This window comes from Myiozetetes cayanensis, unplaced genomic scaffold, assembly GCF_022539395.1.
Source record: "Myiozetetes cayanensis isolate MyiCay16 unplaced genomic scaffold, myiCay2020 scf5-8, whole genome shotgun sequence".
Taxonomy (NCBI): domain Eukaryota; kingdom Metazoa; phylum Chordata; class Aves; order Passeriformes; family Tyrannidae; genus Myiozetetes; species Myiozetetes cayanensis.
Window position 1 is genome coordinate 14,664,457 of NW_026087742.1, and position 72,089 is coordinate 14,736,545.

General features: G+C 41.7%; 1 protein-coding gene across 1 annotated transcript; it reads right to left on the reverse strand.

Moving 5' to 3' along the window:
• Nucleotides 1-9,750: 9,750 nt before the first annotated feature.
• On the reverse strand, nt 9,751-56,646 carry ADAMTS5 (ADAM metallopeptidase with thrombospondin type 1 motif 5). The gene is made up of 8 exons (XM_050332716.1): nt 55,783-56,646; nt 43,777-43,909; nt 29,014-29,181; nt 23,018-23,301; nt 21,382-21,565; nt 20,775-20,950; nt 19,948-20,123; nt 9,751-16,666 (listed from the first exon to the last, which is right to left on the reverse strand). The coding sequence occupies exons 1-8, from the start codon at nt 56,644-56,646 to the stop codon at nt 16,111-16,113; spliced, it is 2,541 nt and encodes an 846-aa protein (XP_050188673.1). The 3' UTR covers nt 9,751-16,110.
• Nucleotides 56,647-72,089: the final 15,443 nt, after the last annotated feature.

The window sequence follows — 72,089 nt, forward strand, 5'->3', positions numbered from 1 at the left end:
AATAAGAGGAATGGTTTAATACAGTCTTGGCAGACAACTGGAATAGTTTATGACAGCAGTGCTTTTCTTTGTAGACCTGTTCACATAGAAGTCAACCATTGTTCCATAATGCAGTCTGTGGAGCAATCTGAGGCCAGGGATGCAACAAACAGGGAAGCATCCTCCACATATAATAATAGAGACCAGTGGGGAGAACCAAGAGCCTGTGTGGCAAAAGCCACAAGCCTTGTACCTTTTAGGTGCTTACTTTTCAGTCTTGTTTGATATCTTCAGTCCTGTTTAATATCTTTATTGATGATCTAAATGAGAGCATTGAGTGTACTCAGTAAATTTGCAGAAGACACAAAGTTGGGCAGGAAAGTTGATTTACTGGAGGGCAGGAAGGCACTGCTGAGGGACTGATGGGCCGAAGTTAATAGGTTCAACAAGGCCAAGCGCTGGGTCACAACAACCCCAGGCAGTGCTACGGGTTTGGAGCAGATTGACTGGAGAGCTGCCCAGGGGAAAAGGACCTGTGGGTGCTGATCAATAGCAGCTGAACATGAGCCAGCATGTGCCCAGGTGGGCAAGATGGCCACTGCCATCCTGGCCTTTATCAGCAATAGTGTGGCCAGCAGGACCAGGGCAGTGATTGCCCCCTGTGCTGGGCACTGGTGAGGCCACACCTCGAATCTTGTGTCCAGTTCTGGGCCCCTCGATGCAAGAAAGACATTGAGGTGCTGGAGCCTGTCCAGAGAAGGGCAACGGAGATAGGGAAGGGTCTGGAGCACAAGGCTGATGAGGAACAGCTGGGGCAGCTGGGGAGGCTCAGCCCAGGGAAAAGGAGTCTCAGGGGTGACCTTCCTGCTCTCCACAACTACTTGACGAGGAAGTTGTAGACAGGTGGAGGTCAGCCTCCTTCTCCAGGGCAAATAGTGACAGGCCAAGAGGACGCATCATCAAGCTGGGCCAGGGGAGGTTCACGTTGGACATCAGGAAGAATTCCTTCATGAAAAGGGTTGTCAGGCATTGGAACAAACTACCCAGGAAGGTGGTGGAGTCACCATCCCTGGAGGTGTTCAAGAATCCACTGGATGTGCCTGTCGTTTAGTTTGACTGACCACGCAAGGTTGTGTGGTCAGTCAAAGGTTAGACTCAACAATCTTGGAGGTATTTTCCAACCTAAATGATTCTGTGATTCTCTGTCAATTAGCAAGGGTGCCTGGGTTGACTGATTAAAGGTACTTCAAGAGTTTCTGTAGGCAGGGCCAGCGTTCCTGTCTGCAGTGTGGAACTGCTTCTGTGGATGCAGCTGCAAGAGGTGGCTGGAATGAAAAAAATAACTGAGAACGTAAAGCTGATGCTGAAAGCAGCTGTAAAAAATCCTGGCAACAGAGGAACAGTTGTTTTATATCACTATTTTGGAGCCTAGAAGCCCATGGTACATTCCTGGCTGTGGTTCTGCTCACTGTGTGACTTAAAACAGGATAATTATGACTTTTATGTCTTCCAGTTGCTTCAGCTGGGAAACAGGGGTAAGGATATCTTCTGGTGCCTATTTGTCACCACTTCATTTGACCTGTGTAAGCATAGGCAAATTCTGACATCTTGCAGCTCAGCTTCACAGTTAAGAGGAACTTGGGGATATTTGATTAGGATTAGGTTTTGAATGGCAATGCTATCTTTTAGTTAGGCCAGTCTCGCATCAACCCAGCCTAATTTATTTGGGAGAAAATCCAAGCAACGAATTAATCAGTAAACCCTTGGAGATACAAAATTCAATTTATTTCATGCCATTGTATGTATATGCTTTGCCTTTTCTTCTCATTTCTTTTTACTCCTCTGTTGCTGCAATGGACGCTAGCTCAAGGTTGGGAGCTGGAGACAAAAGCAGGGAGCAGACATTCCTGGAGGTGTACAGCCTTCCTCCTTTTCTGCCACTGCTCTGGGGAGGGTTTGTGTAACTCCACCATTACCCACACAACTCAGTCACACACTAAGGACATGTGTGAGGGGGCCACTTGGTGACTTCTGCCATTAAACTGCCCAGTAGGAAGGGACTTTCAAAGTCCTATTGCTATGTGCTTACTGGATTAAAAAAGCTAAAATGCCTAACATAGCTATACAATACATCACTTGCATGGAGGCAGTGAGAACCATTTTGGAGGTAAAAATCTCAGTAAGGTGGGCACTGCATGGGGAGAAAAATGGTTCCAGTGAGTGAGCACTGCATTAACACAGAGTACTGGGCAATGCGTTCCCATTGCTGAACCTGGGAGCAAAACTGTAGTAATATTGACCCAAAGTTTGGACTGCATCCATGTCTCTGCTGTTACTTTCCCTTCCCTTCTATTTTTCATGACTTCAAGCTTGTGTACTGTGTGTGTGTTTGGGTGCTTACACTGTCTACGCCCTGTTTCTTCTATTTGTTTGCAAAATATCTTGTAGGCTGAAGCTACTGTGGTGGAAATTATTAATGACCACAATGCGTGCAATGCCTAATTAGACCTGGAACTCGTGCCTTATCCTCTCACATGCAGCCAAAAATCCCAAAGTGACTTGAATCATGATGGTTGTGCTGCATTTTAATAAAATTTCCAAATTCAGTCTATGTTAGAGAATTCCTGCTTTATAAGTAGCTTTTCATTCTTGATTCATTCAATTTTCAACATTATTGTAAACTTATATTTACTTGGTACACAGGGCCTTGAAGGAACAGCACATTGAACTGTTTGCTCAAAGCATTGCTCTGTTACAACGTTTTCTCATAATAAGAGAGCATGAAATCATCCAACTATCTGCTGGAAAACATACTAATTATTTTCTGAGTGGGTGAAAGGTCACAACTAACAAAGCAAGGGAAAGACAAGCAAGCTCCACATAACTCTGCGTTGGAATTACACCTCAACAGGAAAATAATATTTATTAATACAGCCTATAAAAGTAATAGCAAAGCTTTTCTAAAAGCTTTAGCATGTTATCCAACATGAAATGTAAGAATTATTTTGTGTCAAGACCAGAAAAACCTGCCCATAGAAACAGAATTATGATACTAGCAAAGAATAAGAACGTTATATTTTCAGGTTTGTAAAGCAACTTTGATCATCAGGCAGGAAATACACCAGACTTAAGAAATCCTGCCATTGACCTCTGTGGTAGAATAAAACTGAGAAAAAAGGGGAAATAACTCACCAATTTCTTAATTACTATTATGCCAAGACTTTTAAGAGTTTGAATTCCAAACGTGTTCTAAGAAAGGAAAACATTTTCTTTCATTGAACAGCCCTTGGGGTTGACTGGCTTTTCTTCCCCCTCGACTCTCCCTGAGAGGTTTTTTTATTTCTTTTCTATTGCATGTACGTGTAAAAATACAAAGTCATTTATAAGAGGTTCACTTAATTCCTCACTCTTAGCTCACATTTGTTACAGATTTTGTTTGGCTTTCAGTTTGCCAGAAGGGAAGGGAAGAGTGTGCTCCAGCCAGGGAATGCTGCTGTCCACTGAAAAATGTGTTTGGATGGAGGAGCTCTTTTTCATGGATGGATTGTGGCTTTTGGCAGCAGAGGTGGCAGGAAGCAGTTGCCATAACTACTATACCATTAAAAAAAAATGTTTTAAGTAAAGAGACATTTTTGAAATTATGTTTTTATTAACAATCCTGGTAGAAACAATCAGTTCAATATGATGGGTGGCAGGATACTGAATGTGGTCTCCTGAGTGTATGCTGAGGATATGCTTTTAGGCTATATTCAGGCTTTGGCTTGTAAGGTACAGAGAAGAGGAAAATATGTAGACAGCCAGAGAACTGAACATAATCTGCCTTGCGTGGGATTTCAGGTTTTGGCTAGAATCACACTATGGTGTTAAATAGCAGAGTAAAAAAATAATATGTTTTTCAAAAGCTTTAAGGATGGGATTTACAAATTCACTGAAATGATTTAGAAATAAAAGTTACATTTTAAGTCAACATTAAGGACTCTGCCCTAAGTGTAGACATAATTTAATATTTATCTCTATTCAAGTGACAGCTACTACTGAGATAAAAAGCCCAGATATAGGTGGTTAACACTGCATGTTATTGGAGTAGAGCCAGGGATGGTTTATACTGGGTGAAACCCAACTAAAGGTTTTTCATCCTCAACATTACACTACACATTACTGTCACTGGCAAATTACTTTGGCACTTTTTGTGTGCTGGTGGTATCAGAAAACATTTCACACTGCTATAATAACCTCTGTCTATTGCCATATAGACACCAAAGTGTAATTTTTGTGGTCTTCACAAAATTTCCTGTAGTGCTTTGAGACATGTCCCTGATGACCAAGCTATTTATTTACTAGTGAATTGGCCTCATACCCCTGCTTAAAGACTGTCTCCCAGGCAGGCTTTATCCCTTCATTCTCACAAATTTCTGGAGTCAGCACCTATGAGACTGCCTCGCAATGAGCAACCCACGGTCATGGTGCACCTTCAGCTGGGACCCTCAGTCCTGGTCCCACGTACAGGAGCAGTGTGGCCACATTCCCACCTCATTCAGCCAGTGCCTTTCTCTCGTGTAATGACACCACGAGCCCTGGGATACTTGTTAATTAAACTTATGCCTAAATTCCATGTTCTGAGGTGTGTTTCCTATGGTAATCTTGCTGGTCTGAGCAGGTGTAAAGAAGAAACTCTAGTTTACCTGCTAACCCGTTTGCTTCAAAAGCCAGTGTTACATTAAGAAGTACATTTGGAATGACTGATTCACTTCCACCCCTTTGTGGGTTGTAATGCATATTGCAGCTACAATTGCTTCCATGCAAGTGTAGGAACCTCCTGGAATGTCTAATTAAAAAAATAACAAAGCTTTGAAAAGGCTTGAAATTACAAACCCATCTGCAATCTTCAGGATTTTAGTAACAATATCCACATTCTCATGAATAATTGGTCTATTAAGTCTTCAGCTACTGCTTCTAATGGAAATCCATATTTATCGTTTTGGAATCAAAAATTTTTGTTCCTTATATTTATCTGATAAGTTTAATCTTGTATTAAATTATCCTAAACCGTCTGGGCTCCCTTCTTAGTTGCTACTTCTTCCCTGCTGTATCTAATTGAAAAGTAAAGCATTTTTTCCTCTATTGCTGCTCCATTCTCTTATTTTAGCTGTTCTGTTTTATATTTTAAAGCTTACCCAAAGATATTGAGTTCTATGAGATCTAAATCAACTCCCCAAGTTTTCCATAGTTTTTGGATGCTGCCTGGTTATTGCTTAGATCCAGATTCAAAACAAAAAAGATACTGTTCACAGATACTGTTCACAGATACTGCTCTTTCTTGGAGCTTTTCCCCGGCTTTTTTTCTTTTGTAATTGTAAATGAGAAGGAACTACATCTCTTAATTTTTTTTTTTTTTGCCAATGTGGGGTTTTTTTCCTAGTCTACTAGGTATTTAACATCCTCTTTTACATATTTCTGGAAATCTGACTAGCTCTGAAAACAAACCAGGTGATGATTTGAATGCACATTATGAATGTGGCCAAAGGAAATAGCTCCTGGGGTAGAAGGTGCGGGCTCTCTGGGGAAGAGGAGCCTGAGACTGGATCCATACTGGAAAGGCCTTCCCAGGCTGAGGCAAGCAGAGACCTTTTGAAGGCAAAGCTGTTCCACAGTAACATCACAACTTGTTCTGGCTCTGTCTCTGCCTGGCCTTAAGAAACTATTTTGGGAGAAAAAATAGCCGAAAACACACAACAAATTTATCCCAAAATAATAAACATTCTGATGGAGGGGGAAACAAAACATTCTTTGGTTCCTTCTCCTCTCCTCTGAAGGAAAAGTTCTTCATATATAATTCTTCACCGTTTCATTTTATCCCGACGAATGGGCAGAGTTGTGATGGTGATTTCCTGCATTCATGGAGAGGCTGAGGTTTCCACAGAGGAGTCCTGCCACTTCCCTTCTCCCTTTGAAGTGAAGCTGAAGAGCATTACAGTGTGCCTGTACAGCCAAGAGTCTGACTGTGTATTTTGGCATTTGAATGCCAGACTGGTTGGTAATTTCCCCTTAAATCCTTTCATAGCTCAAATTCCTGTCGAAACAACCTATATCTCCGTAGCCCTGGTTTACCATACAGGGTCTGCCATTCGCTTTATCCCTCAGAAGCAATGCCATTTCATGTGCTTTTATTTGGCTGCGTGCAGCATGTATTTAAAATGAAATATTGGCCCAAACCCCTCTGGGTGGCTGTCAGATCTTCGCATGCCACATAAATATCAGTGAGAAAACATTCCTCCCAGCCCACACAGAACGCATCTAACACTGTTTTTTCTGGACAAGCCAGCCCTAGCACAGCAAGGCCTTCGGCAAAGGACCACTTCCAGTGGGCAGGGCCCTGTTTTAAATCGACCACTTTAAAGTGCTCTGAACGTTTCCAGTATAATTTTCGTTACCCTTTAGTTACAGACCACCTTTACTAGGTAACTGAGCTTGTTTGCCAACCCGTTGGGTAGCTGCCATCTAAGCAATTGCCTGGGCGGCCTGCTGCCAGCTCTCAACTATTTCAAGATGTGAGTTACCTGATGCTCTCAGGCACGACAGGACCGTAGTGGTGCTCATTGTGCCGGTGCCTGCTTGCTTACCAGGCAGATGTTTCTCTGTGGTGCCTTCATAGTTTTTTGGCTGCACAGGGTTGGTTTCCAATGGGCCTCTCTGCTGCAGTGCCAGTCAAGTGCAATTTGCACATTTTCTTTTCAAGTTTATGCGTGCTAAGACACGTGGATGGCCCTTATGTGATTACTGGCATGGCTAGAGCAGAATTTACACCTGCAAACCTCACCAGGGTGCATGGGCTTCTGTCAAGCAAAATTGTCCACGGGCATGAGAACACCAGGCTGCCACCATCAGAGGGCCTGGGCACAGCACCTGCCACCAACAGCAGCCTGAAGCTTGAGAGGAGCAAGGGCCTCAGTGCCTCCAGAGCAAACTGTGTGAAATCCATTTTGGCTGCACTCTCTCAAAATAACACAGCGAATATGGAAGGGTGGAAAAAGGACGGAAGCAGAGCCGGCACTGTAAAAAAGATTGATTTCTGATGCACACCTCTGCGAAGCGCCCAGATGAGCCAGAGACAGGCATGTCCTCGCCCTCGTGCAGGATCTCAAAGTTCAGCTGGTTTCACCCTGTGAGACAGTGATAGTCAAAGCCAACAGGGCTCTCATGCACACTGTGGGGTTCACCCCCCTGCTCTCCACTTCTGGCAGCTGCAAGGGCAGGGGATCTGTTCCTTTGGAGCCCAGCTGGGGCAGGGGATCTGTTCCTTTGGAGCCCAGCTGGCAGCCGTCATGACTTACTGGGAAGCGCTGCTGCTACGGGAGACTGCTTAGCAGAACGCACTCTTTTGTAGTCAGGGATGTGCAGGAGGGCTTGGCTTAATTCTACAGGTTTAGGTCCTTCGGGTTTGCTGAGACAGTGGAATAGGTGGAAGAAATGAAACAAAGACACATCACTGAACCAAATTACAGGTAGGCATAAATACATGCTTACGAGCTTCCTGTGCCAAAACGCATTAAAGCTAATAAAGGTTACAGAGTGAAACGCTTCTAACCTCTTACACCTTCCGAAACACCCCTCTCTCTCCCATACCTGTGTGCACACGCGTTCTCCAGAATTTCATCCAAATTTCTGATCTTAACGTATTTGTTAAGCAACACTTGAAGCAGTCAGACTACGGTGGCAATGGCCAAAGTGGCTGTTTTAATGAGCTCATCCTTAGATTGCACACGATTGCTAGAACAAAGCTTTCCTGAGCAGCTGCTTACGAAAAAATGTCTGTGTGCTTTTACTTAGTTGCATGTTTTTCCCCAGAACGATCAAGGGAAAGCAAAGAGATTGCTGCCCTGGCCTTCTAAGAATGGAAAATAATAATTTTTCTTTGGCTTTCTTTAGATTATTTTTCCCACACATTTACTCTTCAACCCTGTCCTTGGGTCAGCTTAGAATGCTGAGTGATCTAAGTATGATGAATTTATTACTTTAAACTTCGCAGAGCACAACATAAGGAGAGCGAGGGGAACAGTGTAAGCAATGTGGAAAGATTTGTACATTTTCTAGTTTGATTACTGGATGTATTTTGAGGTTTCCAAAACTAATTTTTTCTTAAAAAAACTGGATCAGCTTGGCTAGAAGACTGAAATTGGATCAAATCCATTTTGCATCCCCACCTAAAAATGAGATTTGGGTCTGCAGGTTCAGAGGCTTGAGAATAGAAGTCTCCCTCCTCACATGTAATTATGGATAGTTTCTGAAGAGGTGAAATGTCACATTATGAAGAGATGGAAAATACATTAAGAGAGAATGAGTTCATCTTCCTGATACAGAACAGTCCCTGCAGAGTAATGGGATTATGGCAGCGTTGGACATTTGAGAAAGTCTACACTGCTGTGTCTGCTCTATTTGATTTGTATATGAATGGATTTCCGTTCCCAGTAATCGCTTTCTCTGAGCTACTGCAAACTCTAAAATGGGAAATAAAAACGGAATTTTGGGGAGATAGGACCTGCTATAATCACTTGGGGACATTGCAGCTTGCCCTGCAGACCGAGACATGGAGGAGGTGCTGGTTTATCTCAGAGGTGGTAACACCTGCAGAGTTCTTTAGGAGACAAAATGAAAGTAGAGGACAAAGTTGTGGCTTGGTTTGCACGTCTGGTATTTCTACCTGCAGGTGGGCAGGAGACAAGGAGTTGGAGGTTTTGCACTGCTCCAGGACCCTGGCTGAGGAAAGACACAGGCAGGGGTGAAAACCTTTTAGTCAACTTTTACTGAAGAATGTAGCAGATGATCCATCTCCCTAAAACATTTAGGCAGGGTAAATGCCCAAACTGCCTTCTAGCACAGGTTTTTCACTGTACCCTTCACTGGTGTTGACTGCTGTGGGCTTTCTGATGGGCCTTATAACCATCTATTGTAAGTGTATAAGCAAGATTTTCTAAAATATCTTTATATATGTGTATTTATCTCTATATATACAGTAGTAATAATAAAAGTATGACATATTGTGCATATACTGTACCAAGCACTAGTAGGACAGCTCTCTTCAAGCAGATTTATTAGCCAATTTTTTTCTGAAGATCTTGGGCCCCTCTATAGGGACTGACAGCTCTGTAAAGCTTCACTGCCTTTGAGCAGTCTAGGATGAAAAGCTATTCCTAGGCATGTATAAAACTGTTTCTGTAAGTAAGAACCAGTTTCACTCACAGTTTGTAAAACAAAATAAATCAAAACCTCCAAATTAATAAAAGGCAAAATCCAAAATTCATAAAACCCACCAGCAACCAATAGATTAGACGCACACATGGAGTAAGATTTAGACAGGATGAGTTTGCTTTTACTTTGGGGAAGAACACCTCTTTGGAAAGCATCATTTTTGGAAACAAGAAAAATTTCAACTTAATGTTGTGGAATGTGAAAGGATAAGCAAGAAGTCAGCGTGAAAAATGAATTATAAGGTATAATAATATGGTCCTATTAGAAGAGTAAATCTTTGTAATAGGGATCTTTGAGGCTCTGGAAGGGCACTGAATACCACCTTCTGCACTCTCCTGTTATGTGTCCTGACACCCCAAACACTTTGCTGCAACTCCACCCAACCACAACTGAAGTGCAGTGTTTACATACAGAAAGGATATTAATGCCTTAATGTAGAAATCAGCTCAAGCTCTGTATGCTCTTCTGCCTGTAGTGGGACACAAACAGCAAACAGTTGCCCAGAATATACCATATAAACGAGTATTTTGGACCTATGATACAGTTTGTATTTATTACTTTTACTGAAATCACAGAATCAAATGTTTCAAGATTACAACTGGTAAATTACACATATGTAATAGTTCACAAAACAAAATATTGGCCTTCAATGTGTCATAGTACAGTGTAGACCTTGTACAATTCAGTTCAAATGAATCTTTATTTTGCATAACATTTTTAGGATGTAAACTGGCTGACATAGTAGTGCTCTAAAAATGTTATCTTCGGTTGGACATATACTAGGATGAAAAAAAAAGTTTTGTGACACATCTTGTTTTTACAAGGGGTACTGGTATTTCAGCCAAGTTATCTGTAATGCACAAAGTGACACCTCCCAGAATGTGCTGACACCAACAGTGTATAAAGAGGCACGTGAAGTAAACTAAGCAAAACCAAACACTGTGCTTTCCCCTTAGTCTTTCCTACAATACCTCGTTCACTTTATCTTATCTGGTGCTGGGCAGATGACCTGGCTATAGAAGTTAGAAGGGTTTATTGCTGTACAGGCGTATACACTGTCTCCAACTTGAATTCAGTGTATTATTTCCTGTATCTGATGGGATTTTAACAATGCATTTATGCTTGACTGTCTCTATGTTTCATATGATAAACTATTTGAAGATTTCACAGTTCATATGATAAAGTGTGTAAACCAGTTACTCTAAGTTAAAATTATGCTGTCACTTACAGTGGTATAAGTCTGAAGCACCTCCTGCAAAGCCAAATGATGTAATGAAGTTATCCTAAATTTACACAGATATAACTAAACCCAGTGTAACTTTTTTTCCCCTGTGAGTGGGAGTAATGGAGACACAAAAACTTGCCTCTGTATGTATGTACATGTACATGTTTATATATACACAAGCATACACATGCACAGACAAACAATATGCACTTGCATTTAGCCACAGGGAAGCTCTACATGTGTGTGTTTCAACAGGGACTAAGCCAGGCTGATGGGTGTGGAGATGATTTTACTGTCCTGACAGTGATCAAGAACCCCCCACAGACAACATCCAGAGCGAACAACGCTGTGGGTTCTGTTTTCAACGTGTAAGCTTGCAGTGTGCAGAGCAGAGGGGTGGGTACTGGGGTGCTTGGTATGGTGCCTCTGGAGAGAAGCTCCTACACCACTCACCTGTGTTTGGGCATTCCAAATTTTGCACTCTATCACTGAAAACTTACACTTGTGATACAACCTTCTAAGGCCCAAAGCCACCTTCCGGGGTCCCAGTTGAGGACCTCGTTTCTCTTATACTAAGAGTCATTACTGGTACACCTGATAAACCAGAAATGCCTGCATTTGCAGTGTTATTTAAAGCAAGAATGTTGAATTAGCTTTACCACACAAGTTAGTATCAGCGTACCCACAGAAAAAAGCACCTCTCGAAAACGTTGCAAATTACAAGTATGAATGCAACGATGCACTCTGGCAGCTCTATAAAATTTAATCACTTAATTAAAAAAAGGAACAAACCCCTCCAAACCAAGCAACTTTTTTCCCCTGAAAATTGCAGCCCGTGCTCAGAGAATCTAATTTTGCCTCTTGTCATAGGCTCCATCTCCCTCAGTGGCAAAGAACACCATGGCATTCATTAGCATGAGGAGAAACACTCACCTAAACATATTGCTGGCAGCCCACAATTGTTAATGAGCCATCCCTACAAATCCTATTTAAAGCCTGCCCTGAAGATCATCAAGGACCCGGCTTGTAGCCACTCCCTGGCATTTTTGGATTGTGTCTTGAGTGAGGCAGCATCACCCACTGGCCACCACTAATTCATCTAAAGCCTCGTGGCTGGCTCTGGGTCCTCGGTAGTCCCTGGGCAGCAGCAGGGGCTGTGCAGAGAGGATGAGCTGGAATTTGACCTGGGTGAATGTGGGCACGGGTAGGCAAGGGGACTTTCAACAGCTTGAAGTTGTTTATAAGCAGTCTGTAGTACTGCCTTTACAGTGAAGTGGCTACAGGAGTCATTTGTATTGTTAAATAAACCGCAGAGAAGGTGTACGTTTGTTTGTATCACATTTTCCCCCCTTACACTGGACCTAATACCAGTTCCCTTGAGTTCTGCAGTAGTTGAACTGGATGAAAAGTGGAAGTAAAACAGATATTGTTATTTTCATGGAAACATGCTTTACTGGCTTTTTTTGTATCTAACTTTTCCTGATGTGGTGCAAAGAGCTAGATTACAATGAAGTAAAACATTGAAAAGCGTTCCAAACTGGGCTTTTGACTTTTTATAGCCATATATACATATTTATATATGTATATAAACAGTGAAAACACTGAAAAAGTACCTTTTTTTAATGGTTCAGGCTTCATAAACCAAATCATACATTGTTTAAGCTACTTCTTAAAGAGGCACCCAAGACTATTCTCTTTAGTGTTTTCACTTTAACATAAGAAGCTGCATGAGAGAAGACTCACTTGCCACCCTGGCAACTCAAGAACTTCATTCACATATAGAGGACTCCCAGGTACTAAAAGTCTGTGCCTGCTTCAATGGAAGCACCAGCCTGAGTGGTCAGTCTGAGGTGCAGCACGAATTGCACATGTCTAAGTGAAGCATATCTATTGTCTGACTTCTTCAGGAGCCATTATGGTTTTTTTCCAGTCCACAGACTTTTATGACTCCCTAGTTGAGAGATTTTTGAAGTGTAAGTGTAACAGGGAGCTTTGAGCACAAGGTGTCACAAAATTACAAATCTAGAACCTACTCTAAGAAAAAGATGGTAGCAGAAAAAGAATATACATCTATACAGTGTGCACACATGTATACACATATACTCCTGTTTCATGAAGAAAGTTTTCTAAATAAAATCATACAAAAAAAAATAACCAGTGCCATATATTATGTAAACTCACAAGGCATACTTTCAACACAAATCTGAAGCATAAATTAAAGGAGAGCGAGAAAGAGAGACAGGGATGATAGCAAAACATTTTAAATATAGAATTTGCACAAATGGTATTTTGTTAAATAAGAATAAATAAATTCATTACATCCATTCACATACCAGTTGTAAAAACAATAAATTACTTTATTTTTTCAGTGCTGTGTTGCCTTTTTTTTTTTTAAACAGTTGTTATTAGTCCACAAGACTATTCCCTCTCCCCCTTGTGATAAAACTGTTTCCACAGGAGGGCAGCTAAATTTAATTTCTTGTATACAGTCAAACCAAAGTTGACAGGCTTTTTCCTAATGAGAATCTCTTATTTGAAAAGCAGATGATGTAAACCCCACCAATGCTTAGAGGTCCAAATTCACCTAAGGGCACTGGAAGTGTGTCCCAAAGTCAGTGTGAATTTAACTGAAGATTGTTCTTTAATATGCCAAGAGCAAAACTCTGGGTTTCTATCCCCTAGGTGCATTTTATGACTCCAGCTTGGCAACACTGGGTAGTGATGTAAACAGTGATGTAACGGAGTGAGCGACACAGAATTAAGTGGAGAACAGATGTGGACATGACAAAGTCAGATACCTTGCACCAATTCTTCACGCACCAGTTACATGAGATAGCCATGACTGACAGAAGGAAGGTTTGGAATTGGAATCCGACTACCAAGAACACCTAAAAAAGCAAGAGTTAACTACAGCAGGCTGACCTAGCTGCTCTTACACTTTTGGGGTCCTGCCTTGGTCTGTCCCCTGTTGCCCTCTCACCATAGAAGGGCAACTGCTCTTTGCTCATGATAATGTGCTTCACTGCTACACTGGTGAAAAGGGTAAAGTCACTATAGTGGTTTGTTCTCATACTTCTTTATATTTATATAAATAAACTCTTTCAGTGGAAAAGATACTCTTGATCTAAGGAAGTTTTAAATTTATACCCGTGTATGGTATTACTCTTCTGGAGCCTAAACAGCATCCAAAAGCTTTACTCATCCTTTCGAATATATAATAAATTATTACCATCATGAAAAGACAAATACTTGTACATTCTGTCTCTATTATGAAAAAAACACAGGAAAAACAAATACCACTTAATGCAGCAGCTGTATGCTGAGACAAATATTAAGTCTGTGATGAGACACATTACATCTCTTGATTTTTCCTCTCATGATGGTTTCTGTTTGTTACAGACTTTTTCGAGAGGTTCTAGAACATGGGTAACATATAGATAACTATAGAAATTTGATTATCTGAAAGGAAAATAAGGCATTCCAAAGTGATCTTATTTTAACAGGCAGAGAAGGCTCTCTGCAAATATTCAGAGCCTCTCAGTTCTTGGGGTGGGATCAGGATTAAATGGGGGGTTTTCCTCAAGATCCACAATTTTGCATAGGGACTACTCCTGAACAGAAGGCCACACCGGTTTTGAAAGCTGAAGATGATTAGTAACATTTGTTGGTGATCTGTTTAACAGAGGAGGAGGCCCTGCCCCTGTTACTGTTTATTTAGAACAAGGTTCAAAAATAGATACTTCTCCAGGTTTCACAGTTGTGGATGTAGCAACTCTATGCTGTTTTGAAATCATCACATGATTTCTAAGAGTTCATACAAACATGCCACAGTTGCAAAAACATGTTTGTGTCAGCCTGGAGTCAGACTTGCCCTTCTTACTACACACTCCGACAAGTCTTCCCTCCTGATTTCATGCCTGGGATTTTCAGAAGAGCCTGAGGTGCTCAAGTACCACTGACTTACAGCTGTGAGGCTTGTCTGAAAAATCCTGCTGTCCTGTACTCTCCTGTGTGGATGAACAAAGGCATAAAAGACAGATGGGATTCTACTTCTATCTGTTTTTTAACCATTTTTTTCACTACCTGTTATCTCAAGGCTTAATTCAAAGCCTGCTGATATAAGAGGAAGCAATTTTAACAGGATTGCTATCAGGCCTCCACCTGCATAAGGTGAAATGTCCATCCTCAGTGACAGAACTTCTACCAAACAATAATGGGATTCAGGAATTGCTGCCAATAAAAACTATTACCAGCTACTGCCTGTACTGTGGAAACAGTCTTATTGATATTGGACAAGTCCTCCACATCCTGATGTGGTTTGACTTCCTAATGACCCCTCTTCCTCCCAAATGTGGTAGATATACAAAACATGAATGCCTTCTATAGATTTAAAAAACCCCAAAACACACACAAAACAATCAAAAAAGACAAATAGTTATAAACGTTTGCTGGTAAGATGAATACCAGAGTTAGACATGATGGACAAAACAGTGATAAAATATTAACTGCTTGCTGTGTTTTTCTGACCTTTATAGCCTCTTGAAAAGATGTAGGTACATTACACATTGTTAAATTCAAGGTGGAAGCCATAGAGAAAATAACAGAGAAAGCAGCTGAACACAGCCTCAGAATATCTGAGTTAGAAGACACTTGATTATCTTACCTGTAATTTTTGGTTCTCTAACTAGCTTCTACAAAATACAGTATGCCTTTGTTTCATGGAAAGCAGCAGCTAGCAGCTATTGTTAACCGACAACAAGGACCCCAAGCTGTGGCACAGCCGGAACTAGGGAAAAGTTTACAAGCACAGTGTACACAAATTCCTCCTAGCAGCCAAATCCTCCTTCTGTGCATGCCTGACACACACACGGTGAGGAGCTGCTGATGGTCCTGGTATTTGAGCAATGTACACGTGGGGTTTCCTGGTCTGCAAAGCTGCCGCAACGCTCCTTCTGAGAACTTCTTGGTGGAAACACAGTATTTGTCTTAGAATAATGATATACTGTCAGGAAATTCCTAGCATGAAAATGTATTTCCTTTTGTCAAAACCAAAAGGTACTACGTTTTAAAATCAGCAGCAAGCTCTTCATTTTCCAGTAAAACATCTGTGGCCCTTTTTGAAGAATGGACCAAGTCCACATGGCCTACAGATATACTTTGGTCAATCACTTTGCTTATGTAGTTTGTCTTTTGTTTTTTTAATAGAACCATGTCATATAAAGTGACATACTGAATGAAAGATATTTACAAAACAGTATAAAATAAGCTACTGTGGGAGCATGAGTACATGTGACATTTTCTAAGGACATACTGTATTAGAGGTAGGTGAAAAAGGGGAGATGATTCTGTAACCTTTAAATATCCCAGGCTCCTCCATTCACTAGTTCTTCTTCTTTTGCATTATTTTATTTTACATTTTTGCAGACACAGAGGGCTTGTAACAACTTTAATGCTGACTTTTTTGACATATTAAGATAACCCTACTATTACTTAAAGCAGTGCACATCTTCATTTGGTCCAAATAGGCAGATTCTGCCCATAATTTGAGACTGTATGTAAGTACATTGAAGCCTTTGCTTCTCTCTGTCTGGGCAGACCTAATACCAGTATGTCCACAATGGCTTAATCAAACCTCTTTTAAAGAAGATCACAACCACAGGTTAACACTTTTTCAACAAGCACTGTTTAAATGCTGACGGTCTCTGAGAGAGAAGACACCCCTTAGCCAGTTTTCCATGCCCGTCTTTGCACTGGACAGTCCTGGTGTGCCATCCCGTGTCGCACGTTCGAGAACAGGAGAGCCACGGCCCCGTAACCCAGCGGGGTTGCGTGAGCTGCGGAGTCACTTTGCTGGTGACAGAGTTAGTCATTTGCCCGGGCTTCTTTGGCACGAAGAAACTGTAGCGGACATCCACGGGCTGCGTTGGGTCGGTCGCAAGTATCTGCACAATAAGAATCTCCTTTGTGGCGGAGTGTCCCATCGCGTGCAAAAAATCGTCTTTGTGGCTCCACCCGCTGTAGTTCATGACAGTCCCGTTGATGTCGATGATTGTTTCTGAAGTAGAGATCATGTATTTCCCATTGACAAGGTACTCACCGTTTTTCTTCTTCAGGGCCAGGTAGGCAGTGAACCTGCTCTGGTCCTTACTCTTGAACTGCCGAACTTTGATGTGGGTTGCCCCTTCGGGGATCCTCACTACATCTGTGTAGCCCTTGCTGAACGAAGGGAGAGAAAGAAGAGCGTTCAGTAGCTAGCATGAAATAAGCCTCAAGTCTTACTGCAATGCCTCACAAAGTCTCTGGTATGACATGTCTTGCTTCATTTCAGTTCAGGCCCTGAATCCAGCTGGGTTGAGGCTCATTTTAGATTAATTTGACCAGCTTCCACTGTTGGTCTACTGTGTTGTTCTTTATGTTATTGAAGAAGTTTCTATTGCACTTCTTTCAAATTGCTTAATCTTTAGCTTTACTAACAATTTTATGTAAGTCAGATACAAGAGGAATGAAAAATAACAGATAGCTTATATATTTCACCAAAGGGTGGGAGATACGAAATACGATGCATGCGTTGCCTGCCAAGGAAAAGATAATGAGATATGCATTGGTTACAGCTGTTTCTTGCTGTCTTTGCTAAAATGATGATTAAGGAAAGCATGAGCAGAGAAACAGCTGGGTAGAGGTACCTTGGGAACATTTAAAAATAATCTTGATCACTGAGAAAAAATTTGTTTACTCTGAAATTCATAAACCGAAAGATTAATTGTCAAGTGTCTAATAAGAGGGGCACCCAAATGTTTCATTTGTATCATCACAGAGTTCTCACTGTTGCTACTTATGGAATATCTTAACTCAGATTTAGAAAAAGGTAATAAATTCTTTTACTGAAAGTGACAAGCATTCAAAATGCGCAAGTGTGCTGGAATTTGTCACTATCTCAAGTATGTTATTTTAACTTTACTGATACATAGAAAAAAATGTAAAGACTATACATAGCTATAAGCTACCACCTGGACTTTGGAGACACCTATTTTCATTTCTAAATCCGTGACAAAACCATCCTGCAAGTATCCTATATCTGAAAGGTTTAATGAGAAAATACATTAAAAATATATAAAAGTGAAGGGGTGTCCTTTGGGACTGTTCAAAGAACAGAGTGCTAATTTTGAGAATTTTTGGCTGCACAAGTAGAGACTGCACATACTACACATGAAATGCTTGGGCCATTTCCCTGCTATTTCCAGCAGTTATGGGACAATGACTAAAACTCTACTGATTTAGCACCTCCACAGAGCTGAAGGAATATGGTGCAAAACCCAGGCTGGGGACTCTGCTCTACAGCACTGCACAAATATTTTTACGTAACAGTTGCCAGAACAGGTCTGTTAAAACATGTCATTAAGGTTACAAAATCATTTGTTCAAAAACTAAAAGCAATACTGGAGAACCCAAGTCATCTGCATAAAGAACTGTAACACGCCACATGCACAAAGAACTATGTGCAGGGTTAACTCTCCTCTTTCCAAAATTCTGATAATTTGGTTTTAGAGCTTTTTAAAAAAAAGTTCTTAGGAAGCAAGTTTCCCAGAAGATTACGTTATGCCTGCTTTCAAAGAAAAAAAAAGTACAAACAAATGTTGTTATAGCATTTAAGTTGTGCATTTAAGTTTCCCTGTATACTTAATGTTCAGATTGCTATAGTTTGATTTATAATGAACAGCAACACCTGAGTTGCCACTTTTCAGTGAAGGAAAGACAATTCTACTACAGCCACTGCCTTTTCAGACTGTAAAAACTGTTTACGGACAATTAAGATTTCACTATTTTAATGAGTGGTTTATTTTAAAGTCAATTACTCGCATAAAAGAATCATCTCAAACAACATTTCCAGTAAAAATAAATCATCAGTCCAAAATTCAATCAAAATCCAGTTAGAACATACTTGTGACTGGTTACTATGACTTTCCAAATGGGGCATATAGCCTCACTGAAATTCATGGAGTCCCTTTAACACTTTTGCTGGAGGTTGGATCCTAGCATAAGGATTATTACTGAATCATATGAAGAATATCTCCCACTGTCTTCATTTAGACATCCCAGGCATTTCAATATTTACAAACTGGAAAAGATTTGGTTTATATAGTTGCTAATTTGGATGGAAAACCATTCCTTTTGGCAGAGGTGTTTTGGCACTGTTAGGTGAGCAATCATTGGTTTAGCAGGAAGATTAGTTATGTTTATTTTTAGAATATATTCACTCTCAAAGCCATTTTTGACTGCTATTAATCTGTATATTGAAACGCATAGAAATAAAAAGTCATTTCAGGAGTCATATTTCAACTTATGGTAGCTTTCAATATGCTATGTAAGAATTTGGAAGATATAAAACAAAATCAAGTTTCTATATAAAGATGTTATACTAATGCAGTCACTGATTCTGAGTGGAAACTGTCAACTAAAAGTTCCTGCATTTAGATCTCTACAGCAATCCTCTTAGAGCCTGGAAACTATATGAATGATAATTAAAAATCCTCATTTTTCTATGAATCTTAAGAATTGGAGGAAAATGAGTTCAGACAGACAGGAGACTTACTTGACACTGTTATCTCAGCACAAAGCCTACTGCCCCTTCAGTGTAGTGAGGGAAAACCACGAGGGTGGTTCCTTCTATTTTACTTAAAGCATTTAGTTTTACTACAGTTAAAAGGTGAACTCTGCTAGAAAAAAAAAGGATAACTGCTATAAATATTTTGACTTAAAACAATCCATCTGGAGATTGATATTATGCCAGTGGACATGAAGGGATATAGTCACACTTAAGCCAATGTTTACTTCTGGAATCTCATCTAGTTATCTAAACTCCATACATACTCAGCAGTTGAAAAGGTGATTTCAGGGTATAATCCCTCTCAGCTATTAAGGAAGATATTTATAGCTGTCTGCTTCTCTCCATTACTTATACATGGAATGTGTGTCACAAAATCACGTGGAATGCCCTCACTGTCATTCAACATAGAAGAGAAGAAAAAACATTCTCCGGGTATAACTTGCTAATGCAACAACATCTGGGAAATGCAAAATTTCAGAGATACAGAGATAATTCTGATCCCAAAAACTTTCTGATTCATTCTTCTCTTCTGTTTTCTCTCTCCTCTAGGAACCACAGGCCATCTGACACAGCAAGATTAGCAAGTAGGACGAGCTGCCATGCCTTATTCTAGGCAGGTTTCCCATTAATGGGGTGCTCACCTGCATCACTGGCACTTTGTATCAGAAATGAACTCAGTACAGTGTTTTGCCAGCTGACGATTAGCCAGCTTCAGGGTAATGCTAAGAGCCAGCTGTACACATCTGGAAAGTGCAATATAAGTACAGGCAATGTACTTTTTTCCCCTCATCTTCATATGAAAGCAAATTGCATTGAGAGACATACAGAAAGCAGCACATTAGCAGAGTTATTATTTGCACAAGATAACTTTACCAGTACTTGAGATCAGTACCTCTTTTTTGTAAAGGAGCCCATGACTTTTGTGCAGCTGGAGTTGTCTCCTCCACACACCCCACATTTGTCATACTGGAGCTTTGATCCGATGATGCCGTCGCAACCAGTCCGGATGCACTTCCCTCGGACACAAACCGAGTTACTGTACGGTCGACATTCAGTGCCATCAGTTACCTGGGCAATCAAACGAGCCTCAGTTAAAACTGCCACAGAAAAGACTGACTTTTCTGGATCTGGCAGAACACAGTCACTTATGTAGGTCACCTACTCCGAACAAAGAGCCTGACAGACCAGACTGAGTTTCTCTAACGTCCCCAGCACAAAAGCAGTTCAGTAAAGTGCTGAAAGCAGCGACAGGTAACTTCCAGTTTGAGTTCCATCTGACAGAACAAACTGACCACAACTCACATCTACACTACCTGGCTGTTGGCTCTGTAAGATTTACTCTGGACTCCCTAAGCCTAATTCAGGGTTAAGATTACCCTTATCCTCATAGTACTCTTTCTTCTCCAGAAAATTCCAGAATAATTGAAAACTCCAGGCAGAAACCCGTTTAGCCACTTCTGAGAACAAACCAGTGCAGAGAGCACTTAGAGGCTCATATTTTTCATGAATTCACATACTGAGATGTGGAAAAACTCACCTCATTTTAGAGGCCAGTTCTGGTCTTAATGTATAACCAGTGGATCAAACCATTAAATCTAATCACACAGTGAAATCTCTGAATCATAGGATTAACTTCTTTTTCCTGGTTGAAGGGAAAGATTTCTAGATAGAGGACACTTCTACACTGGAGCATGAAATGATGACTGGGGTTGCCATTACCTTCTGAGAAAACACCACATAATAGCCGGTTCCTTTGGCTCTGCAGGTGAGCTTGCAGACATCTCCGGGAAGTACTCCAGCATACTTGGGGACCCATTCAACAAATGTCTTGACACCCTTTGCATCAGACTGGTAGCCATTCCTTGCTTCACACTGCTCTTGTCGAAAAGACTTAGCTGCAGAATTATTCACATTATTAGCGACTATTTCAGACCACTCTGCAAATATCATTATGTCCATCTATTACTTCAACTTCTTTTTTACATAATTTTTAAGTTACATCATGTCACTTCTTTACTTAGAACTGGCCCTCCAATCCTTCAACTGTTTTAGCTTGGAAATCCCATGGCATAATAAGCATTAAAGGTCTAATATGTGCATTGCATTTTCCAGGACTGAAAATCTTTTTTCATTCACGTGACCTTCCTCTGTGGAGTCTGGGGGGGGGATGTGGGTGAATAATTACTATACTGTATTAATGATTAATGTCTCGCTTTGGTAAATACATTTTAGGGAAACTACAGCGGACCTTTGTTGTGTCCTTCTACAGCAGATATTCAGTATTTACTGCCTACAAACAGACAGGCTGGAGCACAAGGGCACTCACCGTTGGCTGGGCAGGGAGCGACGTTGCAGGAGCGGTAGATGGCCCTCTTGCCCGTGCAGTACCGCCCGTTGTTTCTGGGAGCTGGGTTATTGCAGTGGCGATAAGCAAACTGAACTCCTCCACCACACGTACGGGAGCACTGTCCCCAAGGCCCCCAGGAGCCCCAGTTGCCATGGCTGGAAGCCTGGAACACAGGGAACAGTAGGAGGTAAGTTCATCATCCAAGTGCGAATAAAGCTGTGACAACTCAAAGTCACTGCTAATATTTTCCTCATTCAAGGCAATTCTTTGGTCATTTTAATCGGGGGTAACAGGTCTCAGGAGCCTTCTTTCTCCCAGCAGGGTTAATTTCTGTCTTTTATCTGCACATTGTCAACATCTCATTTGGCAAAGGCAGTACTAGGCCTTGCTCCACACAGCTGCCTTCTCACTGTTCAATGGAAGACACCAATGCAACAGAAAGATTGCCCAAAGTCTCACGTGCTGCTCTCTTATCTTTTGCTTTTCTTACCAAAAGAACCCTTTAAACTGGCTTCAGGGCTTCTGGCTCCCAGAATATGTTCATAAAGCTAATCTACGATTAATTAAATCCAATTATTGTGATGTGTAGGTAATGGCCAGTCTTCGTGAGCGAAGATCCGGGGAAGGTCTTTACACCTTCCAGCCTGCGCATTGGATTTTTTAGGTGAGACACAGTGTGCGCGGAACTGAGCCCACCCTTTAATCCTAAGGTTCATCTGCCAGGGCCAAGCAAACTTGGACGGTGGCAGCGAGGTCCTCAGGACGTAGATGGATTGCCTATTTAAGGGTTAACGAGCTCCATCTGCCCGGGAGTGGCCCTGACCGGGAATCGAACCCGGGTCTCCGCGGTGACAGCGCTGCGCCTTTACCACTAGACCACCAGGGGCTCCAATGTGTAGGTACTGCTTTGAATTACTGGCAAGAGATGGAGTTGTCAACTCTGCTAAACTGGATACCTAGAAACAGTATTGCAATAGCATGTAGAAGTCTATACATCTGTAAAAAAGGGTGTTATAAGGGCTGTAGCTTGATTTGAATGGTTCTCATAGTTTGCAAATATTTTCTCACAGAAGTCCACACCTCTTCTGTGAGGCTACTGTCTACCCAGTAAATTTAGAAGTATCTGAACTGACAGTTCTCGTGAGCCTTCAGATGCATAGTGGACAGAGGAGACTCTGTCACTGGAGGTACAAACCTTTCTGCTGCAGAAATTATATTTTGTATTAACTTCATCAACCTTTCCCTTCACTGAAATTAGGGAATTTCAGATGAGGGATGTAAATTAAATTTACGGATTTAATTTGTCTTGTATTCCATGGCCAAGAAGTCAGAGAGCTATGTCCTGGTACTGATTTACTGAACGGGCACATCATCTACTCTGAAAGGATGCTCCCAGTTTTCCAGGAATAAAGGCCTTCATACTTGAAGAAGAACAAGCTTCCTGAACCTCAGCAGCATTTTTCCTATATCCCTCACCAATAACAATCCAAGTATGTTCTAAAAAAACCAGCAGCTTTCAATCTGACTTCCATGAAGTCCCTTGCACTCCCACAAAAATCAGCAATTTGAAGATCACGCCTTCAAAAATCCCCTAGGGTAGCAGCTGGTAACTTACTGAGTAGTACTTCTTCTTGGTTTTGTCAACACATTTTCCTTGGAGGCAGATCCTTCCTTTTCCACATGGTGTTCCCTCGACAGCAGGGAGCTTCTTAGTCAGACAGACCATCTGGCCTTGGCGCACAACGGCACACCAGAGGCGAGAGCACACGTCCATCCCAGGGCACACGGTGTACTCGGGCCCGAACGCCAGCTTGCACTGACGAATGGCATCGTACGTTTGTCCCGGGAGCTCCTCGGGGCCCACGATGTGCTTCCTCGGTTGGTCCAGCAAACAGTTACCTAAAAGAGCCATCCAGCCTGTCGTTATTACTCATTTCCCTAATTTTCTCTGCAGAGCTGCAAATCCGACAGGTAAGGCAGAACAATGATGACAGCAAACCTCGCTCAAAGGAGGTTGACTAAAACAGGGAGGCTCTCTGAGATGACATCAGGTTTTGCACAAGGTCACACTGCTGCCACTGTGTTCTCACCCAGCAGCACACCAGGTGCTGAGCTGCCTATTTCCCATCTGAGGGTGTAAGTGAGTTTTACTCGGGTCCCTTTGGCCTTTCATCCTGGTTTCCTTTATGCGATGACTCTGGACGCATTCCACACTATCAGTTTGTGACTTAAGGAGTGAGCAAAGTAAGCAAAGTTGCCATTTGAGTTCTGAGACAGAATGTCAGAAATGGTAAAAAAGCTTCTAGAGCGATGCCAGAAAAATCAAAAAACACAGACTTGTAGCCAGTGAGGCATTAAAAAAAGAAAAAAACAGAGGGAAAAAAAATCAAAACAAAAGGAAAAGAAAAAACCCTAACAGACCAGAGGAAAAATATAAGCTGCATATCAAAACTAATGCTGGTGGTAAACCTGGTCCAGACTCTCCTTCTAAAGAATGGTACTCGGCTGCTTATGGATTTAGTTTGAAGAGGGCTATCCATTTAATAAAAAATACATAAATATCAGGAAGAAAAAATTGCATAAACATATAGAATCATATATGTTCTTTAAGATCTACTGCAGTGGTCAAGATTTGTCTGGCACACTCTAAACATGAAAATTCCCATTTATGTTGTAGGCATCTACTGATAGCTATTTTTTTACTACTGGAAACCTCACTTGTTGACATGCAGAACTATTTATTCAGTGTAACCTCTTTTGCACTTCATGAAAGGGATATGTGGTCTGGGCAAGCTTCACTTATCCTTGGCCAAAATAACTTACCACAATTTACCTCACTTTGGAATCTAGACCAGTGTTCTTCAGCTGGATCATGGGTGAAAAAAGCCTATCTATAAAAACCTCACTATTTACACAAAATGGAATAGAATTTCAAGCTATGGCAGTGAATTTAAAGAAACCAAATACCTAATTTCTCAAAATACCTAATTTCTCATTAACTTGGGTTTTCCTTCCAGAACTCATACTTACTGCAACTGTTATTTTGTTCCACTAAAGACCAAGACCCAATAGCCAAATTGGCTAAAAATTCTTTCTGCATTACCACTTACTACCAAAAACCCTCTGTTTTGCTAAACCTGTCCCACTTGTTGACCCTGATTTACCCCAGCCTTATGTGGACTATGCTGACTTTTTTAATGCAGGCAAGGTGTGCCAATGCTAACTCTCATGAGATAAAGATACTTAAAAGTACCCTGGCATTCAAAGGTTGTTGTAGTGTAAAACATTGGAGACATGATGAGGAGTGAGGAAGCACCTATCTTTTTTCTGGAGCTTCTGAAAAGCACATAAGAGGCAGAAATACACTTTGTAAAAGTAAATTAACAGTGGAAATCCTACTTCATTTACCTTGTGATGAGGAAGGAAGCTAATACATTGTTAGGGCAGTGACGGGAAGTCAGTAGCATATCAACATTCAGTATTATACACTGCTATTGTACCTATAATGAAGTTTATCAAACTCACAGGTAAAACTCTTGTTCAGTATTTTAAAACATCATAATAACATCTCATTTCACCATGACAGGCACCTCTGCCCCTCACTGAGATCTACCTTGACTGAAACGCCTGAAACACAATTTTAGAGGAAAAGGAAAGAAAAGTCTCATTCTTGCCTATACTTATCTGTCAATCATTTTAGTTAAAACCCATTCAAATACCTTTCACATTGAATAACAAACAGGTTTCACAAGCTTACATAGCAAATATAGCATTTTTCCCCTCCGGAACACATTAATTCATAACTGAAGATAGTGAACACCACTAAGGATTCCCCACAGGAAAAAAAAATATTGGTAGGGAGTAGCAGTGTCTATGTTTAGACAGGTTGCAATGAAGTGCAGGTGTTTTTACCATGAGCTGGCACAACCTCCTACTTGCAATAGTAAAAAAAGATTTGAGAAGCTGGAGAAAAGTTTGCCCTGGGCCCCCTGGCTGAGAGGGCAGAGAGGGCTTTTCATTCACTGTTAAACTTCAACATACAGAACATGTATATTCTGCAATTCCCATTTTTTGTCCCAAGTACCAAAGAACATCTTTGTGCCCCGGAATAGAGCAACATTGTTGGCTGATGACAGTCCTAATTAAGCCTTCTCATTATCTCTCTCAATGTTTTGTGTAATCTATCTTGGGGAAAAAAAAAAAAAAAGGTGGAACGAGATCTGTGCAGGAAGCAGATAAGCAGGATATAAATTAATTAAAATACAAACAGTCCTTGTTTCAGGTTGCACCGAGCACTGTGGCTGAACACAATAAATCCCAGGCAATCATACCACAGCCTCGTGGTTGGCATGACAATAAAGGCAATTAGTACCTTTGGAAAGGCTTTGCTAAAAGCAGATGGAAATAAATGTCACTCTCTTCTGGACACTAACTGAGCCTTTTCTTCCTAAATGTCAAACTGCTGTCTGGGGTCATCTCATGAGTGTAAAACAAATGGTGATATCATGACAGCACTGTTTATCGTTCTCAGAGCAGGCCTCTGGACACAGGGAAGCAGGACCTTGATCCTCCCCAGACCTCCTGGTTGACCTTGGACAAGACATTTATATTGGGATTTATTCAGCTGACTTTAGCTGTATGTAATGCTGGTGTCTGCAGTGCAGTCAGCTGTCAGGTGTTTCACTACTGAGGCAAACAAGTTTATGGTGTAATTAAGCACCACTAAGGCAACGGATGAGCTGCAGTGCTGCTGATGCCATTGATTAGACCTCTCTGCACAACGATGGGAACTTGAATACCCAGTTTAGGAGTTACCTACCTACATAGTAAGTACCCACATTTTATAAGAATAATTTAGTCCCCAACATCACCTTCCAAATTTAGAAATTAGTGATATGAGTATTTGACAAAGCTGTGTCAAGGAATTAGAGTAAAGACTGTAATGTTTTCTATTACAGCAGAACAGGGTGAACATCTAAATCTGCATGGGAAGCTTACTTAAACCTTCGGTAAGACACTGATTGCTCATTTGTAATACAGTACTGCTAACAGATCCAAACTTCTGGACTTCATTCATATTTAATTTTGCTTACCCACAAGAAGGAGCAGTTGAACTATTTTATTTCCTTACACCAATGCTGCCATGCCCTGTTTGTCATCCCAAAGCACAATTCATATGCTCATTTCCACTCAGATCTGCATCGTGCCTGCTGCACTTCTTGAAATTACACCCAAATGAATGAGGATTGTTTCCTCTCCCTAGAAGCACTTAAAAGAGATGGGATTTTCTTCTTTCTGTGGCAAGATTAGTGGGGGGCTCCTTCTTGAAAACAAAATGGAAGGGAAAACACTGAAACTATGTAACAGTACATCTGCCTCACTTAAGGAAAACCCAAAAAGTAGACACATACTTAACCCAAAGGAAGCACAGAACTGTGGCATGTTTGCACTATTCCTTTATCAGCCCAAAGCTGATAGGCAGCATTGCTCTACTAGGACCCTGTTTCTGATACATACACTCAATGTGCATTACAAATGGGAATGATGGAGCTACAGATTAATTCACTGTCTGAAATAAGAAAATAAAACTAGAATATCCCTTCCAAAAATAATGCATGTCCTTTCAGCGCAGTAATTTGAAGAAAGTGCAGTTTAAATCATTGACCATTTTTACTTCACGGATAGCGTTTGCATTCTGTTAAGACTGATCTTTGATTTAAAATAAATAACTATAAAATTATAAATTTCAACAGAAGAGAAGACTGTTACTCAGCAAAGGTCTCTGAAGGGCTGATCTATCAAGAAAAGAGATTCCCTAAACACCGTGGTTTTGAAATCACACCAATCAGTAACAACATTAATTCTCAGAGGACTATGGAACTCTGTGATGAGAGGTTCAAATTATATATTAATTATTTCATCATATCAATAACTCTTTAAGATTACATACCTGAGTGACTACTACTCATGAGTTTTAGAAAAGGCAACGTAGCCCAACCTATTCCTTAACAGACTGACAGATTCTAAGTCCTTTACATGCAGCAAAGAACACATGACATTGTGAAAAGCTGAGTGGATAAAAGGTGTCCCTGCCCACAGCAGGAGGTTGGAATTACATAACTTTAAGGTCCCTTCCAACCCAAACCATTCTGTGATTCCATGATTCAAGGGAAAGTGTCAGCAGCTGAGGACTGCCAAACTCCTCGTGCAAGAACTCAGCACTCATGATGAACAAGGAGCCCATAATGCAGCTCTGAAGGATGGGAAGCTCTTGCCTATTTGTACATGAAAAAGCTGGCAGTTACACTGTTAGACCTCCAGGACAGGTTGTCACAGGCCCACCTTACTTCAATATTGAGACTGGGCCCTTTGCTTGCTTTGTTGCTGAAGAAAGCAGCTCGCTGGATGCATAGTAAAGAGAACAACTCAGGTCACAAAAAAAAAAAAAACAAAAAAAAAAAGGAAAAATACAACCTTTCTACTCGCCTGCAGCAGGTGAGGAAGAGAGGAGGAAAAACAGGTCAGAGTACCTTTTGCTCTCTAAGAGCTTATTTATGGATGGTGGGAGAAGTCCCTTTTTTTACCCCCGTGGACTGCACTGTACCTCAGTAACTAAACTCAAAAGGGAAAGTTCTCTTTGTATGTGGAAACTAACTCGGTAATATTAAGTCACTGCCAGAGCAATATGGACCATAAAACAGGACAGTACAGATTAATAGATCTAATAAAATCAAGAGAAAAAATTAAGTCATTCTCCAATCAAGAAAAACAGAAGAAAATATTTCAGAGAAAATTAGTTGACAAAATATTTAAGAGCAAACCTTTACATACAGCAGACATACCATAGTTTTTATCCATAAGCATTTCAGTTACCATAACAACTTGATCTATTCACTCAATTATGTCATTTTTATCTCAGCATTTTGGAATTTCAGTGGTTTATTTAAGAACTGCTGTTGCTTTGGGAGCACAGTGAAGACTTTAAAACTCATTAAAGAGTGAAGACTATGCTTTTTTATTTCTACCTTTGGAAAATGAAAGTTTTGCACTTATTCTCCAAGAGCTAAATTTCATATTTAACAAAGTAGTTACATGACTTTGGAAGGTAAGCTCCTGGGGCAGAAATTACCTTTTACCATATATAGCACAGAGGAGTCTGTATTTATATAGTAAATACAATGGCATTATAAATGTAATAAATATAACAGCATTGTAAACATAATAAATGCCATTAATGGTAACAAGAGCTAACTCTAGGTAGACTGTATCACCCACTTTAATTTCTGTGAGGAAAAATCCCTTTCCTTGTGGCCTTTGTTTAAAGGACCCTCTGAGCTCAGATCTGTGGCATTTAGGAAGACTTGCTTTTAAATAAACCTCTCAATTTTCCAAACCACAGTATTGCAAACATATACTCCACCAACTCTTTCTTTTCTCTTCCATTTGAACCACTGCAGGGAGGGTGAGACTGCCAGGCTTTTAGATTGTTGCTCAGTTTTGCAAGCACTTCCAAGATAGTCCTGAGGATGACCAAGGAATGAACAAGCTGCCATAAGATGTTCTTATTTAAAAAATAGATCACAGTAAAAACTGAGGTGTGATAATACATACCATGACCATCATCAAAAAATTCTGTAATAGTTGCTGAGGTGCATTTGGACCAGGGTTTTGAAGCATCAATGCTGGTCAGAATGGAGGACATCAGGCGCTTGTCTTCCATGGAGCCAAAGTTCTCCTCACAAAATTTGGAGTCATCATGGGAAAGCCCAAGCAAGTGCCCTACAGATATGAAACAAATAAAAAAAAATATATTACTATCCATAACCATAGAATTTACCAGCTGGAGCTCACAGTCATGGCAAAATGAATTGTGTAATTCATTCTCAAATTTTAAAGAGCAGACCAAAGCAGGGCGCTTGAAATGTGGTATCTCTGCCTAAAGAAAAAAACTAAAAAGCTGTGACAGTTTACACCATTACATATAGCAAAGCAGTAACGCCACCAGCTGACATGTCATTGACTAACTGAAACCTGATGGAAGGTAAAGGGAACTGCACTCAATTATATTAGTCAACAATTTAGTTCTTACTGTTTTTCCAAATCACCTTCAGAAAGAAAGACTAATACTTTACTCTGTAAAGGCATTCTGCAACTGCCTAGAAAAGGTGCTACAACATCTTTAAAATGGACAAAAATCAAAGTATTTATGATGGAACCAAACAACCTCTATATAAATTCTTAACATGAACACCTTGCTTAAATGCAAGAACCCTCTATAATATAAACTACATAAGCAATCTGAATAATGTTTTCAGTCTCTTTCATGTAGAGTCTTGTTTTGTGTTTTTTAGTTTGTTTTGATTAGGGTTCTAGTTTTGCTGGGTTTTACTTTTAAATATATATGGTACTGGATATTTGTGCTTCAGAACACAAAATAATGTGTGCATAAAGCAGAACTTGCAAAAATCCTTTATGTCCAGGGGAGTTCAGTCCAGTGCTACGTGAGCTCTTGTAAGTGTGAGAGCCCCAAGCTGCCAGAGTTCAAGAAGAGCTTGGACAACGCTGTTCTGTGCAGGGTCAGGAGCTGGACTTTGATGATCCTTCAGGGTCCCTCCCAACTCAGGTTATTCTATGATTCTATGAACCTTTCCTGTAGATCAGTGACCCCATCTTCTCTCCTCTCTGGGCAACAATAAAGGTCTGCAGATAATGCATCCTGTTCCCTCTCCAAACATCAGGTATAACTTTAATTTCCATGCCTACACTAGATCATTTTGCAGGCAACTTACTATCCAAAAGGTAGAAGAATGAATGGGAATAAAGCTGCAGAGAGCTCAAGCTCACAGTCTTCAGCCTAGGCCAGGAGATGATTAATCCGACATCCAGGGCTAGACCAAGAGTGCTTTAATAACAAGGATAAAGACCACCCATCAAAGCCATGTAGAGAAATAAACCTGATGCCCTGATGAAAGAGACATATTGTACTATTCTGCAATAACTAAAAGCCTTGTATGTACCATCAACTTCATGTTTTGGTATAGCCGTTGTAGACTAGCTGTAAGGTGACACAAGTAGGGAGGGACACTGATGGCAAGATAACATATCCTGATATCCAGAATCATAGACATGACAATAGTAATAATAATAGTAAAAAGTACAGCCTAGAAGAGAAGAAAATCAGCAAATTCTACCCATTTTCCTTCTATAAACTTGCTGTTACGTTGTTTTCATTTCCTTTGGGGAGAAGTCAAGAGGAAAGAGATGGAGGCAGCACTCACGGCTGAGCTGTATCTGAGATTAGAGAAGTCTGTGTTAAGGTTACAGGAGGTCAGAAATCAGGGTTTCTATCCCGTGAAAGATGCCAAGGTATCATCTGTCAGCCTTTACTCAGACACTGGGCTCCTGACCGAAGGATGGAGCTACAGGAAAAGTGACAAGAGGACCTTGATCTATCACTCCCAGTTGTAGCAGTGAGGACCAAGAAGAGCCAATCTTTCCTCTGCAGCTACTGAATCTCCACTGGAGGGGAGGTGGGAAGGAGAATGAAGAGGGCATTTATCTTTTTTTCCTCTCTTTCTCTCATGTGCACACATTTATCAACATAGTTCAAAGAGAGCTGCTATTTTGAATAAAAGGTCCTGCAATGCCTGATAAATGCTGGTAAGAATTTATTCAAGGAACCTGCATTAACACTGATGGGAGTTAATACTTCTTGCCCTGTTACTCCTGTTGCTAATTGCTACTGCAATGCTACACCACAAGTACATTGCTGCAAAAACATAATGAATCAAACTTCCACACCGCAGGCACATCTAATTTCTGGTGTGTTTTATATGCAAGATTTAGGCTTATTTTTTTTGGATAGGTAAAACCACTTTCCTTTGGTAATACTTACTGTATACGGTCAGATAATGCTATTTTTACACTGCACTGAGACACAGCTGAGTATCAGTAAGTACGTATCAAGTTTAAATCTGATAGAGCACTAACATAAAGATGTGCTCTGAAGAGATGACAGCAACTTTGTTTTATTTAAGACTAATGCTGGTGTTGAACAAAACAATTTACTACTAAAATTATTATTTCACTGCATTTCTGTGGATTGATGGATTTCTCTGACAGAGGAACCAAATAATCAGCGCATCGCTTCTAACCTACAGAGCAAATTCTGTGGAAGTGCCACAGGCTGAGGGTTTGATGCCTCAGCAGCTACTGTGCCAAGGAGGACTGCCTCTGACTTCACCAAAGTCCCAGACAGTGACAATGAGTGTCTTCAGTAAACACGAAGTTAATGTTATTTTTGGTTGCTGTTCTATGCTGTGTTATCTCTGAGCTGCTATTCCTGCTAATGCACTGAGGAGCACCAGGTCACACCTCACAGATGAGAACTGTGGGCAGAACTGACAGGTTAATGTAATATAAATAGAACCATTTTGTGTTGACATGTAATAACTCCTTGTAGCACGTTTCACCAGCGTTCTGCTCACCTAAGCAAGACAGGGCTTCAGGCCTATCCCCTGGCTCAATTTGTTGATGGACCCCTCAGTATGCAGCACTTCCCCTCATTTAAAGCAGGACCACACACTGCTTTGCAGAGCTGTTCAGGAGTTTCAGCCACTTTCTTATATTTAATTTGAATCCATTCACTTCCATATGCACATACTACCAATTGACTGAACGGAAATATTTGCAAAAAATTAGCCCAGCCAGCAAGAAAATGCCATGCTGGTTAGACTTAAGCTTCACTAGAGCAATCTTCTCTGAGACAACTTGTATGCTCAAAGGTCGCAGCAAGAATGCTTTTGTATTTACTGTCCCAAGAGTGCTCATAGTTGCAGAAATTACTTCATTGCAGCATGCTTGTGAAATAAGGTAATGAGGCTCTCTCAGTGGAAAAGGAGTTTCATTTCTAAGTCATTGGCTTGGTAGTAAACATCTCTGGGTGAATAAAAAAAGCTGGAAAACTGATCTGAAGAGTTTGGCTGAACAACATCACATGGCACACAACACATGTTCAGTGTAGGATATGAATGACAGCTGAGTGCAAACCAGCAGCTCGAGAACTTAATTTTTCAGAGTGGTCAACATTTTATAGCACCACTCAGAACTACCCAAAACTCTGTGATATGAAGCATTCAGTCTTGTAGGGCAGAATTTAAGTTTCTTAACTTCTGGTTACCAGCCTCTGGTACCACTCTGCAAGACTCCACCCATTTAAGGCACAATTTTGCTCTATATACAAATCCCTTTCTTGCATAACTGTACTTCACCTTTTGGAACTGTACATTTTATGTGAAGGACACTCCACGTGAGCACGTAATTAAAGACTTAATGCAATGCACACATTCACAGCCCTGTTAATGCTGATGCTTCCAAATGCACAACTTGAGCACCTCTGAGTTTCTCTGCTACCTGGGACATTCTTTCAACGTTCTGTAATTCTAAAAAGGCCTCTTTGCCTTTCCTACATGTGTTTTTCAGCCCGGGCTCCTCCTGCAGTGCAATTTGTAAACAATTTCAGCTCAGACTACCTACTGTCAGAGCAATGTGGTCACAACACATCAAACTATGGAAATCCTACAGCCAAGCAATGTGAATGCCGCTGGAGCAGGCCAGGCAGGACACTGTGCTTTAGCTTGATCTGTCTTCCCATCCTGACGACAGTTTAGTTTCCTTCTCTCTCAGCTCTGAGAGACACACTGACTCTGCAGAGAATGACACCACTAAACTGTGGGCTGAAATTCTTCTCCTTCCTTTCTTTTTTCTCCTTCATATAGAAAAAAATATCCTTCAGATTAGAGGAAGCTTGCAGCCAAATTTCAAGCTCTTCACTTTGAACAGAGCGATTGAAAATTTTTTTCATAACATGATTACAATTTACTCTCCCTCTCAGAAAAGTCTGGACAGTCTCTGTGGAGATGTTCAGAGTAAATAAATAAAATTAAATGCTTCTCAGGAGGCTGTTCAGCACAGAACATTTCATCCCAAATACTCTGGCAAAAGCACAGGAATCTGAAACAGGGTCATCTTCTGGAAAGTGTCAAGCTACTGGTTTCACCTTTAATTAGAGAGCAGCATAACTTCTATACTTTACAGTGGTAAATGGGGTGAGCTGAGGACACACCTCATTAACGGCGTCTACTTTGTCATATTAAATCAGGCCATTGTTCTAATGCATGACGGGAACTAAGACACTTACTTGGCAGACTTCAGCTTTTTGAGGAGAAGCTTCCCAAAGTATTTGTGAATCTCTCTTGTTACGTTTAAAATTTTCAAAAATAATTTAAAAAAAATCTTGACAAGGAAAGAATCACTAAGTAATAATGCATAATCCTGATTGTCAGTATTTGAGTTTCTAAATTAGCCACCAGTGACGTTAGCTGTTTACAGCATTAAATATATGGATTTTAGCTCTCCCTACTGATTTGCCAGTTAAAATGATTAGAGAGTCAACTTTGTCTGCATGCTTACAAACACTGTGAATGCAAATTTCCAAGGATTTTATGGAAACTAAAAATCCTAATTCTTATCCCAATCTTAATTTCCCTCTGTCCTAACTTTGCCTTTTAAGGCATTCTGACCAGACTTAAAAGTGATTAAAGCATAGGACAAACTTCCAATGGAGATTAAAGCTGGTTCTGCATTTCATTAAAAGGAATCAAAATTCAAAATATCACAGGGCTCTGTAATCTCTACTGCCTAGCTAAGTTATGCTCTTTTTAGCACAGAAGTGAGAACAACAAAATACTTCAACACCTGCACCCTTCGTCCTTTTGTACCCCAAAATTAAAGAAGGGACTCTTCCTGTCCTACTTCAAAAAGTCACTCCCCCCCACCCCGTGCATGCATGAACATGTTATCACATATTGCTCAGGAAATTAGGGGAGTTTCTGGCATTTACTGGTGGGGTGCTTCCTTTCATAAGAACCTGAGTGAAAAGGTTACAGGTGATCCTTCAAGTTATCCTGTATGTCAGCAGAACTCTAGAGAAAGCTTTGGACAAAAGCAAAGACTTAAGGAATACAAATCTTATAAAGAAGGCTTTTAAAAAACAATGCCAGTTTTAGCACCACACCATTTTGTACTACTATGAACGTCAAACCAAGCTATTGAAAAAAAAGAAAGGGCTCCCAGCAGCTGTGTAAAATGATGACTGATTGAGAATGGGTTAGTAGATCATCTGATGTTTTCTACTTAATGAAGCATCTTACTGGTGTTGACAGTTCCCACTGAGTGAAAATGACATAATATAATTTCACCAGCAGGATGGTGTTTAGTTAAGTTATGCTGTAGGAATGCACAAAATGGTGAAAGAAACAGATGGCGAGGAAGCAGGGTTTGCCCTCATGGAAGAGGAGTTAGCCTTCTTGCAAATTGGTTCTGTCCCAAGCCGAAAAAAGACCAACCACCTAAATGTACTGATATCCTTTCCTCGCAGCCTTCCTTCTCTCCCTTGAGGGGAGACAAAATGTAACTACTTCAGTAAACTCCTCAAAGTGGTGTGACAGCAACCTGCAGTCTTTGGACATGAGTATATTTTGGAACATCATCTGCAAGGGGCTCTTGGCACAGCTCAGCCAGTTTAGATTCTGAAGAAACAGGAACCGACAGCAGGCACCAGTCCCTGGATCCCAGTTCACCTGCACTGTCTGCATTGCTGATAGTGGGCCTTGCACTGCACAGGCTTCCCTAACCCAATACTACTGAAGGCCAACACCTGCTACAGCCCAACAGGAAATAATACCTGCAATGGGTTAAGAAAAAAAATTCTTATGGCTTGTAGGAATAGGGTGTATATTCCTAATATAAAGTGGGAATACTCCAAAGCAATTATGACATCAGCTAAAACTTCGATCCTCTCTAAGTATCAGGATACAAACAGCTCTGCAGGGAAATCAGGAGTTGGATATGTGGTGAAGCACACTGGACTGCAGCTATCTTATTCCCAGAAGCACTGGGAAGCAAAACAGAATGCCAGAATCACAGAATATCCTGAGCTGGAAGGGACCCACAAGGATCACTGAAGCGCAGCTCCTGGCTCTGCACAGGACAGACACAAGAATCACACCATGGGCCTCAGAGTGTTGTCCAAATGCTTCTTGAAGCTTGGATATTTCTGATTTTTCTTAACATATAGTTCTAGACTTTCTGTAGAGGTTCTCTGAGAGAACAGCATGGAAAATTACTCTGACCTCATTCATTTTTCCCTTGTATCTCAACCATAAGAAGCAAGAAAACAAGGCGTCCACAATGCACAGCAAGCAATCTCCAGCTTTTGCTAATGCACAAACCACGGTGGCTTTCCTGGGAAAAAGCCAACAATCTTGTTTATGGACATACACTGGTCTCTAGTGCTTGAACTGAACAGCTTGTCAAAGTACAGCTCTTGCACTCCATTTGACCACAGGACACATGCAAAGTGACACATCATGCTAAAAAATGCTGCAGGCATTGTAATTTGTTTTCTTAGAAAAGCTCAACTCTGATGAAGCATGTGTTTTCCAGTGAGGTCATGCCTTTCCCCTAATTTTCAGTTGGGATGACTGGGGTACAAAAGAAGGTCAAGTGATTTGCCCAAGGTTACCCAGCGAGTCACTGGCTCTCACGGGATCAGGATTCAGGAAGCTCCTGGCTCAACATTCCTTGGTCTAATCACCAGCCCATACCTTCTGCATTAGCCTCCTGCTCTCTGCTTTGGTAAACAAAGATTACATGTGGTAACTCTTCCAAAATAAAACCATTTCTTTTCACATGTACTGTTTTTCCAACTTGTGTCAGTACAGTTTTTCCAACGTGTTAACAATTTCATAATGGTATCACAAATCCTCTTGAATTCATGGGAATTTTGCATAAAAATGATGGACCTAAGCAATAACAATTAATAAAGTTGGTGTTTTTTTTAATAAAACAGAAGGTATTTGAATTACACAAGCTTACAAAAAAATTGCATAGAATATAAACTGCCTATTCCTCTTTCTTCATCCTTGAACCTTCCTCCCAATTTTCTTTTCTTTGACTGCTATCAATCACTTATGAAAGAAAAAAGAATGAAAAAAAAATCACTCTTTCTTTTAAATCTCCAGCCCAGAGGCAGTTTTTAATATTTCTGGCTTAAAAGAGTTCGTCAGACTAAATGAAACAATAGTATGAAGTGCAGCTTCTTTTCAGGAGCAGACATAAAAACAAGCCACAATCAGACATTCATACACCAGTGCTGCAGACTTTACACAAAACAAACTCGGGCTGAAAAGGCTTGTTTTAACAGACTTCTGTGGGAGATCACAGAAACATCACCCCGTCAGACAGGCAATTTGCAAGCAAAATTCTGGCCAGGCAATGTAGTCAAGGCAATCAGAGCCCACTATGTCCACACAGACCCAAATAATCATTAAAAACATGAGGTCTTGGAGGTCCACGCTACATCTGCTGCACTAATTAATGAGGCACGTAGAAAATAAATGTTAATTTCAATGACAAAGTGGGAGATGGTGACACCTATTTCACATCTGTTCAACTCAAGAGTAACTTGCAAAGAGTATAATTCATGGCAGCTCATGGTAAATGAATGAACTCCAGGAGAGTACACAGTCCAAAAATGTGCTTACTAGGTAATTCTGCCTTCCTTTCTGCAACAGAAGTACCTTGTCCACAAAAACTACAAGATCATATGGGTAGTATCTACCTGCCAAGGAGGAGAACAGTCCTTACTTTACCCTGCAGCCTGGAAGACTGGGGGTCAGGTTGAACACTGAGCTTCTTTTAGGATCATAGAATCACCTAGGTTGGGAAAGACCCTTAAGACCACTGAGTACAACCAGAAATATAACACTGCCAAGCCCACCACTAAACCATGTCCTTGAAATATTTTTTGATAATGACTGTTCTGAAACATTAGACAAAATATATTTTATTCTCAACTCCTTTGCAGTTGCAGAGATACTGATGTTTCACCCTATATATCTGGCTTTAAGTTACGATGTTCAGGATCTATAGCAGCTTCTCAAAGCATGGAGTTTGTTTAATCTAATTCTTCATGAGGTTACATGTACACAGAAATCAGCACAACTCCAGAAAACCTCTGAAAACTCGGGCAATGTTAGTGCTCTGTCTGAGTCACTTCCTGAAGCCTCTGCTTGAGAACCTGGCCCTCCACCTCCTCACTGCTCTGTCAGGACCACCTCACAGGCATTATTATGCCCAGTCCACTCAGACTTTAAAGCACATGATAGATAAAAAGCTCAGGCATTCTCAGAATCTGAAGATTATATTTTTCTACAGGATATGCCCATATGAACTGTCTCACCTTCACCAAATAAGGTCTGCTCTTAAGCACCAGATCTGCTGCAGGTGGAACAATTATATACTTTATACAATATTACAAGTTAATAAAAATATTGTTGGGTAAGCCAAGAATATTTATTCAAAATTTTAGCCAGAACCCTTTTATACACCTGATGTTTGCTTTTTGAAACATTAGCTCAATTTTCTGCCCTACCTTCACCTCTTGTGAAGGCTTAGCTTTGACTGCCCATCTTTTCTCTTAATCAAAGGGGAGATGTTCATGAAAGCTTAATTCAAGGGCTTTTGCAAGCAGAAGTTAATATAGAAGTTTGAAAAAGGTTCAAAGAGAAGGAATCAAACAATTGTCCTGATGTATGTCATCAGGGAAGACTTGGATGAGTGTACTCTCTCTCTTTTTTGTTGTTTTAAAAAAGCAAATCTGCCTAATTATGATTACCTGGATATTTGCCTAAACTTCATCTGTCATGAAGGAAACATAATATGAGAGTCAGAAAGCCTTCACCGTTTTTTCATGTGGCTATGAGATTCTCTGCCCTTGGCAATGTATCCCCCTTGAAATGAAAGGCTACAAAAGATTTGTAGCTGTCAAGTCTGAAGCTTGTCTTTATCTGCTTTATCTTGACAGCCTTGAAATCAAAGGGCTACATGTTCAGCATGTGGAAAAGTGGAAAAGAAAAGATTACTGTATTTAGTTACTTTTGAATATACAGCAAAATGAGCACATGTGGTAAAATATGGGAGTATTTTTTGACTGTTCTATGGACATCAAAAGCAACACTACCATGGGAGTATCATACACACTGTTCCCAGTTTAACTTTTTACTTAAGACGGGTCAGAATCGTAGTTTGCTAATAACCTTACATAGGTTAGACATGGCTTTCTTTCCACAGAGGCCTGCAACTCAAACACAGGCTCAGGTTCTGAATAAATAGCTTCAAACCACTCAGAATTCACCAAAATGGTATTCTGACATATTTCAGTGACCACCAGAGTTGAGATGCCAGGAGTGACACCTCACTTTTAAAACGGCTTCTTTACAGAAAATCACGCTCTCTAATAAATCACATTTTGCCAATGGTGCTTGTGACACTTTTGTTGCCAGTGGTGGCAGATGCTGAAGAAGATTTGCTATTAAACATGTTACTTAATATTTGGAAGAAATTCTTCCCTGTGAGAGTGATGAGGCACTGGAACAGGTTGCCCAAAGAAGCTGTGGCTGCCCCATCCCTGGAAGTGTTCAAGGTCAGGTTGGATCTGACCAGCAACCTGGTCTAGTGAAAGCTGTCCCTGGCAGGAACAGGTGTAACTAGATGATCTTTAAGGCCCCTTCCAACCCAAACCATTCCATGATTCAGTTTTAGTTTCTGTACAGTTACTTGATTTTAGGCATTACATAGTATGGCTGTGGAGGAAGTTGTGATAACTTCACATAACCACAGAAAATGAAGCTCATCAGAGACCTTGAAAAGGCATCTTGTGCATGCCTCTGCCCTAGGGTAGGATCACCAGCCCCTAAGCCACAGCTGTTTTAGTCAGACGGTTCCTGTGAAACTCCAGTAATGGAGATTTCACAGCCTCCCCAAGCAAATAATTTCTGCCCTTAACTGTCCTGGTTAGATGATTTTGGCTAATGCTTAAAGTAAATCTCCCTTGCTGCAATTTAAGGCCATTACCCCTTGTGCTGTCCCAGATGGACACAGAGAATAATTTATTACGCAAATTCTTGCAATCATTTTTTTAACATATTTGAAGGCTGCTTTTATTCCCCCCTTTGGCTTTCCCTTCTCTAAAGTCACATGTAAAAGATAAAAGAAAACTAATGAACAAAAGTTTAATTAGTTCCACATAGCAATACTAAAGTTGTATCCTAAAAATAAAATACTTGGAAAGAACATCAGTAAACCACATTACTCAGGACAGGAGGAGTAATAGCATGCCAGACTGTTTGTGCAACGGAGGAATAGGAACATTGCAAAAGGTCAAAGGGACATCATCATTGAGCAAAACGGCAGCGCTTTCTCTGCATTGACTCCTCTAAAAAAAAAAAAAAAGTTTTTCAAGAATGATGAAAAGAACAAAGATATACATAATTTAAGCTATTAGACCCACGTCAGTATCACTGAACTGAACTGGAGCTTTGCCTACTTGACTGCAGGAAGGATGCTTTTGTATTTAAGGATTAGATCAAAACTTTAGAGACAACTTTAATCCTTGGCTTTCCTTGAGACTTCCTTTGCGATTTGGGGAAATTACCCATTGATAAAACAAGTAGTAGTTTCACTATGTCCTCTTGAACTCTCCTTGTTTTGCTTTTGTAGATGACAAACTGTTTAGGATGGTGGGCTGTCTGTAACAAAAAGCATGTGGGACTCCAGCATAAGAGGAGCCCATCAGCAGAAACTTCTGACTGTGACTGCACCTCAAAATACACCATCAGGCTACTAAACACGGGTAATAGATATCCCACCACAAAATACGTTAAATTTAACTTCAAACTGATTGCCTGTGTCTGTTGGTGATGTTGGATCACGCTTATCTTCAGGAGATGCAAAAGTTGGCTTATAATTCAACATTATAAAGGCAACAAATCTCCAACCCCAAAGTACAGAATACTGCAGTAAGAATCTAATTATTTTTGTTTCCTGATGGTTATTTTAATAAGGGATATATGGAGAAGCAATATGCTAGTGCTGACCTATGAAAAACATAAAATAAATGTTGAGATTATGAGCTATAATAAGTTCTTTAATGCTTTTCTCCATATGTCCCCATAAAGCAGAGAAGTGCATGAATTAAGGAAACATCATTTTTCTACAGATAATAGGCTGATGATAACAAAGACTTAGAGAATGCCTACATGCTGCGCCTAAGCTAGCTCAGATAGCTTAGCAAAGCCATGGAGGTGTAGCTGAAGAAGCTGCTAAAAGTAAAAAAAGGCATCCATATGCCACAGCAGAATTTACTATTAGTGACTGGATGTCTTGAGAGGCTATGATTTAAATATAACATTTACGGTATTAGCATTGATTCTCTTTATTCTGGGGAGACACTAGATTATCATGCTCAAAGTTGCAAGGTTTCCTCCTGTTTTTGCTGCATTATCCTCATTTTTTTGCATTTGACATTGGAGACAAACTATTACTGATTTCCCTACATAGAAGTAGGACAAGATTCAGGTCCTACCTCATCAAACTTTATATATAGATCTCCACCTCTTATTGCCAACTAATCAGCTGGACTAAGAATTTGGTTGCATCTATTTCCTTCTGTGCTCTCCTTTACAGGCCTTTAGAGAGTTTGCCTCTTACTGCTGCTCATTCATACTCTGCCCCTCAAAAACCACTGGTCAAACTCCACCTATTTTATCTGAAAGAAATAAAATAAACCAAATATCTTACACATAATGTGGTACACTCCCTGGCAACAGAAGCAGCAGGCTTTACTTATCAGGCTGCTTTCTGGCTTCCTACGCAGGAATTGAACCTGAGCCCCTGAGCTGTGCATCGTCCTGTTTGGTTGAGATGCAGTTCAATTTGCTTTGATTGCCTTCCAGAGAAAGAATCTGATCCTGAAAAATGCTCTTCAATCCTTCAGAGGGGAAACATGAGCATTTAGGTCCCCTTGAAAGTTAAAGTGAGGACACACAGCCATTCTGTGGATCTAGTCCATGTTAATGAGGCTGAATCTGCTCTGCATGCACTCAGAGCAGGGTCACTTAAAAAACTGCAGAGAGTGACTCTGATTCACCTCATGGCTCACCTTGATATTCCTACTGACAGAAAGGAACATCTTAGAGCCCTCAGCATCCCTCTGACTTGCAGGGCATCACTTACGTTGCCATGTGAATTCTGCCAAGTAATTAAGCCTACTGTAAAATTAAAGCTACACCCTGCCCACAGGACAGTGGGAACTTTAAGATTTCTGGACTGTAGGAAGAAATCTGGTCTTCAAGTAAAATAAAGCAGGGTTTTCCCCAAAGTGCTTAACTAAAGGGTATCCATGCCACACTTTTATTTTTCATCCTTTTCTGACCTTTGATTTAATTTAAGTACTCAAACAATTTTAGCTGTGTTTTCTTCTCAACTTCTCCCACTTCAGGCCACACACACAAAGATCATTCTGTGACCTGACACTCTTCCTCTCTTAAAAACTTCTAGTGAAGAGAAAAAAAAAAGGATGTTATTTTAAACAGCCTCAAACTAAAGGTTTTAAGTCCATTAGGGTAGCTATATTCCCGCCTTTTTTACATTGAATATGTTCTTACAGATTCCTGTAAATGTCTAGGTATGAAAATTGCTCTTTTCCAAAGATGTTCTTCTAGATGACTAAAAATAATTCACTTTTGTTTATATTTTCTTTGTGCAGAATTCAAGGTAACGATATGTATGTTTACTGCTCATCCTTGTCTTTACTGATCTACATTCCTTCATTTTTAATCTGCCTGAATATGTATTTATTGCTGATAAGAGTGGTAGTTGAGACACATTACTCACCTCTTCACATGCCAGATACACTGGCGTCACAAGAAGGTTCCTCAGCCAACCTTGCCAATACCCACTAACCCTCAGCAGCAGGCACCACTTCTGGATGCAAGAAGATACAAGAAGTCCCTCCCAGCAGACTGGCCTTGGAATGACAGGCTAAGTTTGCAATCCCAGGTCGAGACCAGGTTCGTGACAGGTCGTTGGCCTCACAGCATCCGCGTCTTGGAGCCTCTGAACACACACAGTGTATTCGATGTGTAGCTCTATCTATCTCCAAAGGCTCTGAATTACTGATTTAAGAGGGCTTTTTCTTTTCTATTTACATTTTTGTTTATTAAAATAAAATTTCTGTTTGGGGGACTCGTCCTGCCACAATATTTTATGTTTTCATGCAACGTGAGATCCCCTGCCCAGCCACTGCTGATTTAATTTTTTTGTAGCTCCACAGGAACAGTAGGTTGAGGTTCACTTATCACTGAAGAGTCAGGTCACTGACACACTGACACACAAGCTGCTTTTACACACTTGGTGACCTCTGTTTGCTGAGCCAGAGGTGTATGTAAGGCATGCAACTCTTGGGCTCTACCTGCTAGCTACTTGAAAATTGAACTACTGCAATGGTACTCCCAAAGCAAACTTTACTTTGGTTTGGCTTGAGGTACAAGGCAATTCAGCAATTGGCTCTCTCTGAAAGTTCTCCTTTCCTTGTTATTTTCTTCCAAGAATGTTGAAAAAAAAAAAGGAAAAAAAGAACATACTCCACTCCACTTTTAAATTGCTGTTCACTCACTGAAGCGAATAACCCTTATAGCAAATGTGAACACAGTTCAAAAAACATCAGTAAATTAAGCATAATCAAGATAGCAGCATTCTCTCTGAAGGAATATATCATGACAGACATAATATCCCAGAACATCAACTTTCTTCTCTCACTAATTCTATCTTAAGTCCTTCCACAGGGTACATGTAAGGCTTCCAATTTAACTGCTGTGCACTGAGGTGGAAACTGGTTTTTTGACCAAACCTTTATCACCTAAATACTATTTCACTTATTACAGCATTCATATTAGTACCACATTTCACCATAAAGGTGGAATTTCCATAAATTTAGAAAAATATTAGAATTACAGGGCTTTTTTTTCCACAAAAGCCTTTCTCTAAAGGTAATACACTGTCCCAAGAAAAAAAGCTTTGTAATATCAGAGCATGCAAATAGTTCACAAATGTCAGTTATTTTCCACCCTGTATGCACTAAAAGGATGCAAATCACAATAGATGGGCCAAAAGCTTTCTCAAGAGGGACATGTATTGACATCTTTGGACAGTAACAGTAGCAGCAGCCTTTGAATTTTCACTTCAACTAATGCTTAGAAACGACACTGTCAGAAAGGAAACACCTACTGTGCGCCTTCACTTGCCTTCTGATCCCTTATTAGTTAACCCCGAAGTGCATATGTATACAGCCTTAATCCCCAAGTGAGTATCTGGACCAGGGGAAATCTGGAATTAATTGCGAAGTATTTTGGTTACTAATGCAGCTGTTACAAGTGTTTGATTTGGCAAGGGAACAGAAAAGGCACTGCATACCAATTTCGTGAGCCACTGTAAAAGCTGCGTGGAGGCCGTCATCTTCAATCACCGCACAGCTGCGCTCAGGAGAGCATATGGTCCCAACGTCTGCCATTCCCAGAGTATCACATGAATGATGCCCACATAAATCCTGCCCAGAAAAAGGGGGGAAAAAAAGGCATTAAAATAAATTTTTACACCCATAGGTAACATCCGGTTAAAGGCACCAGCCCTTTGCAAACAGCAGAGCCTGGGTAAAGACATCGTCTATCTAAAGATATCAATACAGTTTCAAAGCATGATGAGCCAATCCCACCCCAGTAAAATCAGTGGGACCATTTGCATTGACTTTAACAGGATCTGGATACGTTCTGTAACTAATTATTATTTCGTTTTCTGCTCAAAATTGCACTGAGGTAGATACTCAAAATATGCTGTAGAAGCATTTCTTCATTGGCAATAAAAATAGAATGTCCTCTCTATTTACCAAAGAGAAACAAAGGCACAGAGAGAATGCTTCAGATTCCTGATCAGTCCTTGAACCAGAGATCACCTTTCTTCTCCAAAGGCAAGTCTTACACTCTCACTTAAAAGAAATGAGATTGTTATATGTGAAACCTCGTTCCACATCTGTCAGGTAACACAATGATTAATAGTGTATTACCCAATATACCAAGTATTTAAGCAATTTTCAGAGGTTGCTTAAAGAGTCAGTGATGTGATAGAGTCCAAAGTGCCTTCATTCCCAGTCTTACTAGTGCACCAACTCGACCACGTCCCCTACACACAGATATGGGGTGTCTCCAAAAACCATGCAGGTAGCGTTACGTTTTTTCTTCCATTCAGGATGATGACAATGCTAATGATAATGATGGAAGGAACTTTGGTCACAAATCGTGTTTGAATCATCAGCAGTAACTTTTCTGTGCTTCTGTTGAAGCAGAGGGAAGAATACTAGCCTGAATATGCATACATAATGCTTTTTTTGGATGATAAAGAAAAGTAGGTACCATGCTATTTAGAACACTTCAACATCTCATTGTGCTTGAATGAAATTGTAATTTTCAAGGCATTATAGTATTATCAAATGTTATTATCAAAATGATCAAAGAGTACCTTTTTTCCCCTTCATTTTTAAGACTATCTGCTTCCCTTCACATCTCTTTTTATAAGGACTTCCTTTGATGAAGCCTTTCATAATTAATCCATCTGAATAACAGACACCTTGTATGAGGTTTGAATTGTACGAACAATGTTCACTGATTAGACAGGTTAGGCAAACTTGAAAATGCACAGGATTCAAAATCACTGAAGTAAAAGAAAAACACACAGAGTTCACAGATATTGTGACAGAGCATCTCCTTACAAAAAAATAAAATAATAAAAAAAAATAAAGTTGGGTTTTTTTCCCCCAAGAGGAAACAAAGAAATTTTTCAAGCTAAAAATACACAGCAATATTACATATATGAAGGAAGAATTTCAGGCTCAGTTCTGGCTTCCAGGTGTCTGGGAACTCTTTTCAGTAAGTGCATTCTTGGTGCTACTTAATACCAAGATTTAAATGCTGCAGTACCAATGAACAAAACAGCCTGACAAAAAGAAAGGGGATACAGTTCAAAAGTATTTCAATTTCCAAAATACAGGTGTAATCCATGGTTTAAGAAAAATTTCCATTCTGTAGCAATGCAGATAATATGTAGACAGCTTTCTCTCTAACCCCTCCCAACTCCCCTCCTCAGAATCCAATCAGCTCCCCAGACTTTGCCTCTGGCTCTGCATGGGTTATGGGAAGGTATGGGATGCCCATTTTTAAGTACTTTAAAAGAAATTCAAAATTTTTTTGCTTGTATTTAGGGAAATAAGCTTTGTATCATTTTCAACAGCTCTCAGCCAATGTTGAATGAGGCCCCAGGTGAGATCATGTTATTATAATGTCAAATATCTGGGGCATATTCAATAAAAATGACACAATCCTTAAACTCCTATTACTTTTGCTTGGGTTCATATCCATTTAGCCCTTTATGTATCACTTCTGAATCTGGTCCTTTTGGTCTAAGGGTACGTTTTAGATAAAATAAAACTATACATAGATGTAACTATAAGTGGTTTACCTACAGAAGCACATGTAACAAAACTGAGAAAAAATGCATGTGCATAGTACCAATAAGTATACCTTTCCATGGGGATATAATCTAAATAAATGAGTGTAAGTTGCATAAGAAGTAAGATACCTTTCTACTGCTCTCATGCAGTCCTAAAGGCTGGGGAAAAGTGGTTGGAAAGTAGCCCACTGGAAAAGGATCTGAGGATACTAGTTGACCGTGGCTGAACGTTAGCCAGTGTGTGCCCAGGTGGCCAAGATCATGGCCTGTATCAGCAATAGCGTGACCAGCAGGACTAGGAAAGTGATTCTTCCCCTGTACTCAGCACTGGTGAGGTCACATCTTGAGTGCTGTGTCCAGTTCTGGGCTCCTCACTACAAGAAAGACACTGAGGTGCTGGAGCGTGTCCAGAGAAGGATAACGGAGCTGGGGAAGGGTCTGGAGCACAAGTCTGATGACGAGCAGCTGAGGGACCTAGGGATTATCCAGAAGAGAAGAAGTTTCAGGGGAGACTTTATTGCTCTCTTCAACTACCTGACAGAAGGTTGTAGCCAGGTGGGGGTCAGCCTCTTCTCCCAGGCAACCAGTGACAGGACCAGAGAAAACAGCCTCAAGATGCACTGGGGTGTGTTTAGGTTGGACATTCGGAAGTAATTCTTCACAGAAAGGGTGATTAGATATTGGAAGGGCTGCGTTGAAAGGTGCTGGAGCCACTGTCCCTGAAGGTGTTTAAGGAAAGCATCGATGTGGCACTCACTGCTCTGGTCTCACACGTGGCAGTGTTTGGTCAAAGGTTGGACTTGATGATCTCAGAGGTCTTTTCCAACCTAAATGATTCTGTGATTCTGTGATAGTGCAATTTGACCTGAATCCACACAAGCTTGAAATTCTGAAACTGAAATTCTTACACACGTACCAAAAAGCACATAAATCAGACAGAAAGCAGCTTACTGTAGGAGGTCTAGACTACTCTAAGGTTGACAGTGGCAATAACAGTATAAAATGCATTAATTCAGGCTATGTCTCTGCATGCAGATTCTATGTCATCTAGTCTTTTGTTGTATTTGGGTGCAGTTATTACGTAGATACTTACATCAGTACTGCTGCCAATGTGGGCACAATTGTATCAGCACATAGATGTCTTATGGCAGTGCATGATTTACTTCTATTTGCATACAAGAAGCAGCTATGCCAATGATATGGCTGGGAATTTATACCAGCAGACACAACCAGACCTCACAATGATTCACTGGATTTGATGACACAAGTGTAATTAGAAAAATATAATCTTTTAAGCAGGCAATCTCATAAACTTCCTTAGAGTTACTTCTGATGGGATGTGGGGAACATGGAAAATTACGACAGGGATGTTAACCATAAGCAGCCCCTCTGACTCGTGGCTGGTTAGTAATGTCACCATCACCATTTCAAAAGCTATGCACAGGATTGCGTTACCATCTTCCTTAGTCATTAGGGCTGTATTAGTTAGAGGCTGGCCCTAGGAAATCCCACAGCAGGAAATAAATGGTTCTGAAAACTGTAAAATTACCTAGCTCCTCCAATTCCCCACGGACAGCTGGGAAACAGCTGTCCTCAGATGGTGTGGGACCAACGGTTCCCATAAAGGAGAAGAGAGTGACTGCACTGGGGTCAGGATGTGGTGGACAGTGATGCAGAAAAGCTCTGCTGCCTCCAGCCAGCCCCATTTCCACATCCACGCTGCTGCCCCAGTACTCTGAGTAAGGCTGTGTGGGAAGTCCTGAAGTCATGTACCAAATCCCATCTGGGAAGTGGCAGAGGTGGCTTGTAAAGGATTTGGGAAACAAGGACAGGAAATATTTTCTGGCATTAGCTTCTTTGTATATGAAGCTGTTTCTGGGACGTCTATGGGTTGCCCATCTGCTGATAGAGCAGGGCATGCAATGGCAAGGCTTTGAACAGAGATCATGTGTTAAGCCTCCTGGTTTTCCTTGCCAACTTCAGTCCTCAGTGACTGCCTGAGGATGCTTTTTCTCAGCTAATGCTGACATTGTCAAGAATCATTTGGGCTCAGCTCCGTTATGTTGTCAACTCATCGTCTCATTTATTCTTCACTTCTCTTGCCTCTGCATGATTTGAACTTTATTTCTATATCTAATATTTTCTATTTCTAATATTTCTATTCATAGCATCACATAGTATATATTACAAACAAAACTGTAGCCTATCAAGTGGTATGTCTGAGATAAATATTCTGAAAAGTTTGTTACTGGGTCAACTCACTGATACCAGCTTCCCAACAGTATGACTTCAAGTGATGTTACTGAAAATCATGCCTGTTTACACTTCCACTGATTTAAATCTTGATGGCAAAATTTCTCATGACTTAAAACTCTTATAGCTGCACTGGCTATGGATTATTTGCTACCACCATCGTTATATTTTTTTTTATTTTCCTGGGCAGTCTTGGAAAGCAATCTACAACTTTTAAGAAGTAACATTTCTGGGAGTACAGTAAAAGGTTTTATTCCCTTGAAAATATTTTAATTTTTCTGCTAAAAACAGGCCCCAATGTAATCATGCAAACTAAAAAATCTGTAAGGGTTGCCTCAACTTCTCATACTCCAGCTAAAGCACTAGGAAAAAGGGGACTCGGGATACTTAAGTTTCCCGTGATTATTTCACTCTGGTGTTTTGCTTCTATTAGAAAGTTAATCAGTTACTCAGATCTGTATACTCAAATGCCTTGAAACAGTGGCAGAAGCTTCAAAGAATGAGTGTTTCTTGATATTTCTAAACAAGGAATGCAGCCTGGCCCTTGATCTGCGTTACAGTAGTTTCAAAACAAGAATGACTAGGAAATGCATTTGTTACACAGGAGGCAATAGATGGCAAGACTTAAAACTTTGGCAAAGGAATGACTTAGGAAAACTAAGCTGTACATCGTAAAACTAGTAGTTAATTAGACAGCTTATTAGAGGCAAAGATTTCTTGGCATTCAAAATACATCAAGAGCAGCCGGCTGTCTGCCATGTATACATGGCATTGCGGTGAAAGAAGATAACTGTCACTGCATCTTGCTGGAGCAGTGAATTTATTTTATGTGAAATTTGTTTAGTAGGCTTAAAAAACCAAACAAACAAAAACTGTTTAGTGAAAGCTGGTATTGGGTCAGAGCCTGCTGACCAGATCCAAACCAGGATGTAAACACCAACATGGACAGTTTGATGGAATGTACAGGAAGAAGAACATGTCATCTGGTCTTCTGAGTTATCTACCCTTTCTAGGGCTTGCAGTTTGTGACCTTATGAGCCCTGAAGAGCCACAGTTTCACAGTCCTAAGCAGCTTAGCACTTTGCTTATACTAAAGCTTGATTGGTTTTGAGATGCTTAATGTTTCTTCACCTTTATCCCTGACAGAAGTTAAACCTACAGATAGATGTTCTCAGATCAGATGCACGAGAAACCTACAGAATGAGGCTTTCTATCAGGCAAAGCTGCATTTCACCTTCTCGTAAAGCACAGCTAAGAGCTTTTACATCTCTGTGTGTTTCTTCACTTGCTCTTCTGGGTGTTTTACGATGGATCATCAGCTAAAGCCTTTGCCCACTAAGAACATGATCCAGCTTCAAATTCCTTTAGGGATGAGGCCAATTAGAAGCATGTCTCTTAGGAGAGCACCATATGGTCTACACTAGACTATGGCCTACAGGGAAGGTCTGCACGTGCCCATGCACACAGGGAGTTGTGGCTCTTCCTGCAACAGCCAATGTGCCAAAGGCTTCCCTGGCCCAGGCTGCTGTTAGTGCTTACAGTGCTTGGTGAAGAGACCTAGTTTTGGTCCCTTCCTCAGCTTGCTTCTCTATTTTACACTGAACAGTCCTGTGGTAAATTACAGAAACAGTCCTCTCTCCGTGCTTCAGGAACCCAGACCACCTTGCTCTAAGCAGTGCACTCCAGTCAGCGGCTTCAGGTCACGATTCCTCTCGTTCTCACCATATGAATTACTCACTAAACAGTGACATAGCTTTGGTCAGAGGGGTGGAAAGTTTCCTTAACACCTGGAACAGCTTACAACCTACTGGTTAAGGACCTCTCCTGGGAGGTGGGCGATACAGACCTAAAATCCCTCAAGCGGAGGAAGGAATTAAGTATGACTTTCCGACTTCCTGCAGCAGCATTCCCACCGCAGCCCTGTAAAGGGAGGGCGGGGTGAGGCGGCATTCGGAACACACACACATCCACCCTCCCATGTGCCCCTCTGCAAAGTGGGTGAACGTTTATTAATGCCACAGCAACGTGGAACGGTGCATGTGGAGGGAGCTGAGGTTCACCCAAACAGAAAGGATTACAGGTATCGCCCAAGGAGGGGCACAACCTCTGCAAGGCAAAAGGAGCATATGACTGAAGCTGACATTCTGCAAAAGGTATACTGGAAATAAGGGCTAAGGGGTGAACAAAGTAATTGGGGCATGGTCTATTTTACCCTCAGCTAATACTATGACACTTAAAAGAAAGGCTTTGCAAGCCAAAATAGTAGGACAGTGTTCTGGAGGAAGACTGCTGTGAAAAGTCTTCTTGAGACACTGGCGGGTCTCTCTCATGGGGATGTCTAGGTTAGAGCACCAAGGAGAGGGCCTGGTCATGACTATGAAGAGAGGAAGGACTCCAATGAAACTCACAGGGATACTGCTTTGTCCTTCTCCCCAGCCACATTTTGAGAAAATGGCCAAAGCCTGGTTAGCTTTTGAGGAAAACCAGAATGTTGACACCTGCCATATCTACCACAACAACAGTCACATATTTTTATCCAGTAGCTGAGCTTAAAAATTGAGATTGTCTGCCTTTTGGGTTCATACTATAAACATAGGCCTGAGGTTTGGGCATCTGAATATCACATGTAGAGAGCTGTCTTTCTGAATTTTAAGTAAGGTGAAATTCAAGAAAACCCAGCGTATGCAGGACATTTTTTCTAGCTCAGTTTAACACATGCATGCTACACTTGCTGGCTTCAGAAATTACCTCCTCACCAGTCTGGATATTTATGCATGTTCTCATTCTCCCCCTTTATGCTACAGGGACCCTATGCACTCATCATGTGAGGACACTCTGAAGCAAAGTATTAGAAATAGAGCCTAAATTGGATTAAGCTTTTATGTTATGAAGGGACAGATTAACAAAATGTTTTTTTCCCTAGAGCAATGAAAGAATACACAGCAGTATTACCAAAGGTTATTTAAAAACATTGACAAATTGGGTATAAAGCATTTGAACTCTGCATGGGGAGGAGAAGTTTCAGTTATGAAACAGGTGACTGGTTAGCAAGGAAAAACGTGTGATTTAACCTGCCTAGCCCATAGTTCCTTCTTGGGAAGCTCCACACCATCTCTCTAGATCAGTGTGAATAACATTGCATCTCCTCTATGTTATGTCCCACTTTATTTTCCCCAGGGATGTTATTTAAATGTTATATTTGCAACAAAATTGGTGAAAATACTACGAAACCAGTAAAAACATCATACTATAATTTCTTCACAGTAATAATAATAAACAATGAAATATATTCTATTGACCATTGGTACAATGACTTGTTTTACCACCATGGGATAATAACTGTGGGAAGACGATAACAGAGAAAAGAAAAAAAAAGGCAAGAAAGAATTAGAGCCAAAGAAAGCGTGTGTTCCATGCAAGGAAATTATCATCTATAGAGCTGAGATAATATAAAGCTTGGTGTCAAATTTCAACAGCACTGTCAGATGGACAGTTAAACTAAATCACAGACACAAGACCCATATAATTACTGTGCAGAAAAAGGAAGGACAGCAGCCTTTGGCTCTAGCATGAACTTTTTTGTTAGAGCCAGGCATGATGGTACTATCACGGATGATGCTAACAAACACTTAGGAAAGTATTTTTTATTGCTCCTGATATCTGTATCTACTGTGAGAAATATCTGTTTTAACCCTCATATGATTCAGAACTAGGAGGGAAGGAAGAGAGCTGGATTTTGTCCAAACACATTCAATAGTTCACTTGGAATTTAACTAAGGGTCACTAATGAAATAGATTAGATGAATTCTAGAGGATAATTGCAGAGTAGGCTAGACCACGGAAAAAGTACAGTGTGAGTTGAACTGCAGGTCGCAAGTCAGGTCTAATATGTTCTTCTACTGTGACAAATAATCTGGCAAGTATTTTGTTGCACCCATAAAAATCTGAAGATAACCTGCTTCCAGCTTCCGAGAACTGTTCACAATAAAAAGAGGTTGAAACAGACTGAATGCTAAATTTGCTGTTGACTTCACTGCCATTAAGAACAAGTGAGCTCATTTCCAGGGAAAGAGGGCTGTATAAGCTCTTCCTCCTCCCCACCACACAGTCACTTCCCTACCTGCTGCATGGGGTGCAGGACTCACCTGGCCACCAGCTGATTGAATCCTTGCACCACCATATTCCATGGAGGATGCTCTAAGCGTGCGTGCAGCCCAAAAATTTACAGCTGCTGTCAAGGACTCAACCACAAAGTAGTTGAACAGCAGGGGACCCATGTACTCTCTGATGTTCTTATGGCTAGGCTGCCTTAATGAGAGCTCTCATGGGATTTAGAAACACCAGAAAATTATCCCTTTTTATTACTGCCAAGTCAGACCTCTGTCATGTTTGATACTGGCCATCATGGCCCAAAATGAGAGACTGAGCTCCCCGGGAAAAGACCCTTATCAGATTTTGGGAATTTGCATAATCACTGTGGAACCCAACTAGATTTCTGCAATATTCAGTGACAGATAATGTCTGTGTTCACTGAAGGTTTTCACAATCTCCTACACAATTGATAACAATCGTCAGACATGTTCCTTGCAGTTACAGAATAAACATAGGACACATTGCAGCTAATGGACAGGTAAGTGGCCCTTGCCATCACTGGTAAGCAATACAGAGCCTTAAAATAGCTTTAACATGTTGCCTGTATCACCCAAAACTGAACTCATGTTCATATTTATTTACTATTTACTACAGTCTGCAGCATAATTGCTTTAAAGCCCTTATCAAATGAAACACAGATTATGACTGAAAGTAAGTGGTTATTTTAACTCAGAATCAGTAAATTTACTTCTAAAAAATCTTTTTGTATGGGAAGTACTTCCTAGTATGAATAATGATGATGACCATAATTTGAACTGCCAGCACTAATTTTATAATAAGAGAGAGCTGCCAGCACACCCTTAGTGTATCAGTGGTTGCTAATTTATCTTTAGAGAAGTAAAGACAACCAAAGAAGAGGAAGCAATAGTGCTGAATTCTGTCAGGATTCTTCCTTTCTGAGGCATTCCAATAAAGCTACTATCTTTTCAGACAGCCTCTTCTGGTGTAAAAATAGCATCCAAGTAAATGTCACCCCATGACAAAGATAATTATTATATTAGAGACTTGTATGACAACAGGCATGCAAAATGTAGATTCTGTTTACACGTAAACAGTTACATACAGCTGAGAACATGCATTCAGCTGACAAATGATTTGCAAATATTATTCTGTTGACGGAGAGACACAAAGTTCAAGGTGGCCTTGGTTAGTAAACAAAGACGGAAAATGTACCTCACACACTTACCCCATGCCTAAAAAACAAGCCATTTCGAAAAAGACATCTGGGGGTTCAAGAATCAGCACGACAGTATTCAGAGCCCATCAAAACACGCGGCCACGGCTTGGCGTCTTGTAGCTAGGCAACGTACTTCATACATTCAAAACATAGTTGTAAAAGTGCGATTCTCCTGCCAATTGCTGCCACTCTCATTGAAAAGCCAAACTGGAAAAAATATCTCTTTAGTTCAAAGTGGGGCTGTTTTCTCCAGGAAACATCTTTACTGCTTTTTCATCCTTTAACCCTTTTCGTGTTTACATTCCAAGAGCAGCAAACAGATTCATGTTGACATTTCAAGTGTAAGCATATAAAAATCGTGTGGACTCACACATACTCCCTGCAAAGAACATCATGAACACATGTACTGAGAAACCCTCGTCTTGTTCTTATTGAGTAAAATACCAAAACACAATGCCAAACAATGTGCTGCAACGCCAAACAATGTGCATGTGCACAGAGCAAACCATTAAAGCAGATTAAGTTATCCTGAACTGCATCGAGGAGATAATCCTACAGTTAAAGCTGTTAAAATGTAAACTAAGGAAAAGGAAGCCTGCGCTTTTTTCCTTGGGAAGCATTTACATCCCTAAGTAGCAATGCAAGCAATATTTGCACCTTAAGAGTGGAAGAAGACCACAGGAACTGTGATGTTTTGTGTAGTTTATGTACTACTTACATCCAAAAGAAGTAACTCTACACATGGAAGATGCATTGCTCAGGAGTCTTTGAAAGTGGGTTACTGATTAGCAGCACACTCTTACTCTGCCAGGAGGGCATCCATGCAAAGAATCACAGATAAGCATCTGTAAAGCAAGTGCACTTTAAATTCACATCCTATGTCAATCCAAATTAACTTAGTAATTGATGTTAAGGTTCACAGCCTGCCACCCTAAGAGTTTCTGAAATGTCATAAATCCCAGGGAAATAAATGGGAATGCTGGCAGAGAGAAATACTCTTCAGTGAGAAGCAATCGATTCTGGCCCAGGTGTAATTAATAAGCCATTAGAAAGGATGCTTACAGCAAAAAGCAAGAGCATTCTGACCCAGACTAGGTAGCATACTTTCATTCAGATTATAATGATAAAAAAATGAAATTTTGCAAATTAGACTGATGGGCTTTAAACTGCTGAAAAAGGCTCCCGTTGTACAAGTGATGCCTGACTGACACAGAACCTAATGTTTCAACTATTTACAGCTATAAAAGCAAGCCAGGCATTTTTTTCCCCCTTCTGGAGCAACTCCTTCCACAAACCATCCAAAGCATCCTTTTTGGCAGGCTCCTATGATGTAGAAAAGCAGGAGAACTCAAATGAACGGAAAGTCATGCAGTTATTTTTTTCATACTTGGGGAAGGGAAAAAAGGAAAACACCAAACCCAAACCGCTGAAGGGATATTCTTACAGAAGAACTTCATTGCATAAACTCGGCCACATGTCTACTAGAGCAATGTCCCTTAACGACCTCTGGCAATGCAATTAATCAACAACCAAGCGTGGAGCAAAGCACGGCTCTGCATGGGTAATACCAGTCAGATCCAACTCACAGTTATCAGGACGCCCATTTTTCACTTGGGGGGCAAGAAAGGGACTTCATCCCCTCACCAGCAGCCCAACTCACTCAACTTTTGCAGCTCTGTTTACCTCTGGTTTGCATTTACGTCCTACACTGGAACCACAAGTGTTGCTGGTTTCCAGCGCGGTCGAGCTATTCTTGCTGGAAATAGCATCTCAATGCACTCAACAAGGAAGTCGTCTGTACTCTTAAGGTGTTATCCACTGTTTTCACTAGCAGGTTTGTTTGGGGACTAATTTAGGCTAGGAAGCGCTATTAGCCCTTTCTGTTTGGACCATCACTGCAGAGAGAGAGGAGCTGCATGTTAAACATCTCACTGGGAAAGGTGGGACAATGTCATGTCTCAAGCAGAGATAAGTTGGGTGGCCTCAGCTGAGTTCCCCCGATCAGGCAAATCACCTCCTCTCCACCCTGGCAGGAGTCCCAACTTTCGTGCACTGGCACGAAAATGTGTACCCGCAGTGGGGGTGACTGTGCAGGAGGGGGTAGCGGGCACACAGAAATGCGTGTACCACCGGTTGGGTTCTCAACCCCTCCTCCATCCCTGTCAGCTGCCCCTGAGGTGCAGTGCAACCCGACGGGAGAGCCGAATCCGTGGGCAGGGAGGCAACCACGGGGCAAAGCAGAGCATCGTGTCTGGAGGCCCGCCAGGCTCGCCACGCTGATGCTCGGCCACCCACGGCCCGAGGACCATCACGCCGCTGCCGGCCAGGGCGATGCCTACCTCGCGGGTGAAGAGGATGGCGGCATCGTAGTGCTCGTCGTGGTCGTCGTCGAGGCGGTTGTGCTGGTGCTGCCACTTGCAGAAGTTCTTGAGAGTGGTGGCGGCGTTCCTGTTGACCTCCAGCCCCTTCTCCTTCTCGCCCAGGGCCACCACCTTCACCACGGCCAGCCGGACGTGGTTCTCCAGGCTGGCGTGGGCGTAGAGCCGGGAGGCGATGGAGGCCAAGGTGAGCAGGTAGTGCTGCAGCCCCTTCCCGTACTTGCGGACCATGGAGGCGTCGGCCACCAGCAGCAGCTCCACCTGCCGGGCCCGGGAGACGGAGCGACGCCGCCGCCGCCGCCGCCCGTCCCCCGCCGCAGCCCCGGCGGGGTCGCGGGTCTCGCAGCTGGTGCGGGCGGGCACCGTCTCGAAGCTGAAGCGCTCCCTGCGGAAGAGGTGCGGGGTTCGGGCCGGGCCCTCCCCGTAGATCCGCGGGCCGGCCGCCTCCGCTGTGCGCCGCGCCGGCCGGACGGTGTAGCGGGAGCGCCCCACGGCGAAGAAGCCGTCGAGGCCGCCGCAGAGGTCGAAGACGGCGAGGGAGCGGGGGCTGCCGTCCACCGTGCCGCGGTAGTGGCAGCGCGTCCCGTCGCGCTCCAGGTCGAGCAGGAAGCGCTGTCCCCCGGCGTAGAGCACATACCCCGCCTTGCCGCCCCCCGCGTAGGTCGGGTCGAGGCGCCGCACGACGCCGCTGGCCCCGCGGGGCGGCCCGGGGGCGGGGGCCGGGGGCGGCGGCGGCGGCGCTCCCGGGTCGGCAGGTGCCGGCGGCGAGGCCAGAGCGCGGTGCGGCTGGGCCGCCAGCAGCAGCGACAGCAGCCTCAGGAGCATCCTGCCCCGCCGTCAGGAGCGGCGGCGGGAATTAGGAAGAGTAATAATAATAACAGGAGTCGGGGACGGCGGTGGAAAGAGCCGGCCCGGCGGAGCGCAGCAGCGTTAGTTAAGGGACGGGAAGAAGGGGGATGATGGGGGGGAAGGGAAAAAAAAAAAGAAAAAAAAAGAAAAAGAAAGTTCTCCCTCCCAAACTCGAGTCAAGTGTGAGTGGGAGAGAAAAAAATGTCAACAAAAGCCGCTCGCGTGTGAACTTTGTGTTTCTCAGCAGGGAAGAGCCGGGAGCACATGGAAGGAGAGAGAGAGGTAAAAAAATCCCAAATCGCTGCTGCTGCCGGGGAGGCAAAGTGGGGAAAGAGGAAAAGGAGGAGAGGAGGCTCGGAGCCGGCAAGTAGAGAAGTTTGAGCACTTCCCACTCCTCTTCCACTTCTCTGCTGTAGTCACCGGATCATCACCAGCAGCAGCAGGGGCAGGGGCCAGGTCTGCTGCTATTCGGCACTTTCTCGGGCTCCGGTGGGCTCCCTTTCCTTCTTTTGCCCCCTTTTGTTTTGAAGACCAAAGAAGGAGACAAGAAATGCAGGCACCAAAAACCGCCTCGATCGTCTCCGGTGAGATGGTTAAAAAGGAAAAGAAAAAAAAAAAAAAAGTGCCCAAGAAGCGGAAAACGTCCTGGATTTCTGTAAAAGCGCCCTCCCTGTATCTTTTCTGTTGTTGTTGTTATCCCCAGTCTGTCGATGTGAACAAGAGGAGAAGGGAGAGAAATGTGAAGATGAGAGGAGGTGGAACAATGAATTTATAGCGGAATGCCATCCTGCAATGGCAATTTCAACAATTCGTCACTGCAGGCTGCCTCTTAAAGGGAGAGCTTCAAAACCACCACTCCCACACTTCCTTCTCATTTAATCAGACAGAAGGAGAAACTTGAGGGGAGGCGGAAAGGGGGGGCGGCTGCGGGGGGAGGAGAAAAGGAGGGATAGTGAGCGGGAGAGAGGGAAGCAGAAGAGGGGAAGAGCCGGTGGAAGTCGGGGAGGGGAGAGAGACCGGCAGAAAAAACTGTGTGTGAAAACCGCGAGGTTTTCCCCGAAACGCTTGAAACCCCGGAGTCACCCGGGGTCTGAGCTGTCACCGCTGGCCGGGGACGGTGGAGCCGCGCTTACCTCCCGTCGTGCCCGCCGCCCCCGCTCTGCTGCCGGGCGCTGCAGTTTGCAAAGCTCGGTGGAGGAGGCAGGTTTGCGTCTGGCTCCGGAGGGGAGGGAAGCGGCCGGGGCTTTTCGGAGAACGCCGGTGATGCGGCGCCCGAGGGCGGCCGGGGGAGCGGAGCGGGTGCGGCGGGCGGGGGGTGTCCCCGGCACTGCCCCCCGTGTCCCGGCTCGGCCCCTGCCCATGCCTCTTTCCCGGGTCGGCGGCAGCGCCAAACTTCCCCTCTTTGTCTGGGCGGCCGCGGCTCGTCTGCATCCAGCCTGTCATTAAGACCCGGCAAGCTGTCATCTAGTGTGGACTGTGATTTCCCCTGAGCCCCGAGGACGAGAGAGGGCGGGGAAGAGGTAATGCTTGCTCTAATCTTTCGAATGACTTCAGATACTTAGATCATCCCCCCGCTGACACACATATCCACTAACCCTATTCCCTCGTCTTCCACCCCCTGCTTCGTGCTCCAGCAGGGACACCGCGAAGTGCAGATGACTACATTTCCCTTTTCATGTGCCCTTTCCACCTAAACATTGCCCACAGAGTGAGTGGAGATTGGCAAACAGCTAATTCTCTGCCCAGACCGTGGGCTGGAAGGCAGTGTAATCTCTGGGAAGGCAGGAAGAAGTGGAACCCTGAGGACTCCGACCCCGCTGATTTTCCCCTGCCAAGGTACGGACCCTGCATCGTCAGGGCCTTGCCTTGCACCAAGTCAAGCATGGATGCACGGGAAACAGCAGTGCTTATTTTCTCGTGTTTCCTCTCCGTGTCCCAAAAGGGGTGCTTGGAACAGGTGCTCTCTGGCTGAGGGACTCCAGGCGGATGCAGATCTCCAACCCCGTCCTCACCTGCAAGCAACATCTCAGCCCGACTGCTCTGTCTGCAAGAGAGTGATGTGCACATCTGTGATGCTTTGCAGGATCAGGGCCATGGTGGTGGGATGCACAGAGAATGGCAGACCAGCACCTGCCTCTGTAGCTTCCAGGGGCTGCTTTGAGAGTCTGGCACTTCTCTGAGGAACAGGCTAACTAAAGGCACAAATGTTTCAAAAATGAATATTCCCATGTAAATGATTACATTAACATAACCCTGAGGTTATGCTTATGAAATGTTTGACTCACTGAAGTTTTGCCAGTGTTCTTTCTTCCTTTTCCATTTTTCCAGAAATGGTGATACCTGAGATAAAAAGTTCATTTCTCAACCTCCTGGTATCTCTTATTCTGCATTTCAGTATTCTGTCATCACCAAAAGTTTTCGACTGGAGTCAGTAAGTTTCAAAATTAAGAGTTATATATCAGGAAGGTCACATTAACATTTTTGGGCATTGGTCCAGGACTATTCAACATTAAAAAATTTAAACATTTTCTCAGCTACTTTAAGCTAGTTATAAAGTTAAAATAATTGAAGAAAAATTTAAAGAGAGAGAAAGAAGAAGACAAGTTTTGATTAGAAAAAGAACATGTAATTTGTCTCACACTTTTCCTTGGATGGGTTTTGTTTTTCATTTGAGATTAATGTATATCTGTTCAGTACCAACAATATTTTTATTGACTTCACTGGGACCTGATCAAGCCCTGGATTTGCAAATATGTCTGGATCCAAACTCCCAGATACCCCTGGGAGAGATGCTAAAGATGAGATCTGGGATAAGGAATGTATTTTGGATAACAACCTCAGAAACTCTCATTAAAAAAGTGTTAGTTTGTCAATGAAAAGGCATATGGTGCACAAGAGACCAGTGTAAGGTTCCCCCATGCTTCAGCCTAATTCCAACTGTCCGGACATATAACCTTGGAAAACCAGGAATGATTAGAAGGGCTAGTGATAATTAAATGCTGTGTCTCGCTGCTCATCTCTTGTGTTGTCTTTGATTTCCCAAATGACAGGAAAAGTTGGCTAAGCTTCCACAGTGCTCTGTTTCACTGAGCAAGGATCTAGGCTTTCCAGGAAGGTACAAATTAGCCTTTACAAATTACCCCATAGATTATGAAATCTTTCCTATTTATATTTCAAAACTGCAATAACTCAGCACAGCAGTGCAATAATGGAAAGATAGGTCAGTCATGCCTCTTGCAATGAGAGAGACCTCTTTTAGTCTGAGAGCCTGGAAGTGTAAGGATAAATCATAGAAATGAATCATCTTTTTCCTCACAGTTTTGCCCTCTTACCCTCCTTTTACAGTTACAGCACTGCCTTTAAACAAGAAATCCTGTTAACATGTCCCAAGTTGTGGATGACACTAAATCCTTGTCAAACAGTTCTGACCTGGAAATTTCAAAGCTGACCTTTCTCAACTGAGAGATAGAGAGCCAGAAATCCTCAATTAGCTTTAAGGCACAACACAAGTTTTGTGCACTTTGGACCAATTCAATACTGATGAAAGAAGACGCAATCCCCTTGAGTCTCTGGGAGCTACAAGCTGCTTTCATTAAGTTGTGTTTCACCCCCTGGGTTTGTCCGTGAAAACTTTTAGGATTCTGCAAATAACAGTCTTGGTAGCTGGGGATTCCTGATCATGTAATATCTTAGGCACATAAGAAACATTGCTCTAAGCAGTAGAAACACTCACATGAAGGAATAGCTTGAGGGACATGGAGATCTGTGTGTCCTTTAAATTGTTTATAAAATGGTCCCACTTTGTATCACCTCTTTGTCAATTCTTAGTCGTGTTACAAGGGGTAGAAAACCATAAATCCAACTGGATTGTTGACAATTAGCCCTGTGTTTGCCTGCAACCCCCTGACAGTAGTTAAGGACTAGCAGAGATGTTCTACCCAAACACCGCCTGTCTTTCACCATTAACCAAACTCTTTCTCCTTGAATATTAAAATAATTCTGTTCAGAGTTTATTGTTCTGGTGTTAGGACTGTCTGGCATTTCTATATAATTGCACAGGGAAGATAGCAATTACTATGGGAGGCAACAGTTGTTCTATAAAAATAAAAGAAAACCAAATCAAACCCAGGAAAACTACCTGCTCATCATGTTTCAAAGTAATACCAAGCAAACAGCATTTGATAGGCTTGTGATCAACACAGGGAACTGGCCCCAGGTTTGGGTAAGATCCTATTCAAGAAGCTGTCTGTAGCAACACACTTCTTAACGTGGGACAACTTTGTCCCTCCTGAGAATTGAAAGCCTCTGTTCTATTAACTTTATAGGAAATTTTGATACGTTGAGAAGGACTTGGGGGTGCTGGTGGATGAGAGGCTGGACATGACCTGGCCGTGTGCACTGTTGGAGTGAGTCCAGAGGAGGCCAACAAGATGATCAGAGGGGTGGAGTACCTCTGCTATGAGGAATTGGGATTCTTCAGCCTGGGAAAGAGAAGGCTTTTTGGTGACCTAATTGTGGCGTTGCAGTGCCTGAAGGGAACCTACAGGAAAGATGGGACAAGACCGTGGAGTGACAGGATAAGGGGAATGGCTTCAAACTGTCAAAGAGTAGATTTTGATTGGATATTAAAAAGAAATCTTTCCTGTGAGGGTGTTGAGGCCCTGGCACAGGTTATCCAGAGCAGCTGTGGCTGCCCCATCCCTGGAAGTGTTCAAGGCCAGGTTGGATGGGATTCTGAGCAACCTGGTCTCATGGAAGGTGTCTCTGCCTACGGCAGGGTGGTTGGAACAGGATGATCTTCAGGGTCCCCTTCCAACCCAAACCATTATGATTCTCTGATTCTATGATATCGGCAAGGTGAAGCCTGCCTGCAGCAGGACGCTGTTTGAATCTTTATTCCCCCAGAATAAAGCAAAACTGGTGATATTTTGCTGCTTCTCTAATCTGCTATGGTTTATTGGTCTTGTAAGCAGTTTTAACAATACAAACATTATGATTATAATGTTCAAGTCTATTAACTTTAAAGCTTTCCTATAGCTGAAGACAGTGTCAACCACTGAAGAAATTTATTTCTAAAGGGCTCATTAATAAATTATTAATTATAAGTAATTTTGCAAAGAGCTCTTAAAGATTAATATTTTAGGCTAGCGTTCTGGAAAGGACTAGATATTCCATCACATGGAATAAGTTATACAGCCTTGACCCCCAGCCTAGGACAGCAGCATAGTCAACATTGTTCCTTATTTGGACCATGTGTCTTTACATGGCTTGAATACTATGAAAACCCATTCAGATGGAGACCTCTTGGCAGTTGTTTTGACCGAGTCTAAGTTGCTTGTTGATATTGAAATGAGTTTGTGGTTGATAAATAAGACAATACCACCGTTACTGGTGTATCCTTCCTGCTTGTCTTACCAGATGTGTTGGGAATTGAGGGCTTCTGGAGACTGAGGTAACTTCTTTGTCCTTCTCATGTTGCACGTGGCAAAGGCAGTAGTGGAAAGCTTGCTGTGGGCTGTACATTCTCTCTGTTCCACAGCTGGCATTTCCTCCACACACAGCTGGCATTTCTAAGGAGTCTGGTACAGTTTTTATAGGATTTAAATTATTTATTTAAAGGTCAAGTAACATCTACCTCAGAAAAACAATTCTAAAGTATTTTCACAATAAGACACAGGCTGGTGTTGCTCAGTGTGCAGGTTCTTGGGTGGCATTAGTCAGGTTGTACCTTTGTGCTGCTCACAAGCCACCACTGCATTTGGCCACCACCTGCAGTTGTTATAATTGGCCAGGTTTAAAATAAAATTATCTTCAGTTACAATAAGATCGTGAACTTAAAGCAGTCATACTTGGTAAGGAATGCTCCTGGTGTGAAGCACTGTAGCTTTAAGGCAAAATGTTTTGCTTGTTTCTTTATGGTCAATGACATCTTCAAGTACAGCCATGTGGGAGTGAAGGAGACGCCTTTGGCTTGGGGCTTATGTTTTTATAAGTGGCATGTGTAAATAATGTATCAAGCATATAACAGATCCAGTAGGCTGGAAATCTTACATTTGACATCAGCTTCATTTTTCTGTAAGAGCTAAGGAGGCAGACATAAGGGGTATGAAGCTGAAGGTGGATTGGGCACTGTTTAAATAGCAGTATTGTTTTAGTGTAGCAACACAAGAATATTGTGAATTTGTGGGTACCATATCAAATTAAAATAGGAAACTGTTTGAGGCCTGGCTAGAAATCAGATTGTTAGCGTATCAGCTTATGGAGGAGGAAAAGAGATTTCTGCAAGATTAATCATATATAAAAATAAATGAGACACAAATGAAAAATTGTATTTCCTAGGCATTGACCTAGAGAATAGACTGGAATGGGGTCCTCAGCTTCCTACAGCTGTTGCAAGAAATGGACTCACATAAGCCATAAGTGAGTATTTGTGACCATTGAACCTACTATGAATTTTATTTAAAAACACATGTTGGGTGGAGGCAGTGCTCTGCAGGAAGTATCAGATGTTAGTGCAGTAAGTATCAGACCCTTTTCCTTTTTTATTTTCTGAACAGCAGCAAGATAATCAGAGGAAGGGTAAAATGTTAAACTTTCCTTATAAAAAAAATGACACTTGTTATAAAAATACATTTTAAGAGTGCAAGATGTGCATGTGATGTATGCTACAGCTGTTCGTTCAGAACACTAGAAGGCCCAAAAAACTCTCGAGTATAGTTTGTATGAGGAACAGCAGACATTCAATTAATCTCAGTCCTAGAATTTTACAGCCAATATGTGGTCTCTGAACATCTCTGCTCTAGTTAGCAGAACATCTGTAGTAGAAAAACAGAACTCAAATAAATCTGCATTCTCTTGTAGCCCTCCAAACCTTACCACTTTTTATCATTATTTCTTTAAATTTTTTTCCAAAGATTTGTATGTTTAACTGCTCCCTGTCCTCCCAGCTCCATTTGTGAATCTTTCAGCGAGCTGTGCAACTTAAAATTTTTATTGAGCTTCATCTAAACAAAAACTAATTCAATGCTGAATTAGCAGACCCACTTCTACTCAAATCTTGTTTTCCTTTTTTGCACATAGACTGTGTATATGTATCCTTAAACACCTAGATCTGAAATTCTGGAATTCTGGAGCAATTATAATAAAAGAAATGCCTCAAGTGTTCTTTTTTGTTTTTGTTTTTGGTTTTGTTTTTTTTTTTTAGTCAAGTCCTCAGTTTATACAAATTGGGTTAGTTCCATGTGGGCAAATTGTTAGAACCATAGCTTTATGAATTTACACACCTATAAATGATATTCCAGTACTGTAGGTGGAATATCTTTTTCCATGTCATCTGAGGCATAAACCAGAAAATTTACTTCCCTAGACTTCAAAGTTAAAACTGTAAGAGTGATTAAAGAGAAATTTAAAACAAACATTCACTTGCCAGATCTCACCTGGCATTAATACACACGCTTCACCACTTAAGATATCAAGTTCTGGTTGCCGTGTGCACAGATTTTTCCATCTGAATCCTGGTTGCCCTGAAACTCAGGGAGGAAGAGCTTTGCAAGTGCTGTGAGGCAGGAGCTGGGGAGAGTGAGGGTGGCACTGCTGTCAGCACAGAACTTCATCTGGATGGCTCTCACTCCAGAACAGAAATCTTTGCCATGGAAGGGAAACATGGAGACCTTGCAGCTTGCTCTTCCCACAGAGAGTTCTGTAACATTAATCCACAAGTAGGATCATTTTGAGAGCGCTTCTTGCTCTTGTACGTTGTCTAAGGAGGCAGGTAGGTGTACACTGGGCACGTCTAGGGGAGGATCATGAATGTGCTTTTGAAGAGATTCTCCTATTATCCCCCTATTATCTCCACTTGTTGCGCTTTGGTTTGCACCAGGTAGGGGTCATGGAGCACACAAACAGGATTCCTCTGGAATGCAACTAAACCAGAAGTTATGTTCCCATGGGGACACAAATAGATTAGAGCTAGACCAAATAAATCCACCTAAAGGCGTACTGAGTGGATGCCACATCCTTAGCACCAACTGTTCCACGTCCAGATCTCCTCCTATCCAGCTGCACTACTTTCCAGAGTGGACAGTCTGAGGAAAATCAGAAGGACACAGATAGGCTGCAGCATCAGCTGAGAGCTACACAATGTGCCTTTTCAGATGGGGAGGTCTTAGACACTTTGCAAGCTAGGATGCTGTATGAAGAAATGATAAGAGAATGCATACGTAAGACAGGGCCGTAATTGTTGGGATGTATTTTACTGTCTTTAACAGTGGAAAGCATACATTTAAAGATTAGTACATATATTTTATTGATTAACACATACATTTTAATGTTTAGCACGTTTCTTTCAATGCACTCATTTCCATCAAAAGGGCCATGAAGGTCTATGTAATATTTAAATGCTATGTTAGTCTTATTTTAAGGGCTTAAATGGTTCTCAAATGATGCATTAGACTTATGCTGGCCTTGGGCATAAGGGTGCAATTCACCCTGAAAGAAGAGACCAAACATAAGTGTCATCACAGCTGCAATATTCATTTCTGGAATGCACCCAGCAGGTCTTATCCAAGCCACTACAGACAGGCAGTTTGAGTTTTTCCAGTTCCTAATGATTACACAGTATCCTGGAGTCAGTTGGACAATTTCCACCGAGAGTGAAACTCTTTGTATTTAATATCCCCCTAAAATAAAAGTGGTATAAGAGAAGGGCCTCAGTCTTTTTCTTCTTTTATTGCTGCTGTTGAAAAGGCATAGCCCACAGGGATTGGAGCACTGGGCAAAACTACAAAATATGCAGTACATCCTGTTTCACCAAAGTAGGCAGATCCTCTCCTGTAACAACCAGACCAGTACAATGGAAGACTTTGTCTAGTTTTCCTGCCCATACAGTGCTACAGCGTGCATGGTATTTCATTATGGTTTCCATTTCAGGAAGGTAAATGGTGAAAATTGATAAATATCATGACTCCTTTTTCTCCATTGTTCCGGGATGGTGTGTGTTTAAAAGGAATGGGAAAATCTCCCTGGAGCTCTATTACATGATACTACAATGTACCACAGGAAATTATTTCCCTTTTTAGTAGACACCCAAAATATCATCAAATACGAGTCTTGAAAATCTTCACCAGCCATGTTGCAAAGAAATTTGTAAAGAAATAAACAAATGAAGTGTCTAGCAGATATAACACATTGGCAGAGCAGAGAACAGCTTGATGTTAGGTTGATCTGAACAACTGGTCCTTTCAAAATCCACCTACCATGATCTTCACCAGGAAGAAACTCCAGAGCAGGTTCACTAGACAAAAACACTACTTCCACTGTACGTTGTGCTACAAAATGTCATTCCTGTCTTTGGAATGGATGTACGAAACAGCATCAAAACACACAGCCCACCTTTCAGGGCATTAGGAGAACAGGACAAGAAACCTCCCAGTCAACAAAACTTTTGCTCTCCTATGTAGTCTGAGTTATAGAGATTTCATCATAGCCTCAAGGCTGTTTCCCAAATTACCTACTCACTCTCAGAACTTCTCTGCTCCCTTGCCCGCAATATTTTCAGATTTTTTTCTCCCTAGAGAACATTTTGAAATGTGCTTGTCATGGTCTAGATCATAGCCACACCAGGCAACCTTATTTCCTTCCTGATGTTTACTGGGGTTTATATGTTCCAATATGAACTGAAAAATGTGTGTACTCAAACCCTTGCCAATGAACAGCATGACTTTCCATGGTTCATAAAAACTCACCCATCCCCTGTGTAGGAAAACCATTCTCCTCTGCACAAGAGCAGTAGTTCACTACTTCAAAACATGGAAACCATATGGTGACATGTTTTAAAAGAAAACATAACAACATAGTGTCCCACCCGTGACCTTTCCCAACAACAACCCACCCTCTTCATTCTGGAACACTGACTGCTACAATCACCTGGTTTACCACAGGGTTCTAGCTGCTGTTGTGTGAGGAAGGATGAGTGTTAGCACTGTTTGTGCTTGGCAGCTGCAAGTTAGCCTGTTGTCAGCCTGCCACCTTCTTATTTGATGACTGATTTATGCCCAAAGCAGGAGGAATGCAGAGCATATTAAGGGGTAGTTTGTGCCTTGGGCTTCTTTACCTGCTGTGGCTGGGAAGTTCTCAAACCTCAGCCTCCAGGAGATCAGAAGCACACACATAAACTTTGGAGTCAATATATGTTTGGGCTCAAGAAAGGCGATATGTTCACATCCAGAACACTGAGCTTGACCCACTTGACTCATTAAATCCAAGATCTTGGTATTTCCAGGGAAGAAACAAGAGCCTTTGGCAAAGTGTTCCAAGGTTTATTTAACCTTAACAGTTAAAAAGTTGCATCTAACTTCTAATCTGAATGTGAAGCTGCAGTGCCCAGACATCACACCTTATTAAACATTTTCCTGCTAGTCTGAAGAATCTACTTCTTTTTCCTAGTTAGTAAAATTATAGATAATAGCCTTGTCACTCTAACACTTGCTATGTGAGGCTTGAACACAGTAAGGACCATGTGCATAGGCAAAGAAAAATTGTTTAATATTTCAGTCATTCTTGGAGTCCATGTCTTAGCCTTCTTCAGTTTACAAAAAATATCTTTAAGCTGTGGATATTGCTGCTGGACAAAACAATGCTGCTTATGCCAGTGTAAAATACATATGTAACTTGACTTGTCATAACTCTGTTTTGCAGACCAGGAACTCACATTACCTGATGATCAGCAGCAGCTTTTCCCCCTTTGCTTTGGCAAAAGGTCTATGACTCTCTGCTTCTCTGGAGTGAATGTTCCTCTTCTAAGGTTATGGCTTATAGCCTTGTTTCCAGAGCTACTGCTCTGTTCCATACTTAATCATCAGGATCCTTAATTCTTCATGTCAGTGTCCATCCCACATTAAATCTTAGATAGTATCCCAAACTGATTGAATGATTTATGATGTGACTGTGGTTTTATATTTCAGTGACAAGTAGTGTCCTTCAGTAGGGTCTTTATTGTGACCAATGTTCTTTAATATCTTCATCAATGACATAGACAAAGGGATCAAGTGCACCCTCAGCAAATTTGCAGATGACACCAAGCTGAGTGGTGCAGTGACACACCTGAAGGACAGGATGCCTCCAGAGGGACCTGGACAAGCTTGAGAAGTGGGATCATGGGAATCACATGGTGTTTAACAAGACCAAGTGCTGGTGCTACATCCGGATCAGACCCCACCTGCAGTGCTGCCTCCAGCTCTGGGGTCCCAGCACAGGACACGGACCTGTTGGAGCGAGTCCAGAGGAAGCCACCAAGATGATCAGAGCAATGGAGCAGCTCTGCTATGAGGAAAGGCTGAGAGAATTGGGATTGTTCAGCCTGGAGAAGAGAAGGCTTTGTAGTAACCTAATTGTGGCCTTGCAGTATCTGAAGGGAACCTACAAGAAAGATGGAGAGAGACTATTTACAAGACATTGTAGTGACAGGGAAAGGGAGAATAGCTTTAAACTGACAGACAATAGGTTTAGACTAGATAGTAGGAAAAAATTCTTCCCTGTGAGGGTGGTAAGGCACTGGCACAGGTTGCCCAGAGAATCTGTGGATCTCTCATCCCTGTAAGTATTCAAGGCCAGGTTGGATGGGGTTATGAGCAACCTGATCTAGTGCAAGCTGTCCCTTCCCACAGCAATGGGGTTGGAACAAGATGACCTTTAAGGTCCCTTCTGATCCAGGTCATTCTATGATTCTATGATGCTATTCCATTTACAGGTCACTGATAAAAATAGTAAACCATTTTGTGCTAAGAGTTGTGTTCTTTGGTATTCAGCAGAAAAGTCGTGCTTGATAATAATAATAATAATAATAATAAATAATAATAATAATAATAATAAAATGCCTCTTTATAATCACATGTTGAGGTCTATCAGTTTTCAGTACAGTTAATGTTTGCTGTGAGTTTTCCACTCCTAGACAAAGCCACATGAACAACACTGAGCAACTACACTGTAATAAGGATGAATAATAGTTCTTGGTTGTATAGTCACTTCCTCGTTATCCTCTATTTGCTGCCACGTTTGCCATTCAGGCCCAGGGCTGCTGCCTAGAACATTGCTGCTGTGTCCCTCAGGGTGAAGTCAGGCTTCCTGAGTGGCACTGACAAAGACATGACCTCACTCCAGCTATGTTTTGTCTGCTTGTACAGGTTTCTACTTATAGGACTCAGATAGCACCTCCCTTCTGTACTTCACAGAGACATGAAAAAACTGTCCTTTCCAGACTGCATCTTCTGAGAGCTCCTTTTGGTAAATTCTAATTGCAGGGTTTTTTTGTCTTACTTAGAACAATCTGTCTACACTTTTGTGTACACACCAGGTCAGACCAATTTCTAGTGAAGAGCAGTATAGCAGTCTCACTTACTGCTGAGTTTTATATATAATGGAGAAAAGACATTTAGTGGAGAAAAGACTTAGACGTGAGGAAAATCTGCAAATCCTTGACAAAAAAACTCACTGCATATCATTGTGCGCAAGTGTACTTGTCCTTAGAAGTAAACCCTGAGTGAGGCTCTATGTTCTGTTGGTTTGGTTTTGGGTTTTGTTTTGGTTTTGGTTCTTATGTTTTTGTTTGTTTGGTTGGTTGGTTTTGTTTTTGGTTTTTGTTTTGTGGGGTTTGTTTGTTTGTTTGTTTGTTTGTTTGTTTGTTTTTGTCGGTGTGTTCATTTACATTGATATGGAGCAATCTCCATTATAACTAATCAAGAAATTATAATGCAGCAGTCTTGCACATGTGGAAATTAATGGCTGCACTAAATGCAAGGCAGTGGCCCATCAGACTGTCTGTTGTCTGCAGTTTAACCCCTGTGGACCTTTCTCCTCTCTCATTTTGCTAAACCTGTTTTAACAAGCACCTGGAATGGTTCAGCTATGATGTTCCTGCTGTTCCTGCTCTGTAAACCCAGAGGACTCCCTCACATACTTCTCTTGACACAGTGACTCGCATGGGGCAGAGGCAAAATTCCAAAACAAAGCAAGCAGATGCTGTGGGTCCATGAAAACCACATGAAGTTAGAGCTCTGATGGTTTTCATTATGTTGTGGTGTGAGTGCCCTGCATTCACATGGCCTGATGAATTTTAGTAAACTCTGCCATTAGTTTGAGTTTCACTCTCTCTGCAGATTTGAAGGCACTCTCTGTGCATGTATAATTGCCTGTGTAAGATGGGGATTTTATTTTATTTTTTTAATGTTGGAAAGCAAAACACTCTTATTCTCCATCCTCTTTACTTACACTTTGCTGTGCTACCAGGAAAACACTAGGAGAGTTATTGGTCAATACCTCTTGGAGTAAAAGTTAGTAATGTTTCCCAGTAGTAAGTGTTGTGGGAAAGACATGAATTCCTTTTGAGTTCTGACTCAGATGCTTTTTTTCCTTCAACCCATTCCTCAGATCTGAGGAATTCTGAAAAGAAGGGCTTTCATACTGAACCCGAAACTATCTATATTGTTAATGGGACTGTCAGACTGCTGTTTTTACGTGTGATTCAGAGAACTCAGCCACCCACACGCTAACTGAAACCACAAGAGGCAACACTTCAGAGCATCCTATCTGAGAATCCATCTATACGGACATTTCAGACAGACCTGAGGCTCCTTTGCTTATGCTTCGAACTGCCTGGACATGAGCCAGCCCTAATTTAGAAGTCCTGCAGACATGTTAGCTCAGTTCTGTGTTTGAGCTAATATCAAAGCCCTTGCAATCATCTGGGTTGAGATAATGCCTTGTAGGTAAAACTCAGTCCTCAGGTGATCCGGGGTTATGTTGCCTCCATGGATGTCAGAGGAATTTTGCCTCAGAATACAAACATGCAGGGAGTATGTGTTTTTCTGCTTTTTGTTATTCATGTGCCATAACCATTGCTCTTGCCCAACAGATTTTTCTACAGAACTGATGCTGAGCCTACAGCCTGTTTCAGGGAGCCTTCTTGAATCCAGCAGCCTCCCTGTTAAGCATGAAGCAGCTCACTAACAACCTCCACTCCTGGCCCGTCTTTCTCTTCCTTGTTTTGTACCCACTCAGGCCTGGCCAAAATCCAGTCCTCAGCCGAAGCCTGGGAGACTTCTTTCTCAGTGCACATACTTTACACACAAAAAAGGTAAGAAAACCAGCCAGAAACCCCCTGCCTGCAGTCCTGTGTTACACCTAGAAGCAATATCAAGGGTTCTTGGCTCTTAGTCTCAGCAGACAACAAGTTTGCACCTGAATTATTTGGAAGGAAAATCTTTTCAGGAAAAAGGCATCTGGTATAAAATATAGTATCAATTCCTTTGTTTAGTTTAGCTGAATCCCATGGTTTTGCATTTTCATCCCTCAATCCTCCCGACCAGAGAAACAAATCTCCGGTAATTTGAACACATGTATGCTCTGCACTAACTCCTGACACTGGTAACTTGTTCCATATTCTCAGTACCATTCACATTAAATAGTTCTGCCACGTTTCATCTGTGCTCCAAGTGCAGAGAAACAGATGGGTAAACAAAGCAAAGAACGGCTGTGTCTGACTGCACCTGAGTTTTGGGTTGAAATCTATGCAAACTCGGGACTAATTAGATCATTTTAAAATAAGAGAAATTCCTGCAAAACCTCTTTTTTTACTTCTTCGAACAAAATTAGACTGGAAGCACCCTGGATTACAGCATGTAAATTGATGTGGAGATAAGATAGGCTTTGTTTTGTTTGAGACTCAGAAAGATACTTTAAGTAAAGCTCCTTGTTGTTGGCAGCCTATTTAACCTTACTGAAATGCAATTTAATGTTATCATTTACCAGCTTTTTTCACAACACTTTGATGAGAGGAGGAAAGTGGCAGTGGGAAGTCTTTCTATGGGAGGTTTGCTGAATGATTATGAAAATGTTATTACACTTAAAAACCAGTGCAGGATAACCTTTCTGCTTGTTTTTTTGTTTTGTTTTTTTTCCGAAAAGTCAGACCCATGGTTGACTTTCACATCATGTTGATACTGTCTGTACCTTTGAAAAACCCACTCAAAAATGAAAGCAGAATGAAACCTATCTGCTGCAAAAGGGTGTTCTCCAAAAGATTGTTAGGCAGTGTTTTAATCTGGGCCTGAGACAACTGGTATTTTACATACTCAGGTTAACAGTATCTAGAGACTGTAAATGTTCAACCTGTATTTGCTTTGCTTTCTGTTTTGTCTCTGACAGCCTTCACCAAAGAAGGCAAGAAAACTCTTCTGAAAAGCTACAAAATCTTTTTGCAAAATCTTTGCAAACAGGCTGGGAGGCCTTTGTGACATTTGGAGCATCTTTTACACTCTACCCTTTCCCACTCTCCTGCCTTCAGCTGGTAGCTGTTCCCTTAAAACCTCACTGACAGATGCTGCCTCTGGGTTCCCATTTCTCTCCATTGCAGACATATTCATGTT

Coding starts and splice junctions, on each gene's coding strand:
- ADAMTS5 (XM_050332716.1), bottom strand. CDS start 56,646: ATGCTCCTGAGGCTGCTGTCGCTGCTGCTGGCGGCCCAGCCGCACCGC. Junction 43,910..55,782: donor CCATCCTCTTCACCCGCGAG/GTAGGCATCGCC, acceptor TTTTCTGGGCAG/GATTTATGTGGGCATCATTC. Junction 20,124..20,774: donor ATGTGGTGTTTTCTCAGAAG/GTAATGGCAACC, acceptor TTGATTGCCCAG/GTAACTGATGGCACTGAATG.